The sequence below is a fragment of the Nicotiana tabacum genome, chromosome 16, assembly GCF_000715075.1.
Source record: "Nicotiana tabacum cultivar K326 chromosome 16, ASM71507v2, whole genome shotgun sequence".
NCBI classification, from domain to species: domain Eukaryota; kingdom Viridiplantae; phylum Streptophyta; class Magnoliopsida; order Solanales; family Solanaceae; genus Nicotiana; species Nicotiana tabacum.
In genome coordinates this window covers 638,766-710,854 of record NC_134095.1, presented here as the reverse complement: position 1 = coordinate 710,854, position 72,089 = coordinate 638,766, and the positions used below count along the sequence as shown (strand labels likewise).

The 72,089-nt window shown below is 36.5% G+C and overlaps 3 protein-coding genes and 1 pseudogene across 5 annotated transcripts; 3 read left to right on the top strand and 1 right to left on the bottom strand.

Annotated features, from left to right (window-relative positions):
* Positions 1-5,022, bottom strand: part of LOC107817487 (2-oxoglutarate and iron-dependent oxygenase domain-containing protein CP2-like) — a 7,299-nt pseudogene extending 2,277 nt beyond the window's left edge.
* Positions 5,023-34,930: 29,908 nt separating this feature from the next.
* On the top strand, positions 34,931-40,543 carry LOC107817488 (uncharacterized). 2 transcript variants are annotated; one of them, XM_016643327.2, is made up of 7 exons: positions 34,931-35,215; positions 37,874-38,015; positions 39,032-39,179; positions 39,262-39,337; positions 39,420-39,531; positions 39,621-39,707; positions 40,205-40,543. In XM_016643327.2, exons 1-7 carry the CDS (start codon positions 35,183-35,185, stop codon positions 40,261-40,263), a joined length of 657 nt encoding a protein of 218 aa, XP_016498813.1. In that variant the 5' UTR covers positions 34,931-35,182; the 3' UTR covers positions 40,264-40,543. The 2 variants fall into 2 exon arrangements, with proteins under 2 accessions (XP_016498813.1, XP_016498814.1); XM_016643328.2 differs by having other exon boundaries at positions 39,621-39,712.
* A 12,526-nt stretch (positions 40,544-53,069) lies between these two features.
* On the top strand, positions 53,070-60,936 carry LOC107823564 (putative GTP-binding protein OBGC2). 2 transcript variants are annotated; one of them, XM_075232526.1, is made up of 10 exons: positions 53,070-53,245; positions 53,814-54,289; positions 54,520-54,611; positions 54,887-54,970; positions 55,410-55,475; positions 56,959-57,159; positions 57,286-57,393; positions 58,412-58,486; positions 58,643-58,863; positions 60,376-60,936. In XM_075232526.1, exons 1-10 carry the CDS (start codon positions 53,127-53,129, stop codon positions 60,437-60,439), a joined length of 1,506 nt encoding a protein of 501 aa, XP_075088627.1. In that variant the 5' UTR covers positions 53,070-53,126; the 3' UTR covers positions 60,440-60,936. The 2 variants fall into 2 exon arrangements, with proteins under 2 accessions (XP_075088627.1, XP_016505732.1); XM_016650246.2 differs by having other exon boundaries at positions 55,410-55,487.
* Positions 60,937-62,801: 1,865 nt separating this feature from the next.
* On the top strand, positions 62,802-63,969 carry LOC142170521 (dehydration-responsive element-binding protein 2D-like). The gene has a single exon (XM_075232453.1). The coding sequence runs from the start codon at positions 63,095-63,097 to the stop codon at positions 63,842-63,844; it is 750 nt and encodes a 249-aa protein (XP_075088554.1). The 5' UTR covers positions 62,802-63,094; the 3' UTR covers positions 63,845-63,969.
* Positions 63,970-72,089: the final 8,120 nt, after the last annotated feature.

Here is a 72,089-nt window from a genome sequence, read left to right as displayed (position 1 = left end):
AAGAAACCAGATGTTATTGAAGAAAAAGATTAGAAAATTATCAATGTGTTGTTTGCGGTACCATTCGATCCTACCTTGCTAGAGAGCAGAAATATTCATACACAAAGGAAACTTCTGCAAGTAAATTATTGAAAGCACTGGAGGATAAATTTTTGAAGAAAAATAGTCAAAATAAATTGTACATGAAGAAGAGACTGTTTTGCTTCACCTATTTTCCTGGTACCACAATGAATGAACATATCACCAGTTTCAATAAGTTGGTCACAAATTTGCAAAATATGGATGCAACTTTTGATGATGGTGACTTGGCCTTGATGTTGTTGGGGTCACTTCCTAAAGAGTACGAACATCTTGAAACTACTCTACTCCATGGAAATGATGAAATTTCTTTCAGAGAAGTTTGTACAACTATGAACAAAGAAAGGGAGAAAAACAGAAGGGCGGAGAAGGAGAAGCACTGGTTGTGAGTGGTCGTCCTCAAAATCAAACGAGGACAAAGAAGGGAAGATCCAAGTCAAGATCTAGACCCAACAAAGATGAATGTGTTTTTTGTCGAGAAAAGAGGCACTGGAAGAATGACTGTCCGAAGTTGAAGAATAAGGCCAAACATAACAATGGAAAGGCCATTATGGATTCAAATGTAGCTGATTGTGATGATTCAGACTTCTCATTAGTTACAACAGAGTCATCAACATCATCAGACATATGGTTGATGGACTCGGCTTGTAGCTATCATATGTGTCCCAACAGGGACTGGTTCGTGGATTTTCAAGAAGGAGAATATGGAATTATTCACACAGCGGATAACAGCCCTCTTACCTCATATGGGATTGGTTCAATACGATTAAGGAACCACGATGGAATGATCAGAACATTAACAGATGTTCGATATGTACCGGGTTTGAAGAAGAATCTCATCTCTATGGGAGCCCTAGAATCAAAATGGTTCAAAAGCATTGCAGAAAATGGAGTGATGAGAATATGCTCTGGTGCACTAGTGGTAATGAAGGCCAATCGGAAGAACACTAACATGTACCGCTATTGTGGTAGTACAATTATTGGGACAGCGATAGTGACATCTAGTGACGACAAAGAGGCAGAAGCAGCCAGGCTATGGCACATGAGCATGGGACATGCTGGAGAAAAATCCTTGAAAACTCTATCAGATCAAGTTTTGTTAAAAGGAGTAAAGACTTGCAACTTGGAGTTTTGTGAGCATTGTGTCAAAAGAAAACAAACAAGGGTTAAATTTGGTACAGCGATTCATTGGGTGGGAACCACTATTTTGTAACCTTTGTTGATGATTTTTCCCGAAGAGTGTGGGTGTATACAATGAAGAGGAAAGATGAAGTGTTGGGAATTTTTATCAAATGGAAAACGATGGTAGAGAATCAAATAGGCAGGAGGATCAAGTGTATTCGCATAGACAATGGAGGTGAATACAAAAAATGATCATTTCAATAAGGTCTGTGAAAATAATGGCATCGTCCGACACTTCACTGTCAGACATACACCACAACAAAATTGAGTGGCAGAACATATGAACCGGACCTTACTGGAGAAGGTACGGTGCATGTTGTCCAATGCTGGCTTGGGCAAAGAATTTTGGGCTGAGGCAATTATATATGCATGCCACCTCATTAATTGTCTACCATTTGCTACTATTGACGGCAAGACACCATTTGAAAAATGGTATGGAAAGCCTGCTGTAGATTATGACTCTTTGCACGTGTTTGGCTCAACTGCATATTATCATGTGACAGAGTCAAAATTGGATCCAAGGGAAAAGAAGGCTATTCTTATGAGGATTACTTCTGGAGTCAAAGGATATCGCTTATGGTGTCCAATGACAAAGACATTAATATTTAGCAGGGATGTTACCTTTGATGAATCTGCTATGATAAATAAGGTAACAGAAGATACCAAACAAAATGAGGATGCTTCTAAGCAGGTGGAGTTTGAGGAAAAAATTATTTTTCCTACACAAGAAGTAGAGAAGGAAAAAAATAAAGATTATCCTCTGGAAGAAGAGTCAATAGAGAGGGAGATTCCAACTCAGGAACCTCAACAATAACTTGAATCAATAGCAACTAGCAGGCCAAAAAGGACAATAATAAAACTTGTTCGTCTCATAGAGACGGTTGCTTGTGTCGCCTCAATTGTAGCTGATGATGTTCCTACTACGGTATATTCATAATACTGTAGATGTTGTGTTAGTTTTTGAGCAGGAATGCAATCAATCTATAGTTGGATATTGTGACTGAGATTTTGCGGGTGATCTGGACAAACGAAGATCAACTACTGGTTATGTGTTTACTTTTGCAAAGGCACCAGTTAGTTGGAAGTCTACTTTGCAGTCAACAGTTGCTTTGTCTACAACATAGGTAGAGTACATGGCTATTACAGAGGTTGTGAATGAGGCAATGCGACTTCAGGGATTGCTAAAAGAGCTTGGTATTGGACAAAAAAGTATCACAATTTTTTTGTGATAGTCAAAGTGCTATTCAATTAGCGAAGAACCAAGTTTATCATGCAAGGACGAAGAACATTGATGTTCGATATCATTTCGTATGAGAAATCATAGAAGAAGGTGGAGTCACGGTGATGAAAATTCATACTACAGAGAATTCTGCTGATATGCTGTCAAAAGTGGTGACTGCGGTCAAGTTTCAACATTGTTTGGATTTGATCAACATTGTTGAACACTGAAGATCGAAGATAAAAACACAATCAAACTTTGTTATTGAGAGAAAATTGAAGATGTGGAATTTTGCCAAGGTGCAGATTTGTTGTGCCGAAGTCCCACATCGGTGAAGTACCAACCTATAAAAGGAGGCCTAATGTTTAGGATTTAAACACACTTCTCATTTGCCTTCTCATCTTCTTAAGACATTTGTATCTTCTCTTTTTAGTATTATTTCACTTGTATTTTGGAGTGGAATAAAATATTGGTTGTGTCTGAGGAAGTAGGCAAAATTAGCCGAACCTCGTAAATTCTGGTGTTCCTTTTATTGTTGTATTATTGTCTTATTTATTATTTAGTGGCTGTCATAATTTTTGGTATAGTAGTTGTGACTCATTCACACTATATACATTTGGCTTCCACAACGCTCAATGGTCGCATATATAACAAAGTCAATTGATGTAACTACTGATTTTACATACTCAAGTCAACGTCCTTGTCCGTCCCATACTCAACAAAAGCATCATGAGAATCCAGAGTTGATCCACCAAATTCAGCTAAAAAGACTGCACAGTTATGTATCAAAGAATAATTAACATACAACCTCCATCTCTATTTCATAAACTGTTCATATATTTTGCTCTTACCTTCTGAAATGGGACATATAAAATCCTCCATTAACTTGTCAAGCATGTGGTGAAGCCCAAAATCATCGAGACAAGTCGACATTGTGTTTGTAGGTTTGCGACGCTTAACCACAAGGTCTGTCTCACGGATCCAATTTTCAAAATGTTCTACCTAAGCAATTATTATAACTCTATTTGATAAGAAAACAAAAAGGAAAAAAAATTCTGTCAAGCAACAACAAGCATGACAGTACGTACCTCAGCCATCATCATCTCACAAAAAACGTGGCTGAAGCATATCAAATGTAAAAACACCTGGACAGGGTTCAGACATTATACTTCTGTAGCCTTCCTCTGTATTCTGATTGATCGCCTTAAGAAATGAATGGACAAAGAAATCTGTAGGTTGCAGGGTATACAACTCCACGTGTAGAGGCTGAAACTTAAAGGGTATTAAAAAGAAAGAAAATTAACATCGACATAATATTGCAAACGTTTGTCATGTTGAATACCTGATAGTTTGACAGAATTTGTTCCCTTTATTCTTCTTTAAGCTTCTGCATTTTCCATAGAAACACAGTTAAAAACACAAGCATTTAGCAGCCAAAAGGTCCTAAATGACTGGACTACTCTGATTGCATATTAGATAATCAATGTATTTGATCGAATCACAAATTCAAATCAATGCTACAAGCTGTCCTTAGGTTTTAAGTATAGCCTTTCTCTAAATTCATTGCCCTAAGGCCCAAACACATAACAGATCAGGAGAGCATTGACCAACATTCATCAGCGCCTACACAAATCCTAGATCTACTGCACCCACCCCCAGTCAGATTCATCAATTACTCATTACGTATTTATATTATCATAACTCCAACACCAATAACATACGAATTGGGAAAATCATCCTCTTGAGGTTTTATACTCATTGAATAGTATAAAATAGAACCGGAAACATATAAAGCTAAGAGAAATTAATCTATTGAAGCTATGGCCGCCACAATTTATCAAAAACTTGGAATTTAATTTGCGGTAAATCATCTAATTGACTTGACTACTCCGACGGCATATTACAGATAATTAATCTACTTGAACTCGAAAATAGATTCAATTAATACATTGACTATCATAACTCCAACACCAATAACATACGAATTGGGAAAATCATCCTCTTGAGGTCTTATACTCGTTGAATAGTATAAAATAGAACCGGAAACAAATAAAACTAAGAGAAATTAATCTATTGAAGCTATGGCCGCGACATTTTATCAGAAACTCGGAATTTAATTTGTGGTAATTGCGACAGTCATCTAATTGACTTGACTACTCGATCCGACGGCATATTACAGATAATTAATCAACTTGAACTTAAAAGTAAAGTTATTTCTAGCTAGTAATACTTACTTCGCCTTGGTCGGGAAGATACTTGCGTAGGACCGAATTCATGTATTCCGCCTTTTCCTCACGGGAAGCAGTACTTCGTTTTTTGTATGGGAAAAATCGCTGCATTACTTCGTACACCGCAGGACTTTCAACCTCCAACTTCAAGCCGTCATAGGTATCCTCCTCTGGTTCTGCACAGGGATATAGCAGGAGCGATGGAGATGCGGATTGTTTTTCCTTTCCTTTTGTATCTACCTTTTCTTCTACATTTTCCTTAGCTTCTGTATCCTCCTTAGCTTCTGCATCTTCCTTTGCTTTTATATCTTCCATTCCATGGCATTGGAGTGTAAGGGTGAGTACTGTTCTTTCTCCATATTCGACCCGTTTTTAAATGGTTCATTATCCAACCCATTTTTTGATGGCTAATATGGGTGTATAACTGTTTTATTTTAACCATTTTGTCACCTCTAATTTAAATATTTTTATACTGTTAGTGCATGTAACGAGCATAATTGCGTAAATCAATTTTTATAGTTAATACATAGAACTATACTTCTTTTATAAGTGGTTAATTACACTTTTTTATGGAGTTAGAATTCAGAAAACAATTTACATCCGTTATTCAGTTATAACGATTTCTACAGATACAAAAGTCAATTTTGATTTTTGCAATTTTAAGCTGACAACCGTTTCCGTATATTTTCCACGCTTATGAACCTGGGGTTTAGGGACCTTTGGGTCGGGTCGGATGTCAGATACTAGATGGGTCGAAAACGGGTAATAAAAAATGGATAAATTATCTGACCCGACCCATATTTAATGCGGATAAAAAATGAATTAACCGGCGGATTATTCATGACTTCTTGAATATTATTATTTTTGGGAGAATTCCTAGTCTTCCAAACGTGAGAAACCCTCAATTTGAGGCTTTATAAATTTAAAAGTTAAAATCATTACTTATCTATTGATTATTTATTTTCTAAATGGATAATATAGTACTTATGCATATTTGACTCATTTTTAAAAAATTCATTATTCAATCCATTTTTTAATGAATAATATGGATGGTTAACTATTTCTTTGTAACTATTTCAGCGCCACTACGCACCCATATGATCAGTAGAGTTTTTGTACTTTGAGATCAAAGTGACTGTTTAAAGGAATTTATCGGTCGGATCACTTTTCCTTTAATTTCATGTAATATTAGCTTTTTCCTTAATTCTTGATAGAAAATGATGTTAAAGTGCAACATTTTTTTATATCATTGAAATAACTTACAACAACATACATATCTTTTTACAGTAATTAATAACCTAAAATATAAAGTAAACAACCTAATATATAACAGGTAAAACACACTAATAGTGTAAATATTAAATACACATTCTCATGTGTATATACGTCAAATTAAGTACAGATACGTAGATAATGATTTGTGACAGGAATTGCCAAAAAAAAAAGGAATTTGAATATGTCAGTGGGAGGAAAAATTACAGAGTTTTTAAAAAAAATTATTACAGTGAAAGGTAAATAGTCAACGAATTTTGGCTCGTGAGTGTTGAGAAAATTGGAATGTATCTCGATCCATGTGTCGGCGTGGCATCATCCTAGCCCCATATCTGGAGACTGGAGATACAGCTTATGATCCTGGACGTCCGTTTGGTATGGGAACAGCTGTTCGCCGATATTATATCCAGAAGATTCTCACACGTGGGAGCACATACTCCAGCTTTTGTATAAAATATTCTCTGTTAGTTAGTTGTATAATCAGTTAGTATACGACCAATGAAATAAGGACACGTGGAGTAGGTAATTGTTTAGTTGACTTAGTTCTATAATCAGTTACTAGTATACTTGTGTGTATACTTGTACAGAAGAGGCTTGGGCGGTTTATTTAATCTGTTTCATATATAGGTATTAAAGATTAAAGTAATGTTTGGGAAAATCACTTATCTAATTTTGTTTTGAGGTTAAAGATGTTCTTAATTCCAATTGAATAAGGCCGTTACTTCTTAAATGACTAATAGTATATTTTTCTAAAATGTTTAGTATTATGAAATAAATTATATTCGTTAAAAGATTAATATTTGAAATAGAAAAAAGTATTATTTTCTTAGGTTTTATCATTTGTCTCTTAATACTATTTACTTTGAATTATTGAGTTTTAAATTTATGTGTGATCCTAAGTGCGTAAGATGTGCTCGAAGATCATATTAAGTTATAAAGTTACTTTGAATTTTTACACAAATAGTTTGTCAAATTTAATGTTTACTTTTCTTAATCGGTATATATAAATTATACAATGATTATACATATATTATATATTAATTATACATATATTATATATCCGTGGACTATTTTTTGTTCAAGCAGTTGAGTGGGCAGCTATTAAGTTAATTTTTCAAATGCATTGACAAGCATCTCATTTCTGTTTCAAGTTTCATCTCTCTTTCCCCTCCTCAACATTTATTTTTAATTTATGTGAAGGAGCTAACATCTTTTTGCTCACTTCTAAAACCTTTTTATGTACTTGATTTTTAGTGAAATTAATCTTACTTGATAAAACAAAAGTTGCTTGTTAACTTGATACACCACCTGATAGGATTGTATTGTAACACCTTATAGAATGGAGAGGCGAATCCAGGATTTAAATTCTATGGGTTCAATTTTTAAGATTTTTAATATTGAACCATTTATATATTTAAAGTTATGGGTTTAAATCTATTATTTTTGCAATTTTAATGAATTTTTACACATAAATTTTTACTCCGTGTCGAAAGTTATGGCATAAACTTATTTTTTAACCAAGCTTGTACGCCTCTGGAAAAAACAATTATAAATGTAAATCTTTATGGGTAAAAATTTAGGCGCACTATGTATTGGTTGGAAGATACTTATAAAACAATAACAACAACAACAACAACAACAACAACAACAAAAATTCAGTGTAATCCCGCAAGTAGAATATGACGAGGGTAATATATACGTAAACCTTATTCAATGTAATATACTTATGTTAAGTATCAAGAAAATTAACAGGATTACAGATATAAAATAACACATTAATTTGTATGTAAGTTAGAAGATATTTATGTCAACGGGAGTCCAACTTCAGGCCCAACAACAGCTGATACCCAGCAGCACAATTAACTATACTACAGCTTTCTTTTATTACAGTTTAGTCCATGTAATTTTTAGTAACACCTCATGTATATGTTGTGATAGAATGATCTAGAAAGACAGTGATTCATTTCTGTATATTCAGAGACAATATCAATGAAATAAAAACGCTCTCTTCTCTTTCTATTTTCTAAGGTTTCTTTTCTATAAAATTCTTTCTCATAACTCGATTTTCTACCATTAAATGGTATCAGAGCACGGAATCGATGATCCTTGATCTCCTCTTTCGACCGATGGTACCCTCATCGATTTTCATGGAGTTTTTCGGTTCCGTCGATCCTATCTGTCCTCGTATTTTGAAGTGAAGATTTGGGATACGGTATTATCTAACCCTGCATTACAGCTATTTAGAGTTTTTTTACGGTACTTTTGGTGATTTTTGTTCTCCGGTATTTCTTCACTCTCGCCGATTTCAGCAATATTATCGATTTCAAGGCCTTACCTTCTTTAGGTTGCAAAGAAAGACGGTAATATTCTCCTCAACCCTGCTACATATTGGTGAAAATCAAGTGTTTCTTGTATCAATTTTAAGAATTTTACAAATCTAGGGTTAAATCATGGGAAGTTCAGATGTTAGCTCTTCTTCTATGATAGATGGATTTGATGCCTTTATTGTACATCTATCTCACCCATTCTATGTACATCCATCTGATAATCCTGGAGCACACTTAGTGTCTCCACCTTTTGATGGGAATGATTTTTTTTATTTGGCATAAAAATATGCTTACTGCTCTGTCCGCTAAAACAAACTAGGGCTCATAACTGGAAAAGTTACTAAACCTCAAATTAACTCCCCTTATTACTCCTTTTGGAAAAGATGTAACAACATGGTAATTGTATGGTTAACAAATTCATTATCTAAAGACATAGCAAATAATGTCATGGGGTTTGACACTGCTAAAGACATTTAGGATGATATTAATGAAATATTTGGGACATCAAATGGTTCAAAATATATCCAAATACAAAGGAAAATCAGTGTTGCTTCTCAAGGTCCTTTAGATATTGCTACTTACTTTACAAAATTGAGGGGTCTTTGGGATGAACTTAGTACTGCCCATGTAGGACCAGTATGTACTTGTGGAGCCTCACCAAAATTCATTGAACAGCAGAAAATATATCAATTCCTTAGTGGTTTAAATGAGTCCTATTCTACTTGCAAGAGTAATATTCTGATGATGTCATCCCTTCCATCCCTAAGCAAAGCCTATTCTATGCTTCAACATGATGAAAAATAAAAGGAAACTTCAGCTCCTACCTCAAGCTTCTCAAATAAATCAGCCTCTTTCAATGCTTCTAGCAGCCCTGTCCAGGCATCTGCTAGACTTTTTACTAAAAGGTTCCAGTTTGACCAAAAGAGAGGCTCAGGTTCTTCCTCTCCATTGTCTTGCAAATACTGCAAAAAGACTGGTCATACTATTGAGAAGTGTTACAAACTTCGTGGGTTTCCCCCTGACTTCAAGTTCACCAAAGGTAAAAAGACTGTTGCTTGTGTGCAATCTGAAGGTCTTTTTCTTTATCATGCTCACATTGATGGACAGTCTTCTAAGACCACAGGTTATTGCTTCAGCAAGGAGCAATATGACCATCTCATGACCCTTTTTCCAACAGCTGAATCATCCTTATGTTATACATCCTAAAACTTCTGGTTCAGAAAACATTGGTTTTGCTCACTTTGCAGGTGTGTTTAATCATCCTGATGTGCATTCTGTTGCTTTTCATGCATGTGTAGTTTCAAACTTAGGTTTGAATCCTTGGATTCTAGATTCAGGTGCTACTAACCACATGACACCACACAAACACCTTTTAATCAACTTAACACCACTCACCACTCCTTTCTTAATAACTTTGCCTAATGGATATAAAGTGAAAGTTATATCTACTGGGTCTATACAACTCAGGCCAGACATGATCTTACATAATGTTCTGTTAGTTCCTTATTTTCATTTCAATCTCATATCTATTCACAAACTCCTTGTTCAATTCAGATGCATTGCAACTCTTACCATTTCTGCCTGTATTTTACAGAGCCCTTCTCTAAGGAGGCCACTAGAAATTGGTAAAGCTGCAAATGGGTTGTACTTCTTGCATCTTGCTATGACTTCATCTCCTATGTCTGCTGTTTCTTTTCCTATCAATGTTTCTAATCCTGTTCAATGTAATAATTCTAGTGCTTCTTATAATATTCAACCTACTCCTGTAAATGTTTCTATTACACATTGTACTAGTACTTCTTCTGATCTTATTAAAAATGATGTGATTTGTTATCAAAGATTGGGACATGTTCCTTTTAATAGAATGAAATCTATCACTTTTTTGTATGATAAGATTTCACCTAAACAAACATTTTCTTATGATATTTGCCCAATGGCAAGACAACAGAGATTGCCATTCTCTGACAGTTCTATTCATTCCTCTACCCCTTTCCAGCTTGTTCATATTGACATCTGGGGCCCATACAATACTCAGACCTATAATGGGTTCATGTATTTTTTAACCTTGGTGGATGATTTTTTTAAAGTCACTTAGACTCACCTATAGTCATGCAAAAGCAATGCCCTTTCTGTGCTTAAGGTTTTTCATGCAATGGTGAAAGTTCATTTTAACTCAATTGTCCAGTCTTTTAGGTCTGATAATGCCTATGAGCTAGGTGCTAGCTCTGAAGCCCAACAATTTTTTTTTTGCCAATGATATTCTTCATCAGACTAGTATCTCTCACACTCCCCAACAAAATGGAGTGGTTGAAAGAAAACACAAACACCTATTGGAAGTGTCTAGGGCTCTTCTGTTTCAATCTAAACTTCCGCTCAAGTATTAGGGTGACTGTGTTCTCACAGCCACTTATTTAATCAATAGGTTACCTTCCACTGTTCTTCACAACCTTTCTCCATTTGAAAAACTACATAACTATCCCCCTTCCTTTGATCATTTGAGGTCTTTTGGATGCCTTTGCTATGTCACTAGTCCCAAACATGGAAGGGATAAATTCAAACCCAGAGCCATCTCTTGTGTGCTTTTGGGATACCCCTGTGGGAAGAAGGGTTATAAGCTTCTTAATCTTTCTACTCATTCTGTATTCTTTTCTAGGAATGTGTTCTTCCATGAACACATATTTCCTTACCACCTTCCTCCTTCCTCTTCTTTCCCTTCTCCTCCCACTGATTTTGTTGGCTCTGATCTTTCTCCTATTTCCTCTCCTTCCCCAGCACCTTGTGTATCTTCTCCCTTGATACCTCCTAACACTTCTTCTGCACCCACCTCTTCTTCTCTTCCACCTTCCACTTCTGATCCTCCCCCCTCCTCTTCCTGATCTCAGGAGATCAAGCAAAGTTGTTAACCCACTTGTCTACCTATCAGGTTATGTTTGCTCTTCTGTTATCCCATCCTCTTCTCCACCTGACTCCCTGAATCACAAGGTTTCTACCTCTGATTTGTACATGCTTGAGCCTCAATATTACCAGTAGGTTGCATCTCATCCTGCTTGGCAAAAGGCCATGCTACAGGAATTCCAGGCTCTTGATGCTAATCATACATGGGACATTGTCCCTCTACCTTCTTATAAGAAGGTCATTCCTTGCAAGTGGGTATATAAGATTAAGCAGAGGTCTGATGGTTCCATTGAGAGATACAAAGCCAGGTTTGTCATTACGGGTGATACTCAGAAGGAGGGTATTGATTATACTTAGACTTTCTCTCCAGTTGTCAAGCTCACTACTGTTAAGTGTCTCCTTTCATTGGTTGTCAAGAGACATTAGATTGTTTTTCAACTTGATGTCAATAATGCCTTCCTTCATGGGGATCTCCATGAGGAAGTGTATTTGAGAATCCCTCCTGGTTTTCAGATCTCTCCATCTTCTTCTTCCACTGCTTCTTCTTTGGTTTGCAAACTCATGAAGTCTTTATACGGCCTTAAGCAGGCTTCCAGGCAGTGGTTTTCTAAGTTGTCTGATGCCTTGCTCTCAAAAGGCTACATTGTCAGTAAGAATGATTACTCCTTATTCACCAAGTAATCTGGTGCTTCTTTGGTCATCCTTGTAGTCTATGTGGATGATATTCTTCTTGTTGGTTCTGATATTGCTGAAATGACTGCTTTAAAACAGTTTCTGGATGATCAATTTAAGATTAAAGGCCTTGGTTTGGTCCATTAATTTTTGGATCTTGAAGTTTCCTCCCATTATGCTGGTTATGTTCTCCATTAACACAAGTATACTTCAGACTTGTTGGAGGAATTCAAGTGTTCTCATCTTTCTCCTATTTCCACCCCTTTGGATCCTTCTATTAAGTTGAATGTTGACATGGGTGACCTTCTTCTAGACCCTAGTCTTTACAAAAGACTAGTTGGCAAGCTGAACTTCTTGCAACATACCCAGCCTGATATTGCTTATTCTGTTCAGCATTTGAGTCAATTTCTACAGACTCCCAAGGTTCCTCATATGTTAGCTGCCCTGCATGTCTTGAGATACCTTATGATTGCTCCTGCTCAAGGGGTTTTGTTGTCCAATACATCTAATTTTTCTCTTGTTGCTTTCTCTAATTCTGACTGGGCCACTTGTGCTTTCTCAAGGAGATCTGTCGCTGGTTTTTTTATTATCCTTGGTGGTTGCCCCATTTCTTGGAAGAGTAAGAAACAACCTACTATTTTCCTTTCCTCTGCTGAAGTAGAGCATAGGGCTTTGAGGAAGGTAGTGGATGAAGTATCTTGGCTTGTTCGACTTCTTAGTGAACTTGGGCTTTCTATTACTGCTCCAGTACTGGTGTTTTTGTGACAGTTAGGCTGCTTTACATATTGCAAAGAACTCTGTCTTTCATGAGCGTATGAAGCACATCGAGGTGGATTGCCATTATGTCCACGATTGTCTCTTTCTGGCCTGATTTCTCTTCAGTTTGTTCGTAGTTCTGATCAACTGGTAGACATTATGACTAAAGCCTTGCATGGTCCTCTTCATCATTCTATCTTGGGCAAGCTAGGAGTGTTTTCACCCTCCAGTTTGAGGGGGTGGCAACGGGAGCCCAACTTCAGGCCCAACAACATCTGATACTCAGCAGCCCAATTAACTATACTACAACTTTCTTTTATTAGAGTTTAGTCCATGTAATTTTTAGTAATACCTCATGTATATATAGTGATAGAATGATCTAGAAAGACAGTGATTCATTTCTGTATATTCAAAGACAATATCAATGAAATAAAAACGCTCTCTTCTATTTCTATTTTGTAGGGTTTCTTTTCTATAAAATTCTTTCTCATGGCTCGATTTTATACCATTAACAATTTATTTTACGTATCAAAAAGAATAGCATGGGTTACAAATATAAAGTAAATAAATTAATTTCTGTGTAAATTTAAATACAATACCTATTTTCTAATAAAAATAACAAATTATGTGGGGGAAGAGGGGGAGGGAAGGGGGAGGTTGCTACAAAAGGAAAAATATTTCATTTCGATTATCTTACATCTATGTCGCCATAAGTATTTGTTTTCATCCATAAGTTTTCCACCAGTAAATTTGTCTCGTATTTGCCCTTTCCTCTAATAATTATCTAATTTAGTTCTGACATTTGCAATGGCAGAGCTACGCAAACAAATAAAATATCCAGCTTTACTCCCAAATCAAATAGCTTTATATTTACATCTAAAATAATTTGAAACATGTCCTTAAACAATTGAAAAAGTCCAAATATACTTCAGAACAATCAAAAGCTACTCAGCTTGACTAATTTTTCAAGGACCGAAAACGATTAGTAAAAGGAGCATATTTAAGCGAAAAATAACGATGAATATTTCTATAAGGGAAAACTGGATAAGCGGAATTTAGGATTTTAGCTCTATGGTTAAGTATTTAAGAATCTTAAAATTGAACCTGTTACATATTATAACGGCAGAAGCCTTAGGTGTACGTAAGTAACCAACAGCTTATCGATTAATAGGTTCATATCTACTCACTCTAGTCCATAATAAGTGACTTTTTTATCTTTTTATTTTGGTCAAAAAAATAAGTAAGCTTTTACATAATCAAGAAGAAATTAACTTTAGTTTTTCAAAATTTGCCTTTATTTAACATACTCTAACGTGTCAAGTTAACACTATAAAGAAAACCTAACAATATGCAAATTTTAATTATGCGTAATTTAGTCAAAATATTTTTTTTCTAGGAGTTAATAGTTTTTTAAGGGGTATGCCAAAGGCCAAAATGTCACTTATTATGGACCTGAGAGAGTAATATTTATTATAATTTCAGTCAAAATTGGATCTTTACATAAATAGCCGGCCATATTCTTGTTTACTTTTTCTAGCCATATACATAAATTATATACGTTTATACATACTAGTATCTATAAATGTGTGCTGCACGTTAATAATGGTTTAAATATTTATTTATATGAAAGAATAATAAAATTTAATTAATGAGAGAAATTTTATGTATAATACTACAACAATCATCTAAGTACCGAAAAATATTGTTACATTATCGTAATACGTGAATTCAAATGAAAGGATAACATCATAACTTATATAAATGATCAATTTTAGTCATGTTAAGTAGATAATTATGTATTGTAGTTTAAAGGTATCTAATGTGATGGTATATTACAGAACACTTCTTTATATACGGTGTTTTTTTGTATGTGTTTCCTTATATTGCTTTGGTTACTCTACCATAACTAGAACTCTTGATGTCGATATTGATATCTCTTAAAAGAGCGGCATATAGTTATTCGTGTAAGAAAACATATTGTGGTAAATATAGTCCAATATTTAGGATGTTTGTCCTTGTGCTTTATTTATTATAACTACAAAACATAAACATACTGAAAATTATTTTCACACAAATTTAAAAGGATACTCTTTAGTTTCGGAAGACGAAAGTTGAATTCGGGGATAAACACATATCTAGAAGCAGATTGACCAGTATCATAGGTTCTGCATGTATGATGTTATTCTCAAAATTTCTATATACCATATGAGTATTATTACATAAGCTATTCAGCAAATCTACGTTTTCAGTATCATGACAGGCATATTTCTTTTCAAAATCAACCTATATGCAATGGAAGATCAATTTTAACTTAGTCTATTATATATATATATATATATATATATATATATATATATATATATATATATATATATATATATATATTTAATTGTCGCTAGGTGCATTGCACGCAATGTGATATTTTTAGATATTTGTCACGACTCTAAAACCGACCCGGTCGAGATGGCGCATATCGTGAAACTAGGCCAGCCGACAGAATTCTCGAATCAAACATTATTCAATGAATGTCATTTTTAAGCCATTAATTAATCAATAATCTCATAATGTAAGTCTAAATGAACAGTGCGGAATAAAAACACAAGCCCGATATCGGGGTGTCACAAGTCATGAGCATCTACTAAGGTCTGAATACAATGAAGAATCTGAAAATATACTAAAAACGGTCTACGGAAGACAAGAGGGAGAAGAGCAGGGCTGCGAACGTTGGGCAGCTACCTTGCTAACTCTGATGACTCTGCCACTGAGCAATCAACACTCGATACAGGGTTCAGAAATATCTAAATCTGCACACAAGGTGCAAGGAGTAATGTGAGTATGCCACTTAGTAAGTAATAAAAGTAAATGAAAGATGAGCAGTAAGAAAATACGTAAGCCACGTCAAAACGCTACAGCAAATGCAATATATTTCCAAAACAGTACAGAAAGCATTTACTTCGTAAATCAAGCTCAATTTCAGTAAAAATTTTTAAAACAACTTTCAATAGTTTCAAATGAGTGATAAAACAGTGAGTAAAAATGATAGAAACGTAAACAGCCCCTCGGGCAAAATATGTACCATAAACCGCCCCTCGGGCTACCTCACAATCACTCGTAATCATCCCCTCGGGCATAACATGAATCAAGAATAGTCCATCGGGCAACAATATGAAACAACAACAGCCCCTCGGGCTATATCATATCACTCACACTGGGTACCCACACTCACTGGGGGTGTACAGACTCCGGGAGGGGCTCCTTACAACCCAAGCGCAATAACAAGTCATCTCGTGGCATAATCAAATAGGCACTCGGCCTCATAACAACAAGCCACCTCGTGGCATAAATCAAGCAGGCCCTATGCCTCACAATATCATGAATCAATAACAACCTGTTGCGGCGTGCAACCTGATCCCATAATATCCTCACAACACAAGCCCTCAACCTCGCTCAGTCAGAAACCTCTCAAGCAACTCGGGCAACAGTAAAACATGATGCTCAGCCCCAAAATATTATTTAAAATATAAAAAATGAGTAAATATGGATGAGTTATGAAAACAGTAGAATATAGCATGACTGAGTACAAATATGAAATTAAAACAGTGAGGAATAGTAGTAAAAATCCCCTAAGGGTCCAAAATAGTTGGCATGAAGTCCAAATATGGCATTCAGCCCAAAACATGGTAATAATTTTCAAAATACAATGATATCAAACAGTTTTCAATCAAATACGCAACTTAACATTCATACAGGACGGACTAAGTCACAATCCCCAACGGTGCACGACCTCACGCTTGTCATCTAGCGTGTGCATCACCTCAACGTAGCACAACTGTAAAATTCGGGGTTTTATACCCTCAGGATAACATTTACAATCATTACTTACCTCAAGCCGGTCCAAACTCTAGCCCGTGATGCCTTTACCTCCCGAATCGGCCTCCAAATGCTCCAAATCTAACCAAAATCAGTATATTATCATCAATATACTCTAAAGGAACAAAGCCCAAGCAAAAATTATCAAATTACATCAAAAATCTTGAAATTGGCCAAACCCGACCCCAGGGTCCACGTCTCAAAATCCTATAAAAATCAAAAAATCTGACAACACATTCAACCACGAGTCCAACCATACCAAAATTACCAAATTCTGACAACAATTCGGCCTCCAAATCTTCAAATCTTATTTTCAAATCCCTAGGTCCAAATCCCCAATTTACACCTCAAAAACATATAATCTAGCCGGATTATTCGATAATAATTCAGTATTATGGAGTAGAAATGATCACAAGTGACTTATCTCAAGATTTCCCATGACTTCTCGCTCAAAAATCACCCCAAGCCGCATTTTTTTCATCCAAAATGTGGGAATGAGCTAAAATAAACAAGACAACTCAATAAAATACGATTCTGGTCGCTAAAAGCCCCATTCCAGTTGCTAAACGTGCCAAATCTGGTCGTTAAAGGTGCGCACCAGATCCTGCTGCACCAACAATTTTTATTTTTACTAAAAAGTCTCTAGCTCCACCGTACGAACTCGAAATTCGATGATTCTTATTCCTATGAGTCATAAATAATAATACGAACATAGCCTTTCAATCGAAACTCAATTTGGAGTTCATTTGCTCAGTGTGATACTCATTTCGCTCATTAAACAATTAACTCATATTTCGCGTTAAAAATCCAATCGCGACTTGATGAAATTAGACTAAACTTTCCAGATCACTCCTATAATTCATAATCAAAATTTTGGAAGTCTCGAAATCAAATTTCGATCTCTAGAACTAAAAATGGACCTTTGGATCATTACCTCCTTATGCTCAAAACGGCAAAAATCTTCCAAAAACTCTTCCAAACCTTATCCGAGCCTCATGGGACCCCGACGAAACATGCCAACACACCCCATAACATCATTCAAACTTGTTCCAACCTTCAGAATGCTCAAAACAACATCAAAACATCAAATCACCCTCGGATTCAAGCCTAAGAATTTCAAAACTTCCGAATTCCAAATTCGATCAAAAAGTCTATCAAACCTCGTCCGAATGACCTGAAATTTTGGACACACGTCATAAATGACACAACAGACCTACTCCAATTTCCGAAATTCCATTCTGACCCCGATATCAAAATTTCCACTGCCGACCGAAAAACACTAAATTTCCAATTTTGCCAATTCGAGCCTAAATCTACCATGGACCTCCAAAATAAATTCCGGACGCGCTCCCAAGTCCAAAATTACCTAACGGAGCTAAACAAATCATAGAAATTCAAATCCGAGATCGAATACTAAAAAGTCAAAACTTGGTCAAACATTTCAAATTTAAAGCGTCAAGCTGAGAATTATTTTTCCAAATCTATTCCGATTATCCTGAAAACTAAAACCAACAATTTGCATAGATCATAATACATCATACGGGGCTAGTCAAGTTCGAGATCTGGTGAGCAAAGTGTAAATGCTCAAAATGACTGGTGGGGTCGTTACATCCTCCCCCACTTAAACATACGTTCTTCCTCGAACGTGCTTAGAGTTATTCTGAAAACCGTCAAATTGCTGGGTAACCTTACCATGCATATACCAGGGGGTGATCCCACGTCACCCTATTGTAGGTCCGGTAACACAACATAACTGAAATTTTATAATTCACCATAGCCCATAACCTTAGAACCAATTTTCCACTTCCGAAATTGTCTATAAGATCAGAATCTCATATCTACAAACTGAATAAGTCTGAACACGCTGTATCAAGCCATAACCGCAATCCAAGATGAAAATCACATGATATACCGCACAACTCAAGCACTCATAGCGATAACTTCTAATCACAGCAGCTGCTCAAACAACCCAATTCTGGTAATAGACAATGATAAATGAAACACGCAGAAAGTCATAACCATTTTTCAAATCAACCAGTCATGGAGCTCCCTCTCCTTCGGCAAGGACCATAGTAAATTTTTAAGCCGAATCCCGATATTATCCTTCCAACATGCTGAAATCGAACTCGATAGTATTCATTCTAGATCTCAATGACCTCATCTCATCCGACACGACTACTCTAGTGACATGACACATTGATACAATCTAAAGCCACAACCCGTGCAACTCGTGCATCAATAAGCAACAATCCAAATGTACTCAAATCATGGAAAAATGACTCAAATGAGAGCTGTACCGCAAGTTCACCAGTACCACCACAATACAATGCTGAGAAACCATCACCCTTCGTAGAACCAGAACACATGAATCTTACCCGAAGGATCATACCTCTACATAACTTCGCTGCAATGTGGGACCCTATCCAAACACCGGTCCACATGAGACACCTCAAGTCACCATGCTCAAAATCATAAACCACGCGCAATTTTATGTCTAGTACCAAAATAAAATCACCAAAACCACGGAGAAGTAAATGACGCAATGCCATGCCAGCCCAAAAGAACATATCCAATGCACAATCAATCATGCAACACCCAAATACCCGTCTCACTCAAATTTCGCTATAAAACCCAAATAGAAAAAGCACCATATGTGTATATAACCAACAATCACAACTCCTCGCAACACAGAAGGGTAACTCATAGATCACTCCAGGACACGAATAAGCTCAATGACAATCTAATGGCACATCCCTCAACAAAAGCAATTCGGAGTCAACAAATCCGACCCGGTGTAAAACACACCTCCATGTTGGGCCTACTAATGAACCCCAAATCAGCTCTGGTCCCCCGCGATACATAAATAATCCTCTGAAAGTCTATAATGACTGAATCACAACACATACTAACCTCTAACTAACCTTGGCTACTTTTTACGGTCCACAACCACGAAATAATCTATTCACGAGAACTCCTAGTCTCCAAATCCCTAGAACATATGAATCACCATCTCTGATCTCAATTTCACCGCCTGAATGCCCACACTTTTCCAATTACACAGTCACCCCACAAGGAATACTTCTAAAATTCTTCTGTGCCATAAGGCAAAATTTAAACTCCAACAGTCGATCAAACAAAAGAGTGACGCAATACCAATAAAGTATCCATAACTCCCACACATCGCCCTTTCTGAAATGTATACTCTCATCAATCCATACCAGTTAGTAATATCATTTACCTAGTCATCTAAAACTATCCATGTTGCCTAAGAATTTATGACCTTCTTTTCAAAACTGAATTGTGACCTTACACATGCAAATCTCAACCCTACACAACATACCGCATATACCATGCCATCCCATGATAAATATGAAAATTTCATAGTCCACTCCGAGTCACAAGCAACTGCGTACTCAACTAGCCAAGAACTTTCCATTTGATCACATTTAGGAGAAAATCACTATACATCACATGCTCATCATGCCATTAGAAGATATACCTCTCTAACCGTGGTAGAAACCATCAAGAACTCTCCGATCCCATTTGCTCAAAACTAAACTATCGGGATTGGATCCTTCTCACATTAACCAAGCTACGTAGGCCACTAAAACCCAAGAGCATTGCTGCGAAACACCTGTAGAAACTCATTACCTCGTAGCACCCAAAGAACTAATCATAACCCTTACCATGCCGATCCAACCTACTACCAAGCTGTCCTATTTATCCAAGTTCCTTCTAAATTACCTTCAAATTGATACTTCTCATTACCATAATACCGCAATTCCTCAACCCAGACTCACCACATGAGACCCAAGCATAAAATCATGTCGTCTAAGGCTCATAAGCCGCTGAATACTCTCTTAAATATTCTTAAAAGCACCACATTCAAAATACCTACCCTGAGGAGATTTCGTGCGAATCCAAAGCCATTACCTTCACCTTCCTGATACTGATATATAGAACCCCATAATTGATATAGAAATGCCACAATTCTTGACACCCTCCAATGCAAACCTCGGTTTCTAGCCAAATATATAACCTAAAGATCTCCAATTATTACATGTAAGGTCTTGAACCCACTAGAACCATTCTCGAGAGTCATCCACTCTACTCAAACCGCCATTAGACCATCAAATGGACTAGACGACCTGTGCTCCAATAGCACTCCGACACCACAGAATGTAACCTCACCTTAATGCAATCAAGCAACTTCATGTTCTATGAACCGTACATCCTTTACCAATAACTACTCAAGTCATTCTGTGATTCTCATACACCCATAAAGCATAGCATAACCTTTATTGAAATTTCCTTTACTCGAGCCATCCTCGGTCTCAACCTCCGTAAGCCATAACTGATTCACCAGCTCGCCTCAAACTAGAACCAACATAGCACATAACCGCGCAACCAACTAATCAATAGCAGACTCCCCCACTTTGCCCAAAACCGTAGATCAAAACACACAGTAAACTCATAATGCATATACTCTATTACTGCCATAATACCATAGTGAGATTAAACTCAATCCTTCATAAGCTCGTGCAACACGGACCATCTAGTACTCCAAATCTTCTACAAATCTCGCATTCACCCTTGTAATGGTCAAGCCCACTCTCTTAAGCGACCCAAATTTAAATTGCAGCACATACATTTCACTTGTAAAAGAGATCTTCCAACAAACAACATAAGGATCACACAACTTCAGAACACTCCACATGAGATAACCCACTTGCTTCGCTTCAAACTAACATCTCTTTATACCCTTCCACCGTTATAAACATTACGCAATCACTTAATCTTCCTGAGTCTGAGCTCATATCATAACGTGAAATCTACTTCACTTCCCAACTAGGCAATCATGAAATGATCCTTCAACATACCTACAATTCGGGGCTATACATCTAATCACGATGGAAATCAAGCACCAGATTGTTCTTGCTACCCCCAAGCAGACCTTTCTCGTCTCATTCAATTCATATGAACACATCTCGCAGTCACATCACACTCATCACATAACTATTCAGTTATCACTTCCATTAATAGGGGCACTATTGAACATATAAATCCAGAAACACGCGATTGCGCAATCAACAACTCAAGGCTCAAGCTACAGGCAAGGCTCGGCCTCAAGTCCTCCAGACTGGCCCAACATCAACACATAGAGATCACATTTCGCCCCTCGATCAGGGAATCTCAAGCCGTCGACGCACAACTGATATCGAGCGCTCATGCGCGCATACGAACGCGTGCGAGGAATTCAAAGAGTTACACTTCAAGCTGAATCAAGGACGCACGATAAGAATTCAAGAATGTGAAGTTTTTCTTAAAGGTTCTGCAGCCTCCCGAGGATAAGTACAAACGTCTCCATACTGATCTGCGAGACTTTACTAAACCTGATCATGACTCGCGACACCTATGTAATATAGGCTCTAATACCAACTTGTTACGACTCTAAAATCGACCCAATCGTGATGGCACCTATCGTGAAACTAGGCCAGCCGATACAATTCCCGAATTAACCATTATTCAATGAAAGTCATTTTAAGCCATTAATTAATCAATAATCTCATAATGTAAGTCTAAATGAACAGTGCAGAACAAAAATACAAACCCGAGATTGGGGTGTCACAGTCACGAGCATCTACTAAGGTCTGAATACAACGAAGAGTCTGAAAATATACTAAAAACAGTCTAAGGAAGACAAGAGGGAGAAGAACAGGACTGCGAACGTCGGGTAGCTACCTTGCTAACTCCAATGACTCTACCACTGAGCAATCAACACCCGATACCGGGTTCAGAAATACCTGAATCTACACAAGGTACAGGGAGTAATGTGAGTACGCCAACTCAGTAAGTAGTAAAAGTAAATGAAAGCTGAGCAGTAAGAAAACATGTAAGCCACGTCATAACGCTACAGCAAATGCAGTACATTTCCAAAACAGTACAGATTTTATTTACTTCATAAATGAAGCTCAGTTTCAGTAAAACCTTTTAAAATAACTTTCAATAGTTTCAAACGAGTGATAAAACAGTGAGTAAAAATGATAGAAACGTAAACAGACCCTCGGGAAAACATGTACCATAAACCACCCCTCGGGCATAATATCAACAGAACCACCCCCTCTGGTCGCTAAAGGTGCGCACCAGATCCTGCTGCACCAACAATATTTATTTTCACTAAAAAGGCTCTAACTCCACCGTACGAACTCGAAATTCGATGATTCTTTTTCCTATGAGTCACAAATAATAGTACGAACATAGCCCTTCAATCAAAACTCAATTCGGAGCTCATTTGCTCAGTACGATACCTATTTCGTTCGTTAAATAATTAACTCATGTTTCGCATCAAAAACCCATTGCGACTTGATAAAATTAGACCAAACTTTCCAGATCACTCCTATAATTCATTATCAAAATCTCTCGAAATCGAATTTCGATCTCTAGAACTAATAATGGACCTTTGGATCATTACATGCTTATGCTCAAAATGACAAAAAACTTCCGAAAACTCTTCTAAAACTTATCCGAGCCTCATGGGACCCCGACCAAACATGCCAACATAACTCATAACATCATTCCAACTTATTCCAACCTTCAAAATGCTCAAAACAATAGCAAAACATCGAATCACCCTCGGATGCAAGCCTAAGAATTCCAAACTTCCGAATTCCGAATTCTATTAGAAAGTTATCAAACCTCGTCTGAATGACCTGAAATATTGCACACACGTCACAAATAACACAACGGACCTACTTCAATTTCCGGAATTACATTCTAACCCCGATATTGAAATTTCCACTGCCGACCGGAAAACGTCAAATTTCCAATTTCGCCAATTCGAGCCTAAATCTACCACGGACCTCCAAAATAAATTCCGGACGCGCTCCCAAGTCCAAAATCACCTAACAAAGCTAACCAAATCATAGAATCCAAATCTGAGATCGAATACTAAAAAGTCAAAACTTGGTCAAACCTTTTAAATTTAAAGCATCAAGCTGAGAATTGTTCTTCCAAATCTATTCCGATTATCCTGAAAACCAAAACCGACGATTTACATAGATCATAATACATCATACGGGGCTAGTCATGCCCGAGAACTGGCGAGCAAAGTACAAATGCTCAAAACGACTGGTCGGGTCGTTACAACAATGAACTTGACAACAAACATGTATGGTAGAAGGCCATTTGGTATTGAAGTATTTAAGTATTCTTTTTGGTAGTAATTGTTGGTATCATCCTTGCTGAGTCAAAACTGAATTTTTTTTAACAATCACTCTTTTATTTAGTTGATCAACATATTCATTTATGTTAGGTAAGATAGTTCTTCAATTTCTATCATGTAATTTACACAAATTGCATTTTAATCTAATGATGAAGATATTTTCCTTATTAATTAAATGCACTACTATTACCATTGGGGTTGATAACCAAGTGTTCTAGAAGAACAAAATCATATTTTATTGGATGCTCTTCTTCGTTTTTGATACGAAACAAGAATGATGGGTTTTCAATGTCTTAGCCTTATGCTTCTTATGTTTTGATGATCTAAAAAACTTGTCGTGAAGAACTAGATAGAGAACCTAGCCCATAGGATATACATTTCATGTAAACTGGTCGAAGTCTGAAAATCAACAAATGAATAAACGACCACATGGAGGAACACAACAGGGACCTGATGACCTGGTCCCTTAGGGTTCTCCGACACAAGCACAAATCAGTGACTGTACGCAATCAATATAAAGAGGAACACAACAGGGACCTGCTCCCTTAGGGTTCTCTAATAAAAGTACAAGTCAAGTACACAGCTGGAACATAGCAGAAGAAAGTGACTATCTAGCAACTGTCACAGAAGAGGAACACAACTAGGACCTGGTCCGTTGGTGTGTCCTAACAAAAGGACAAAATCCACTATCCAACTGGAACGCAACTGCCCAGAAGTGGCTCTACAGATAGTGCAACAGTCACTTCTCATTGGGAAGAAGCGTACACCAAGAGTTGACATCACTATCCATTATGCTATCTTTTGTGATAAAACAACCTAGTACAAGACACACCATTCTTTGTGCATTCAGTGATATTCTCTTAAGAAACAAAAGTATTCATCCGGCATTGAAGTCACTGGTGTGTCAAGAACACGAAGACAACTCCACTAAGGATCAGTTTCTAAATGAGTTTATGTACATCCGTAGTTGAGATGTAATCTTGTTATTTGTTCGTCATTGTAATTCCTAGTTTGCTTTCTTAGAAGTGTTTTCTTAGGAACAAACCAAATTCGTAAACTTCTGAGTTTATGTTGTGACTAGGGATAGTCATAAGTTTAAATCCTTTGTAACTAGGAGAGTTATAGAGTGGCTTGTAGTGGTTGCATCACAAGTTAGTTTGAAGTCTTTGCAATAGGGTTTTTGCAAAGTGGCTTGTAATAGGGAGATTGCAAGTTAGTTGAGTTAAAAGCCTACAAGAGTAGGTCGTGGTTTTTTGATCCCCTTGTGTAGGATTTTTCCACGTAGAAAATCTCTTGCCTTCTTTACATTCAGTCTTTACTGCATTCTACGCATCATCTCATAGAGGACCAGGTACTCTATAGTTTTGTGGACTCATATAAACTAACAATTGGTATCAGAGCAGGTTTCTTCTATCAGGCTAACACCTAGGAAGGATCCTCAATGGTTGCTCCACCAAACTTTGAAGAAGAACAATCAACCTATAGACCTCCCAGATTCAATGGTCAATACTATGACTGGTGGAATACCTGGATGCATGATTTTATGATGGCAGAAGATTCAGAGTTGTGGGACATCATCTGTGATGCTCCACATGTTCCCATGAAGAAACTTGAAGAAACAGGACCATTGGTGCCCAAAGGGAGAAGAGAGTACAACGACATTGATAGAAAAGATGTAGAAAAGAACTATCGTGCCAAGAAAATCTTGATGTGTGGCATAGGACCTGATGAGTACAATAGAGTATCAGCTTGTGATACTGCCAAAGAAATATGGGAAGCCTTACAAACCGCACACGAAGGAACTACTCAGGTCAAACAATCCAAGATCGACATGCTCACCACTGAATATGAGCTCTTCAGGATGAAGGATGATGAGTCCATACAAGATATGCACACCAGATTCACCTCCATCATAAATGAGTTTCACTCAATTGGAGATGTCATTCCCAAAAACAAGCTTGTAAGGAAAATTCTTAGTGTTCTACCTGGGTCTTGGGAAAGTAAGGTAAATGTCATCACTGAATCTAAAGATCTACAGACTCTAACCATGGATGAGTTGATTGGTAATCTGAAGACATACGAGTTGAAAACAAAGAAAGACAGTGAAAGAAGAGAACCTATGAAGGAAAAGAACCTGGTGCTTAAGGCTAAAAGTAGTGATTCAAGTGATGAAGATAGTGACATGGCCTATCTTACTAAGAGATTTCAAAAGATGGTTCGAAGAAATGGTGGTATACCAAAGTGGGATAGTTCAAGTAAAACAAGGAACAATGGTCTCTGTCACAGATGTGGAAAGTCAGGGCATTTTATCAAAGACTGCCCACTAGCGAAACAGGAGCAGTTGACAAAGCAGGAAAAAGGAACCTGATTCTAGATAAAAGATTCAATCGAAAAAATGCTCCAGACAATATCGTTAAGCAGGCTCTTGCTGCTTGGGGAGACTCCTCAAGTGAATCCAAAAGGAAATTAGATGCAGAAAATAATTCCATGATGGCAGTGGAAACTGAAACAATGAAGTACAATTCACTGTTCGCGCTGATGGCTCAGTCAGATGATGATGATGAAGAAGATGTAGATGATGAGGTAAATTTCAAGGACGTTCAGAGAAATCTGAAATCCTATTCTTCTAAGAAGCTAAGGTCTTTATCTAATGTCTTAATTGATGCCTATTATAGCCTTGTAAATGATAAGAAGATCCTTACCATAGAACTAGGAGAGCCCAAACAATCTAGAGATGATCTAGTGGTCTGTGTAGTAGACTTAAAAGAGACCATAGCTAATCTTGAACAAGAGAAGGAAGCCTTGAATGAAAGAATAACTAGTGTGTAAAATGAGAGAGATGATCTGATGGTAGTAGTTGTTGATCTAAAGGAAATAATAGAAGGCCTTAACAATGTGAAAAACACCTTAGAAGAAAAAGTTTCATCTACTGAAGAGGAAATGGATGACCTGTTAGTACTATGCACTGATCTAGAGGAAACCATTGAGGGACTCAATAGAGAACATAGGAATGTAAGTCTTGGGAAAGGGAAGGAAGTAGCTAGTGAGACGCACATCATGCTTGAAAAGGAGTTAACTGTTGTAAAAACTAGTCTCTACAGTGAACTTGGGAGGAATCAGCAACTCCAAGCTGAGTTGGAGAAAGTAAGAAATGATCTTGAGAAATCTCTGAAGCGGACCTGGTCCTCAGATGTTGTCACTGCCATGTATCTCAACAATAGTGGGAACAAGCAGGGCATCGGGTTCCAAAAGGAGAAAATGCCCTACAACCCGCACAACAAGTATGTCACTATACCTGATAACTAGCTATGTACCCACTGTGGGAACAATGGGCATTTTAAAGAAAATTGCCAGGCCAGGGTTCAGTCTGCTTAGAAAAACAAAGTGTTTACTGATAGAGTGACTACTAACAAAGGACCAGGTACCACTCGCAAAAAAGCGGATGCTACCTGCATGGACTAGACAATCCATCATTCATCCTTTTTATAATAACAAGGGACCCAAACTAGTTTGGGTTCCTAAATCTAACCCTTGATGTGCATGAGCAGGGAACAGTGAGAGGAAGCAGACTGCGATGGACTATGGACAGTGGATGCTTAAAGCATGCAGCTGAAAACATCATGAATCTCTTCTCACTGAAAGCCCTACATGAAGGGAATGTATCCTTGAGAAGGCAGTAAAGGGTACATTCTCAGTGAATGAAAAGGTAGAGAGGTTCTTTCAGCACTCAAGTAGGAACGAGCTCTATGTGAATGGCCTAAAAAGTGCAGTCACCAATCTGATGACTTGCCAAGTGGTCTCAGTGGACAAAGGAAACAAGAACATCCACTTTGACTAATTATGAATCTCCACAAGCTAGTGGTATGAGATGAGTGAAGTCGTAACCATGGTATGAAGGATTGGTATATGCAAACTTCTCACCTCCGAATAAATTAACTCAGCCGGACCTGGTCCTTGATCTGCCAAACTCAAGTGTCACTTGGACATGAGTTCACAAAATGAAGGAGGAGGGGGAGAATGGATCACGCATAATTTCTCAACACCAAGGACTCCACAGCAAAATGGTGTAGCTGAGAAAGAACGGAACTGAAAATGCTGCATGGACAATGCTCATCGCCTATGGAATTGCCAAGAAATTCTAGGCAAAAGCAGTGAATATTGTCCTATACCTTGAGAACAAGTGTCGGACCAGGTCCCTCTTGAATTAAAATTCACTAGGAGCTGCCAAATGGAAGAAAATTCCTTGTTCTTGACAATAGGAAGGATCATCTTGGGAAGCTCAATGCAAAAAGACGAGCGAAAGAATCTTTCTAGGGTACAATCCACAAAACATGGCCACAAAGTCTTCAACAAAGGGCACACTAAATGGTAGAAGATGCTCATGGGGTATTCAACAAGACACTTTCCCCTGCCAAGAAAGAGACCATGATGATCAATATGATGAACCAACCCTGTCTTAGGGAAATATTTGAGGCTTCAAATAGGGAGGATGATAAAGTGAGTAAGATGAAGGAGATTGGTGAAAGACAACACAACATCATCCTCTACGTCTCACAAAGAACCTGGTGCATTAACTACTACCAATGAAGCTGAGGGAAGAGTAAAGATGCAGCTTATGGCACTGAACAAGCAGCAGAACACAAATTGTAGGGAAATCAAATTAACCTCCACATCTCCCTCTTCAATCAAACTTCTGTCTCAAATTGTAAAACCAAAGGCTCCCGTAACCAGTCAATCACTCTCTTTTACTCTAGAGCTAGATAAGTATGTTTTATTATGGAAAAGAAAAGCACTTCTAGAACAGTTCACTTATCATGATTTATGCCTCATCTTCTGGGATACAAGGAAGCAAAACAAAGTGGCCTCATCAACAACTGGAGAGGAATTTCAAAAGCAAGAGGATCAAGCACATTGAAGGGTGAGATAATCTTCTAAGGGTCAATATGAAGAAGGGATTGATCAGTGGAAAGCATTTCAGAATAGAAGACCAAACTCCAGAAATCTGCATCAAAGCCTCAAGTAGAGAATATTCTGGATAAATCAAGGTGAAGATAGGGTGACAAAAGTCTAATAAAGAACCTGATCCTCCATCTGCTGGCTGTTTAAGACACCTTCAAGTAAAGGTAGCTAAAGTATTTTCTGACCAAACCTAACTCATATCAATACCATTGTAGGTAAACACGCATGACGATTATAGAAGCTAAAGGTACAGTTATGAACTATGAAAGAGGAGCTGCTAAAATCTTGTTCAAAAGATTGCTCTGGTATTAGGTTCCCGTATCTTATGTTAGTAGTAATGTGCTTAATTCTGTATGCCCTCTCTAAACAAAAAAAAATTGTAACTCAACTGCTACATCATCCGACTTTTCAACGTCTGCGTGTCATGTCTTGTCTTTCAAATCCCTTCATCCCCTCTACACGGTAACACTTCCCCACAAACCTACCGCTATTTTTAGAACTATTCAGAACCTGTTTCGCTCTCTACTCATCATTACCCCTTCTTCCAATAAAACATTTTTTTTCTCTCACGGCAAAGTCATGAACCTTCATCTCCTTTGTATAGCTAGGATCTTCTCCTCGTCTCTTTCCCTCTCTTTCTTTCTACTCGTCTACCAAGTACTCATCTAATGGCGATCGAACAATCATCTCATTCTCCCACCATTGATATTGCTCCCACTTCGTTATTATCCTTGAAATCATCTCCAGCGCGTCACTATTCCATGCCTTCTACCACCTTACCCACTCCTGGATCCTCCTCCACTCCTACAGTTTTTCCATTTCTGATAAATTTTGTTTACCATTATGTTGAGAATCCTATGTCTAGTCAATTATACGATCTCATCAAAGACCACACATGAGGTTTTACTCCTCAAGTGTCAGAAGCCCCTAAGGATGATCCTGACCAGTATTTGAACTCCTCTATGTTGGACTCAGTGAATCTCAAAGAGTCATCTGAAAAGGAAGTAGCTCATAACACTATGGCTATAGCTACTGAGAGTCTGATGAATGAAGGAACATATCTATCGTCTGAGTACTAGGAGGAGATGTAATAACCACATCACTCCTCGAGTTCTTGGCTCATGAGATATTCTCAGAAAAGCCTTCTGATGAACCTGATTCGCATCCATGAACTCACTCCTGCACCTCCTGTTCACTCCAAGCTTTTAGAGTCTTCCTCCAAATCACCCACTACCAGGTCACTATAGCAAGAGAGTTTTGAATCCTCATTGCAGAAAAGCAAGAGGAGTGTCAAGACAAGGAAAAAGAGGAAAATGAATCCAAAGGATTTCATCAAGAGTGTGTCAGTAAACCGGATAGTCAAAGATGCTACTAGGGAACCTGGTTCCTTAGTACAACAATCTATGACAGTTGAGGAAACTGTTGAGGAACAGAAAGGGTCATCTGTGAAGTACAGTAGCAAGTCTAAACGGAGTCAAACTGAGTTAGCCATGTCTGAGGACAATACTGTGGGGATAGCAAGCTGGAAAGGAAAGTCTGCCAAAGGGCCTAGCAAATGAAAAAGGGAAACTGTTAAAGAACCTGGTTCAATAAGGTCCATGACCTGTGGTGGTGGTCTTTGGCAGCAGAGATTAAGAACTCAAAATGTATTGTGGGATCGTACATTTGATCCATCAATTTCGGAGATGGCAGACATGAGACAAATTCTGGAGATTGTAGATTTTCAACAATGGGAACACTTGTTTGAAGGGAGCATGCCTCCGGTGTATGAAGGTACAGTACAAACTTTCTACGCATCTCCTTTCACTGTTGAGAGGGATCACATTTGTGCGCTCGTAAACGGAGTAGACATTGTACTCGACGCTTCAACACTGGGAAAGGTTCTGAATTCCGTGTGAAGGTATGTCCTCAGTTAAGTGTATGTATGAAAGAGCAAGCTATCCAACAGGGGGAACATGTGCATAAGAAGGTATTGCTTCCTAAGTACCAGCTTCTTTTTGAACTGGTCAATAAAGTACTCTTACCCCACTCTGAGAGGCGCTCTAGTGCTACAAAATCAGATATGGTCCTAATGGAAGCGCTTGATGAGTTTATCCCAATTAATTTTCCATCAATCATGACAGATCATATGCAGAAGGTGGCAAATTTTAAGGGTGGAAATCATAGGTTACCTTATGGCTTTCTCCTCACTCAGGTGTTCAGATTTTATAAGGTTCCCTTGGGGAATCCTAGAGTGGGCACATGCAAGCAGACCTTCTCTAAGCCTACTCTAGAAGAATGTGAATGTATAGAAAGAGCTGGTGGAAGTATCTCGATCATTTATCAGCTGATCAACGCTCAAAATGTAGCATCTAAGGAAATAAGACGACTGAGGCTCGAAATGCCATACTGGAAACTTAGCTCAGTCAAGCAACTAAAGGACTTGATTCTGTAAGTGAGAAGGTTGTACGACTGACAAAGGAAAATAAGAGACTTTGGGATCAATTACTTGAAGAACAACTGTCTGCAAATGCTAGACTAGACCTGGTTCTCAAAACCACTATTGTCTCTTCCTCCAAGCCTCCTTCTTTTAGTGTCCCCTAGGATCCTCTTTGTGTCAAGCTATTTTTGCTCCAACATCCTGTGGCTGCTGTTTTACTTTTGTTTGCTTGTTTTTGTGATGGCATGTTGAACTTAACCATTACTACTTCTGACTTACTCAGTCCAATGTAAACATTAATAAAACAGCTCCCCTTTTGTTGCTTGTACAATATTGTGTTCTTATGGCTTCTCTTTTCTATCATGTCGTGTGCACATATGTGGCATGACTGGCTGTGTTAGACTTCTTTATGCTTATTACATGCTTGTGATCTTCTTAATACCTATTTTTTTAATGATGCCAAAAGGGGGAAAGAAGTGTGTAGGTGAGAGTGAGGGGTAGGTGAGGATTAAGGGGGAACTATCAAGCGATCAAGGGAAAATCACAAAGAGGGGGAGATCCAAGATTAAGGGGGAACTTCGTATAGTTCTATTATCCCATCTGGTTATTTCTGCTCTAAACAAATACTGACCATGCCTAAGTTTGTCATCATCAAAATGAGGGAAATTGATGGATTTTCAATGTCTTAGCTTTATGCTTCTTATGTTTTGATGATCTAACAAACTTGTCGTGAAGAACTAGATAGAAAACCTGGCCCACAAGATATACATTTCATATGAACTGGTCGAAGTCTGAAAATCACCAAATGAATGAATGACCACAGGGAGGAACACAATAGGGAGCTGATGGCATGGTCCCTTAGAGTTCTCCAACACAAGCAGAAGTCAGTGACTGTACACAATCAATATAAAGAGGAACACAATAGGGACCTGCTCCCTTAGGGTTCTCTGACAGAAGTACAAGTCAAGTACACAGCTGGAACATAGCAGAAGAAAGTGACCATCTAGCAACTATCACAGAAGAGGAACACAACTAGGACCTGGTCCGTTGGTGTGTCCTGACAGAAGGACAAAGTCCACTATCCAGCTGGAACACAACTGCCCAGAAGTGGCTGTGCAGATAGTGCAGCAGTCACTTCTCATTGGGAAGAAGCGTACACCAAGAGTTGACATCACTATCCATTGTGCTATCTTTTGTAATAAAACAACCTGGTACAAGACACACCATTCTTTGTGCATTCAGTGATATTCTCTCAAGAAACAAAAGTATTTATCCGGCATTAAAAGTCACTGGTGTGTCAAGAACAAGAAGACAACTTCACTAAGGATAAATTTCTAAATGAGTTTATGTACATCCGTAGTTGAGTTGTAATCTTGTTATTTGTTAGCGTTGTCTTAGGAACAAACCAAATTCGTAAACTTCTGAGTTTATGTTGTGACTAGGATAGTCATAAGTTTAAATCCTTTGTAACTAGGAGAGTTATAAAGTGGCTTGTGGTGGTTGCATCACAAGTTAGTTTGAAGTCTTTGCAATAGGGTTTTTGCAAAGTCGCTTGTAATAGGAAAATTGCAAGTTAGTTGAGTTAAAAGCTTACAAGAGTAGGTCGTGGTTTTTTTATCCCCTTGTGTGCGATTTTTCCACGTAGAAAATCTCTTGCCTTCTTTATATCCAGTCTTTACTGCATTCTACGCATCATCTCATATAGGACTATGTATTCTATAGTTTGGTGGACTCATATAAACTAACAAAGAAGTCACTGAATGTTGCATCTGTTCTTACTTTTATATTTCTTGTCATTTGAATATTTTTCATTTGAGGTCATAAGTTTAATTTTGGCAAGCTGGCTTTTACAGTTTTCTGCTTTGGTCAATTTGGAACTACTGATCGTACTTGACAGAAATCACCTCCCAAACTATTACTTTTCCACCAAACGATTCATCGATGTCCAATATATCTCTAAAATTCTGAGGGATTGTTTCGATCATATGACCTTAGCCAAAAGCTCTTCATTCCATATTATCACTTTTGCTTTCCTTATAAATTTAGCATTATTGTCTACTTTGATATATTTGTGATGATTATTTTAATTTTTTGAAAAGGTATATCAAATCTAAAGTGAGTTGTATGACCTCATAATAAAATCGTTGCTGGTACACCAGTTGTTCTTATTACTAACAATATCATGACTCTTGATATGACATTTGCAAGTAATGCATGACATAAGAATATTATTTCGATTCCGCCGGAGGCATCTGCAAAGGATAATCCCGCTATACCAGAGACGACTTTTTATAATATAGTCTTGAAAGCTTATTCTTGTTCAGGATTTAGCTTTGATTGTGCTTCCTCAAACACTTTATGACCTTCTTAATATTATACTAATCTTTTTTAGTTTATGATCTATTTTTTTTAATCTCTAACACTCTTTTTATGAAAATTATGTATCCTAAGATTTTTTTAACTTAAAAAATAATTTTACTCATATGATGAATTTAAAAAATAATTTAGTTGAATTTTCTTACTAAATAATTAATTGAAAGATTAGATTATTGGTTTTAACATAAACTATAATTTATTTTCTGCTGATTTGGATTCTTAATATTAGTTCATCTCATGTTTGAATATTTAACCGTAATTATAATTTACCGACCATAAATTTTATTTTCAAAGAGTAAAAAGATCGATGTGACATTCCACTTTTAGATCTTTATGTTTGCAAAATCATTGTTGGTATTGGCTCTTACCAACCTTTTTCTTTCTTTTCTCACACATTATATTCTTAAAAATCTGCTTAGTTGTTATTTAATAATTGGGTATATTTTTTTATAATACATGAAAAATTAATAATAAAAAAATATTATTTGAGTAGGAAAGCAGTTCAAATATAATATATTATCGTGGAGATTTTTTTCTCAATTTCAATGCTTTATGCAGTCTGTTTAGTATTACTTTTATTTTTTCTTGGTATTGAATAATATAGAGTGGTAATATATTACCAATATGGAGGATTCTTCTGAAATTGATTTTATTATACCTTTCTACATATTTCTAATAAGAATTCAATAGACAATGTTGTATTAATTTTAAAATCTTAAATATTAAGTAAATCAACATAGAAGTCATTGTAGTTCAAAAATATAAGTTATTACAACTATGTCCTTTCCTTATGAGTTCTCCGGTTTAATATTTTAAGTCTACTTTGGTCTATCAATATTATATTCGTACTTTTATAATAATATGTGCTCTCCAGTTTTTAAATAGATTTGGACAATATAATACGTTGTCAAATTAAATTACTAATTGGAATTTTTTAAGAAGTATATCCTAAAAGTATAGGATTACTTGGCTAAAAATATGTCTATATCCTGAAAGTAATTATACTAAAAGAAAATCTAATATGCTCCTAATGGTATTAGGTTTACATGCTAACATGTAGTATTATTTATCTATGCCCGAAAATAATTATAATAATAGGATTCCTAAAGGTAATCATGTAGGATTCCTAACGTGTAGTATTATGTCCTAAAACTAATAGGATTGCAAGGCTAATGTCTAGAATTTCGATTATGTCATTTTATTGTGAGTTATTATGCTTAATATTAAAATGTTATTTTTGTAATCCAACATTTTATTCATTCATTGTTTACTTTTTCTATATATATATAATACATAAATTATGTATATATTATACCTTCATCGGCTATTTTTAGTTTAAGCAGTTGAGTGGGCAGCTATTTTGGTTAATTATTCAAAATTAAAATTTAACTTATGCTAAAAGTACCAACTTCAAATTAATCGAGTAATATATAAAGTTTTCCGTATCAAGATAGATCCCACTGCCCGGTGCCGTGTCCCAAATCCAAAACAAAGAAAAACAACGTATCCAGCGAAAATCTGCAGTCTTTCCCTCTGCTTCAAAGTCTTATTAAACACACACGCACACACAGAGAACGCAGCCATCAAAACGTTGCATAGCAGTGCAAGGGGTACTTTGTAAAAATACTTGTTCTTCTTCCAACCGACCAAAAATTGGGCACCAGTAACGCAGTAATAATCGAATAATTCTAAGGGTGTGGTTGACGAATGGATATTGATCCCCGACAATACGAAAACATTGTAAGTTAATTTTCTCTTACTCAGCTAATTTCAGAACAAAGTTGGTGCCTTTTCATGTTATATTATCGGTCAAATTTTTAGTTATTTGATAAACACCATCGTAGACCATTTTGTTCAATCTTTTGAATCTGTAATTTGTTAATAATTGACTTCAACAGTTCTTTTTGATAATTGACTACTTGTATATGTGACATTGTGGTTTTATGCATATATGGGGTTGTTTAGCTTTTTTATTCATATAATTTTTTGCTTATTATGGAAATTAGGGAAACCTTGTTGTCTTTTACTCGTTCCTTAATCATATTTTGGTTTTGGAGGATCAATTTGACCAATTGTTGAAGTCATCTAAGGCATGGGTATTGTGTTTGTTGAAATCAGAGATTGAGTTTATGTAAAAAGAAAACACTAGGTGATTTCTTCCTATATGCCTAAGCTTTGGTGGGCCTGTTACTAAGTAACTATACTGGTGGGAGGTAATAAGTACTTGGTGGAATAGTCGAGGTGCGTGTAAGCGGGTCCAGACACTACCATCATAAAAAAAGATTACACAAAAAGTAAATTACAAGTTGCAACCTTTATCCAATTTCAAAATAATGAGCTACTATTATACTTATAGCGGTAAGCATATATCATAACATTCTGTAAAAAACGTATATCCCTATTGTTTTGTATGACTATTTGAAATTGAGAAGTGAGTAAAGGGAAAGTATAATATGTACCAGTCCACGTGTTTGGTATTATGATGTTTGAGGATGCTAAAAGAGGACAAGATAGACCTAAAACACGAGGTGTTGTCTCAGGAGACCTATAGTCTCTCGTAACCAATGTAGACTTACTTAAGAATAGAATGGGATCGAATGATATATAGACGATATTAGTTAGGATTAAGAATTATTGTTGTTACACTTACATTAGGTCTGGTATTCACTAGGAGTGTTGTTTGTATGTTAGTATTGGGATAAGTGGGAGATTTAAAGAGCTTGTTGGTTTAGAGGACCTCTAGTTCACCCTTAAAGAAAAATGATTAGTATTAGCAATGGAATGTGCTCAATCTGAATGAGGATTGACTGGTTTGGGACATGGCCAACTCCAATTGGTTTGGGATTGAATAATAGTTAGTTGATTGATAAAGTTTTAGTGGGTGTTTGGACATAAGAATTGTAAAATTAGTAGGCGATCACAACACCTTTCGGGTGTGGCATGTGGAGGAGCATCGTGAAGAATTGGGAAGCCTTCAATGGCAACATCACTTACAAGGTGAGAGATGGAAGGAGAATCAGCTTTTGGAATCATAGGGGGGTGTGGAGAGGATACTCTGAGGGTCTCTTTTCCCCACGTCTTCAGAGTTTCAAACTAGAAGGAATTGACGGTTCAACAAATTTGCAAGGACCATGATGGGGGGGAGGGTTAGTATGGGACCTCTCATTTAGAAGGAACATGCAAGACTGGGAGATTGCGGAGCTCCAAGATTTGTTGCCACTGCTATATGGGCAAGACATGCCCCAGTCATCTTGTGATTCTTGGAGATGGGGGTTGCTTGACGATGATTTTTTCATCGTAAAGTCCTTTTACCAGAGTATGTTAGTGACAGAGGAGACTACTTTTCCATACTCCTCGATCTGGATTCTTAAGGCGCCCACGAAGGTGTGCTTTTTTGCATAGCTAGCGGCGAGAGGAGTGATCTTGACTGCTGAAAATCTGCGAAAGAGAAGAATTACACTTGTTAGTTGGCGCTACATGTATAAAAGCTCAGGGGAATAAGTTGATCATCTTTTGTTTCATTGCCCTGTGTCCTGGGGTTTGTGGAGGGAAATCCTGAATCTTTTTGGTGTTCAATGGGTGATGCCAAGCACTGTAAAGGAAATGTTATATAGCTGGGCCGGTTTCCGTAGAAGAAGAAAGCAAAAGGCGTGGAAGCTCGCCCCATTAGCTCTCATGTGGATAGTTTGGGGGGAGAGAAATATGAGAGTTTTTGAGGGGATTGAGTCTCCTTTTTCACATCTTAAGAATAGTATTTTATCTTTGATCGCTTTTTGGTGCACTCATATAGCCCCTACTTGTATAGAAGATTGGGCGTCATTTGTAGAGAATCATGTTATGACGTAAATTCTCTACTTTTTGGTATACTTCTTGTATACGGGAATTTTCTCCTTTTTGATTATACAATTTACCTTATTAAAAATAAATTCCAAAAAAAAAAGTGAAATTTTTTTCAAGTGAAAATGATATTTGAAAATTAGAGTTGTGTTTGGACATGAATATAATTTTGGGTTGTTTTTGAAGTTTCATGAGTGATCTGAGTGAAAATTTTGAAAAACAACTAATTGGAGTTTTTCAAATTTTCGAAAAATTCCAAAATTCATCTTCAAGTGAAAATTGAAACATTTATGGCCAAACACTGATTTCGAAAAAAAGTGATTTTTTTTAAAAAAAAATCGTAAACATTCTTATGTCCAAATGGGCTCTTAAAAAGTTGACTTTAAGATCAATATTAAGAAAATTTTGAAAATAACCTATTGCCGGAGAAGTTTGTTCTTGTTTGTGGACTCTCTTTCATTGTTCTGTCTTGGAAAACTTTCAAAAATTAAAGATGTATGATTTAGATGAATCTTGTAGCATGTCTAACTTTTAGTTTTTGCTGGTGTGCTTCGTCAATAGGCTGTCAATGATGGTGATGTTCACAACATTGTCATGTCATACCTTGAGCATAATTGCTTCACAGACACGTTGGAATCATTTACTGCCTCCACTGGCATGAAGCAGACTGCAAATCATCTGGAGGATATGGTGAAGAGAAAAAGTAAGTGATAGTTTTCATCAGGCTCAGATTGCTTCTTGAAGCTTGTTTATTCTCATTCTTTTCATTGTGTTACAGGTAATGGCATTAACATTTCCGTAAGCCCATATAGTATTGGTTTGCTTCTGAGCATTGATAAAAGTTTTCCTTGATAATTAAACCCCCCTTTTTTTTCCTAATGAGCATTTTTTATTTGAGAAATAGCCTTGTTTGTAATAGCTTGCTTCATTTTGATGCCCATGCTGCTTTTCTGTTGATTTTCCATCCCTACTGTCTTTTGTGCATATCATACTCATTTTGATATGTCGAATGACTGTAAACTTGGGGCGCAAATTTTACTTCATTGTTATTCTCCAATGTTTGACGATTGAATGTGTAACACAATAATTGAAGGTGTTAAAAGGGGATGAGATAGACCTAAAATAACATAGAAGGAAGCTGCCTCAAAAGAACTACAATCTCTAAAGTCCATGCTGGCTTAGCAAAAGAGAGAACTTATTAGAAGAAAAATATCCAAATAGGTAATATTAGCTAGTCGGGAATAAGGTTTGGTCATTGTTGGTACGTATGGTAAGTCTAGTATGTACCAGGTATATTTTCACCTTGGTTAAAGAAGGATGTGTCAATATCAGGATAAGCGCGAGATTTAGAGGATATTTGATTTTAGAGAAGCCCTAATTATGAAATGAGCCCTAATGAGCAGAATGAATGTTTAGAACTCAGATAACCAACCCAACTTGCTTGGGGATTGAGACGTAGTGTTGTTGTATTCACATTCAATGCATAGGAACAGCAGATGGTTTTACCTATTTCAATAAAGTGAGGCAGATTTGAAAATGTTAACAAGATGCTGTTTTATTTCCTTTTTTCCTTTTCCTCTTTATAATTCAGTTTATCCAGTCCGTGGTAAGCATTGGCATGCTGTAAGATGAAGTTGTTTGGATTCTGGCGTTCCACTTATTAATTTTAGTCTTTTAGACGTGTTTGATTGATAGTCCTAACCATAGAGTTATCTCCAGGAATTTATCATTTGGCACTAGAGGGGAATGTACTGAAGGCCATTGAACTTACAGAGCAGCTCGCTCCTGACTTATTGGAAAAAAATAAGGATCTGCATTTTGATCTCTTGAGCCTTCATTTTGTTGGACTCGTCTGCTCAAGAAAATGGTGAGCACGGTAGGCCAATGGCTTCTTTGGAAGAGATGAACTTACATTGTTTAACAATTTTTTTACTATCTTCATGTGGCAGCACAGAAGCTCTGGAATTTGCACAGACGAAGTTGGCTCCTTTTGGAAAGGTGCAGAAATATGTTGAAAAACTTGAAGTACGTTTCTTCCCTAGCGAATCTCTCAGATATTCTCTTATAACTACCTCGAACTTGTCTAACTATTGGAATTTTGTGGCAGGACTTCATGGCTTTATTAGCTTACAATGAGCCAGAAAAGTCACCCATGTTTCATCTATTAAGCTTGGAGTACAGGCAGCAAGTTTCTGATAGTTTGAATAGAGCAATACTTGGTGTGTTTTAACGGGACTTTCTTGGTGTTATGATTTCTTATGACTACTTTCTCTCCTCTCACTCATTTTCTATGTCATGATGCTGGCAGCAAATTCCAACCTCCCCAGCTATTCTGCAGTTGAAAGGTTGATACAGCAGACAACTGTTGTAAGACAATGCTTAAGTCAAGAATCCAGTAAGGTTTGATCTTAGAACTTTATTTCGTGATCTGTTGCTTAGCATTCTGCGGACGGGGAGTATAGAGGAGTGAAAATGAGTGTTAAAAAGCGAAAGTTTTGATATAGCTCAGATGATCCATTCCTGGCGCAACCCCATTCTCTCTCTCTCTCTCTCTCTCTCCCCCCCCCCCCTTTTTTTTTTCCTCTTCTTTAGGTTCATTTGGCTTCTCATTAGTTGGAACCTCCAATTATCTTGGTAGAAATTTGATTTTTTTTTTCTCGTCTCATTACACTTCTCGGTCAGTCTTTGTTCGCCGTGCCTTCTCTTCTGGTTACACCATTTCTTTGTGAATGCCCACTTTGTTCTTGGTCGTGCTACTTCCGCTAAATCATTTTTTTCCACAAGGACTATCTATTTGCTCCAAACTGCTACACTTGAAAATTTAGCAGTTCCAAGATTCCTGATGTCTGATTGAGTTGGTATACTAACTTTTGATGACCGTCATGTATGCAGGAAGGGCATCCACCATTTTCTTTGAAAGACTTTATGAAGAGCTAGGTGAGCCAATTTAGGAACATGTTTCCACTACTCACAGGAGCAATTACTGCATCTTGAATTCCACTGGCAGCTGGATTCGCATTGTCTGCTTTCGGAAAGCAAAAAATGGAATGGCTGATCATGGATTCTGTGACGTTTTTAAGACCTCACGAGTCAGCCTCAGGGCAACTGTGAGACATTAAGTTTTACTGAATACCACGATACCAGTTGTAGCGATTTGTTTATACTTAAAAATGTCATAAACGAATGCGTTAGTCAAATGCTCTGTTTACATGAAAATTCTTATGCACTCGACATTAGAAGAAGATTAGATCTGGGAGAAAATGTTCTAAAAAGATGGTGATGTAAATAATTGACCTGTAAGTGGATTTTCTTAAATTTAAGAAAAAATTAAAAGAAGATAAATAGAGTTTTTCCCCAGCTGGATAGGATATAAGGTTACACACTCTATCATAGAACTTGAGCCAACCAAAACAAGCTGTTTCTAACTCTTGACCATCAAATAATCACAAGAAGATCCACATTGTGGCTAACTGGTGGTTTGCTGTCTCCACGACTTTCCATTTTTTCGTGCTGCTCCTCAAGGTTTCATCTCTTTTCTCTTTTTTGGAGAAGATTTTACTCAACATTATTGAGTTCATTATGCGAATGATTTCTCAATTATTTGAAATTATTTAGTAAAGTTATATTTTATTTGCTTATAACAAAAATCAGTTAATTATTTTTAAAGCGCTCAAACGATCGCTCAACTATTTCCATAGCACTCAAAACTTTCGGTGGCAAAATACATATATAAATTTTTCCATAGAACTCTATAAATTTTTAATGCTTTTTAAATAACATTATTCTTCTCATTTTTACTCTTTATTATGGATTTACGTATAGAATAAATAAATTTTTATTTATGAAGCATAAAAAAAAAAAATCATGCATATATGATGGAACAAAATAATTGAGCAAAGTTTTCAAGCATATATAATATATATTATAAATATTATTTTTTACATGGATACATCCTTTAAAAGCTTTTATCTTCTTTCTCTCTCTATTGTATAAATAAATTTTTGAGTTTTTTGTAAGTTTTGTTGTTATTATCAAGATTATACAAACGAATTATTCTAATTAAAATATTTTATCGTGCTCACTTATTTTATTCATCAATTTCAGTTACTTAAACTCTTATTTTGTAATTAAAATATAAATTTTAATATAATAATTTTAAAAAATTACTTATCGCAATAAGGTACACGCGCAACATGCACATGTTAAAGACTAGTTATATAGCAATATACATAGAAGGGTGAAGGGATTGGGTTAGTTTCAGTAGCATTTCACATATTAGGCCGAATTTTAGCTGCATTAATCCTAAACAATATTTTCTTACGGAAATTACAATCTATATTTATTTTTTTATTTTTTAAATTAGTGAGTAGTTGCGGAAAGGAAAAAAAAAGCAGAAGTTGTTATAAATATATTATATTATGGATGTTCATTTAGTACTCCGTTGTAAATAAGCTTCCTGAAGAAGTTTATTCATATGGGACTCCACCGTAAATATGTTTATCTATTTAGTACCCTATTGGAAATAAGCTTCCTGAAGAAGCTTATCACTTCGGTACCCAGTTATGGATAAACATTACCCCCGGTAGAAGATTATCCATACCGGGTATAATAAGCTTATCCTTTCAGTACCTAGTTATGGATAAACATTACCCCCGGTAGAAGATTATTCATATCGGGTATAATAAGCTTATCCTTTCAGTACTCCGTTATGGATAAACATTGCTCTCAATAGAAGATTATCCATATCTGGTATAGTAGCAGCTTACACGACAGTTTCCTTTCTTCTATAAATAGAAGAGATTTCAGTTCCTTATGTACATCAGTTTGAATTCGAATAATATAACATTTTCTCTCTATACTTGTCTTTACTTTACAGTCTTTATTTTATAACACGTTATCAGCACGAGACTTTGACATCTCGAGCAAATACTTTGAAAGTATTAGAGGTAAGAACTTTCTTTTTCTAAAAAATGTCAAATCTTTCTAAACTTGAATTTGTAGCCCTGGATATATCGGGCAAAAGCTACATGTCTTGGGTGCTTGATGCTGAAATTCATCTTGATGCGATGGATCTGGCAGACACCATCAAGGATAAAAATCATGCATCGAACCAAGACCGTGCCAAAGCAATGATATTCCTACGTCATCACCTTGATGAGGGCCTGAAAATGGAATATCTCACTATTAAAGATCCAGTCATACTGTGAAATAATTTGAAAGATAGATATGACCACCTGAAGATGGTCGTTCTTCCACAGGCACGTTATGATTGGACTCATCTAAGGCTACAAGATTTTAAATCTATCAGTGAGTATAATTCTGCTATGTTCAGAATTATTTCCCAATTGAAATTATGTGGTGATAATATTACTGATCATGATATGTTGGAGAAAATTTTCACCACTTTTCATACCTCGAATATGCTCCTGCAGCAGCAATATCGAGAGATGGAATATTAAAAGTATTCTGAACTTATCTCACATCTTCTTATAGCAGAGCAACATAATGGGCTATTAATGAAAAATCATGAAAGCCGACCTATTAGTTCTTGTCCATTCCCTGAAGTGAATGAGACGAACGTCCACCAAGCCAAACGTGGGAGAGGTCGTGGCCCCAATCGTGGTCATGGCCGTGGTCTGGGAAGAAACCCCAATCATGGTAATAATAATGCACCAAAGAAGCTTCCTCACCACCAGCAGTGGAAAAGGAAGGAACAAAAGCATGAAGCGGTGCAAGCGCCAAATGCATGCTATAGATGTGGAGGAAAAGGGCACTGGTCACATACCTGTCGTACGCCAAAACACCTGGTTGAGCTTTATCAAGCCTCCCTGAAGAAGACAGAGAAGAATGCTGAAGCAAATTTTATTTCTGAAGATAATTTAGACTTCATGCATTTGGATGTAGCTGATTACTTTGCACTCCCAGAAGGAGAAACAAGTCATGTAATCGGTAGTGAATCTGTAGAAATGTAAATATTTTAATTTTTGTTGTTTGTAATAGATAGTATGGCTATGTAATTGTTATACATAAATAAAAGTTATGCTTTGATAATGATGTTTACTATAATATATTTTATTTATGTTATTTTGAAGAATATGGATAACCCTCAAATTATGTTTGGATCAAAGACAAAAATCATGAAGATATTTGTGTTATTGATAGTGGAACAACTCATGCCATATTCAGCGATCAGAAATACTTTTCTTATTTTCATAAGGAAAAAGCAAATGTTTCAATAATTTCTGGTAATATAAGTTTGATTGAAGGCCCTGGAAGAGCCATAATATTTCTGTCTAAGGGAACAAAACTTATTATAGACAATGCATTGTTCTCCTCCAAGTCCCGAAGAAACTTGTTGAGTTTTATAGATATCCGCCGAAATGGGTATCATGTTGAGACAATAGATGAAATGAACAGGGAATATCTTTGTATTACAAAGAATATTTCTGGCCAGAAATGCATTGTAGAAAAGTTACCAACTTTATCTTCTGGCTTATACTATTCAAAAATTAGTACAATTGAAGCACACTCTATCGTAAACCAGAAGTTTACGGATTCAAATACTTTTGTGCTTTGGCATGGCTGTTTGGGCCATCCCGGATCAATAATGATGAGACGAATTACTGAAAATTCGAGTGGGCATCCATTAAAGATCTTGAAGATTCTTACAAATGACGAATTTTCTTATGATGCTTGTTATCAAGGAAAAATGATCACTAGACCATCACCAATGAAGGTTGGTATTGAATCCCCTGCCTTTTTAGAGCGTATACATGGGGATATATGTGGACCTATTCACCCACCAAGTGGATTGTTTAGATATTTTATGGTCCTAATAGATGCATCTTCAAGATGGTCTCATGTGTGCCTACTATCATCTCGCAACCTGGCGTTTGCAAAGCTATTAGCCCAAATAATTCGATTAAGGGCACAATTCCCAGATTATCCTATAAAGGCTATTCGCCTTGATAATGCTGGAGAATTCTCATCTCAAGCTTTTGATGATTATTGTCTATCCGTTGGGATAAAAGTTGAACATCCTGTAGCTTATGTTCATACTCAAAATGTCCTTGCAGAGTCATTTATTAAACGCCTGCAATTGATAGCAAGACCACTACTTATGAAAACAAAATTGCCCACTACTGCTTGGGGCCATGCTATCTTGCATGAAGCATCACTTATCCGTCTCAGACCGACACATTATAATAAATATTCTCCGTCACAATTAGTTTTTGGTCATGAACCAAATATTACCCATCTACGAATTTTCGGATGTGCTGTATATGTGCCAGTAGCACCACCACAACGTAGTAAGATGGGACCACAAAGAAGGATAGGAATATATGTTGGGTTTGAATCACCCTCTATTATTCGCTATCTTGAACCATTGACAGGAGATTTATTTACTGCTCGATTTGCAGATTGTCGGTTTGATGAAACAAATTTTCCACAATTAGAGGGAGAGAAAAAGGAAATCAAAAGAGAAATTGTGTGGAAAATTTCATCATTATCTCACTTTGATCCCCGTAACCCTATATGTAATCAGGAGGTCCAGAAGATCATCCATTTACAGAATATAGCAAATCAAATGCCAAACCCATTTACTGATTTGAAAAGAATAACTAAGTCACATATCCCAGCAGAGAATGTGCCTATCCGAATTGATGTCCCAGTAGAACCATCTACTAGCATGAGAGCTAGTGAACCTAAAGCACGCCTGAAGCGAGGTAGGCCTTTGGGTTCTAAGGATCGAAATCCTCGAAAAAGAAAATCGACAAATGATCAAAACGATACTATGAAGGGATCTCCTGAAGAGACCCAAAATCTGATTAGTTTTGATATTCCTGAAGAAATCAATGAACTCGAAGCTCATGTGAGTGAGGAACTTCTAATAAGTTCGATCGGTGATGGGATTAATTTAAATCGATCTGAAATAGTGGTGGATAATATTTTTGCATATAATGTTGCACTTAATATTATGCAAGATAGTGAGGATCTTGAACCTCTATCTGTCGAAGAATGTCGACAAAGATCTGATTGGCCAAAATGGCAAGAGGCAATTCAATCGGAATTGAAGTCACTTTCTAAAAGAGAGGTCTTTGGACCAGTAGTCCAAACACCTGCTGGTATAAAACCAGTTGGTCATAAATGGATTTTTGTGCAAAAAAAGAATGATAAAAATGAAGTTGAAAGATACAAAGCTCGCCTTGTTGCACAAGGATTCTCACAACGACCCGGAGTCGATTTTGATGAAACATATTCACCTGTTATGGATGCTATAACATTTCGATATCTCATCAGTTTAGCACTACATGAAAAGCTTGAAATACATCTAATATATGTAGTTACAGCTTATCTGTATGGTTCACTTGATAATGAAATTTATATGAAAATCCCTGAAGGATTTAAAATGCCTGAAGCAAAATATCAGGAAATGTATTCAATCAGATTACAAAGATCTTTGTACGGTTTAAAGCAATCTGGGCGCATGTGGTATAATCGCCTTAGTGAATATTTGCTGAAAGAAGGTTACATAAATGATGTTATTTGTCCATGTATTTTTATAAAGAAAATGACATCAGAATTTGTTATACTTGTTGTTTATGTTGATGACATAAATCTTGTTGGAACTCCAGAAGAGCTCCAAAAGGCAATTGAATATCTTAAGAAAGAATTTGAGATGAAAGATCTTGGAAAGACAAAACTTTGTCTTGGTCTGCAAATTGAACATTTAGTATAAGGGATCTTTATCCATTAATCTGCCTAAATAGAAAGGGTCTTAAAACGCTTTTACATGGACAAAGCGCACCCATTGAGTACACCAATGGTTGTTCGATCACTTGAAGTGAATAAGGATTTGTTCCGACCTCCAGAAGAGGACGAGGAACTTCTTGGTCCCGAAGTACCCTATCTCAGTGCAATTGGTGCACTAATGTATCTTGCTAATGCTACAAGGCCTGACATAGCATTTTTTGTTAATTTACTAGCAAGATATAGTTCTTCTCCTACACGGAGACATTGGAACGGGATTAAGCATATATTGCGATATTTAAAGGGAACTCTTGATATGGGTTTGTTTTATGCTAACAAAGATAGTGCAGACCTTGTTGGTTATGCAGATGCAGGTTATTTATCTGATCTCCATAAAACTCGATCTCAAACCGGCTACGTATTTACATATGGAGGTACTGTCATATCATGGCGCTCCACAAAGCAATCTATTGTTGCTACTTATTTAAATCACGCTGAGATAATATATATTCATGAAGCAAGTAGGGAATATGTATGGTTGAGATCAATAATTCATTTTATTCGAGAAAAATGTGGTTTGGAATGTGAGAAAAGACCCACAATTGTATACGAAGACAATGTTGCATGCATAGCCCAATTAAAGGGAGAATTTATAAAAGGAGATAGAACGAAGCACATTTCACCAAAATTATTCTACACATACGATCTTCAGAAAATTGGTGACATTGATGTGCAACAAGTCTGTTCAAGTGATAATCCAGCAGATTTATTCACTAAATCTTTGTCAACTTCAACTTTTGAGAAGATGGTATACAAGATTGGAATGCGGAGACTCAAATATTTGAAACAAGGTTTTCATCAGGGGAGTAAAATACGCGATGCACTCTTTTTCCCTTACTAAGGTTTTTTCCCATGGGGTTTTCCTTATAAGGTTTTTAATGAGGCACCTAGCAATGCGTCTTACTAAATATGTGTACTCTTTTTCCTTCACTGGAATTTTTTCCCACGTGGTTTTTCCTAGTAAGGTTTTAATGAGACACATTATCTTTTAATGAACATCCAAGGAGGAATGTTATAAATATATTATATTACGGATGTTCATTTAGTACTCCGTTGTAAATAAGCTTCCTGAAGAAGCTTATCCATATGGGACTCCACCGTAAATATGTTTATCTATTTAGTACTCTATTGGAAATAAGCTTCCTGAATAAGCTTATCACTTTGGTACCCAGTTATGGATAAACATTACCCCCGGTAGAAGATTATCCATACCGGGTATAATAAGCTTATCCTTTCAGTACCCAGTTATGGATAAACATTACCCCGGTAGAAGATTATCAATATCAGGTATAATAAACTTATCCTTTCAGTACTCCATTATGGATAAACATTGCTCTCAGTAGAAGATTATCCATATCTGGTATAGTAGCAGCTTACACAACATCTTCCTTTCTTCTTTAAATAGAAGAGATTTCAGTTCCTTATGTACATCAGTTTGAATTCGAATAATATAACATTTTCTCTCTATACTTGTCTTTACTTTACAGTCTTTATTTTATAACACGTTATCAGCACGAGACTCTGACATCTCGAGCAAATACTTTGAAAGTATTAGAGGTAAGAACTTTCTTTTCCTAAATAATGTCAAATCTTTATAAACTTGAATTTGTAGCCCTGGATATATCGGGCAAAAGCTACATGTCTTGGGTGCTTGATGCTGAAATTCATCTTGATGTGATGGGTCTGGCAGACACCATCAAGGATAAAAATCAGGCATCAAACCAAGACCGTGCCAAAGCAATGATATTCCTACGCCATCACCTTGATGAGGGCCTGAAAATGGAATATCTCACTATTAAAGATCCAGTCATACTGTGGAATAATTTGAAAGATAGATATGACCACCTGAAGATGGTCGTTCTTCCACAGGCACGTTATGATTGGACTCATCTAAGGCTACAAGATTTTAAATCCATCAGTGAGTTTTATTCTGCTATGTTCAGAATTATTTCCCTATTGAAATTATGTGGTGATAATATTACTGATCATGATATGTTGGAGAAAACTTTCACCCCTTTTCATGCCTCGAATATGCTCCTGCAGCAGCAATATCGAGAGATGAGATTTAAAAAGTATTTTGAACTTATCTCACATCTTCTTATAGCAGAGCAACATAATGGGCTATTAATGAAAAATTATGAAAGTCGACCTATTGGTTCTTGTCCATTCCCTGAAGTGAATGAGACGAACTTCCACCAAGCTAAACGTGGAAGAGGTCGTGGCCCCAATCGTGGTCATGGCCGTGGTCGGGGAAGAAACCCCAATCATGGTAATAATAATGAACCAAAGAAGCCTCCTCACCACCAGCACTGGAAAAGGAAGGAACAAAACCATGAAGCGGTGCAAGCGCCAAATGCAGGAAATACATGCTATAGATATGGAGGAAAAGGGCACTGGTCACGTACCTGTCGTACGCCAAAGCACCTGGTTGAGCTTTATCAAGCCTCCCTGAAGAAGATAGAGAAAAATGCTGAAGCAAATTTTATTTCTGAAGATAATTTAGACTTCATGCATTTGGATGTAGCTGATTACTTTGCACTCCCAGAAGGAGAAACAAGTCATGTAATCGGTAGTGAATCTGTAGAAATGTAAATATTTTAATTTTTGTTGTTTGTAATAGATAGTATGGTTATGTAATTGTTGTACATAAATAAAAGTTATGCTTTGATAATGATGTTTACTATAATATATTTTATTTATGTTATTTTGAAGAATATGGATAACCCTCAAATTATGTTTGGATCAAAGACAAATCATGAAGATATTTGTGTTATTGATAGTGGAACAACTCATGCCATATTCAGCGATCAAAAATACTTTTCTTATTTGCATAAGGAAAAAGCAAATGTTTCAACAATTTTTGGTAATATAAGTTTGATTGAAGGCTCTGGAAGAGCCATAATATTTCTGTCTAAGGGAACAAAACTTATTATAGACAATGCATTGTTCTCCTCCAAGTCCCGAAGAAACTTGTTGAGTTTTATAGATATCCGCCGAAATGGGTATCATGTTGAGACAATAGATGAAATGAACAGGGAATATCTTTGTATTACAAAGAATATTTCTGGCCAGAAATGCATTGTAGAAAAGTTACCAACTTTATCTTCTGGCTTATACTATTCAAAAATTAGTACAATTGAAGCACACTCTATCATAAACCAGAAGTTTACGGATTCTAATACTTTTGTGCTTTGGCATGGCCGTTTGAGCCATCCCGGATCAATAATGATGAGACGAATTACTGAAAATTCGAGTGGGCATCCATTAAAGATCTTGAAGATTCTTACAAATGACGAATTTTCTTGTGATGCTTGTTATCAAGGAAAAATGATCACTAGACTATCACCAATGAAGGTTGATATTGAATCCCCTGCCTTTTTAGAGAGTATACATGGGGATATATGTGGACCTATTCACCCACCAAGTGGATTGTTTAGATATTTTATGGTGCTAATAGATGCATCTAAAGATGGTCTCATGTGTGCCTACTATCATCTCGCAACCTGGCATTTGCAAAGCTATTAGCCCAAATGGTGGCCCATGCAAGTCACAATTCCCAGATTATCCTATAAAGGCTATTCCCCTTGATAATGCTGGAGAATTCTCGTTTCAAGCTTTTGATAATTATTGTCTATCCGTTGGGATAAAAGTTGAACAACCTGTAGCTTATGTTCATACTCAAAATGGCCTTGCAGAGTCATTTATTAAATGTCTACAATTGATAGCATGACCACTACTTATGAAAACAAAATTGCCCACTACTGCTTGAGGCCATGCTATCTTGCATGCAGCATCACTTATCTGTCTCAGACCGACACATTATAATAAATATTCTCCGTCACAATTAATTTTTGGTCATGAACCAAATATTACCCATCTACGAATTTTTGGATGTGCTGTATATATGCCAGTAGCACCACCACAACGTAGTAAGATGGGACCACAAAGAAGGATAGGAATATATGTTGGGTTTGAATCACCCTCTATTATTCACTATCTTGAACCATTGACAGGAGATTTATTTACTGCTCGATTTGCAGATTGTCGGTTTGATGAAACAAATTTTTCACAATTAGGGGGAGAGAAAAAGGAAATCAAAAGAGAAATTGTGTGGAAAATTTCATCATTATCTCACTTTGATCCCCGTAACCCTATATGTAATCAGGAGGTCCAGAAGATCATCCATTTACAGAATATAGCAAATCAAATGCTAGACGCATTTACTGATTTGAAAAGGATAACTAAGTCACATATCCCAGCTGAGAATGTGCCTATCCGAATTGATGTCCCAGTAGAACCATCTACTAGCATGAGAGCTAGTGAACCTAAAGCACGCCTGAAGCGTGGTAGGCCTTTGGGTTCTAAGGATCGAAATCCTCGAAAAAGAAAATCGACAAATGATCAAAACGATACTATGAAGGGATCTCCTGAAGAGACCCAAAATCTGATTAGTTTTGATATTCCTGAAGAAATCAATGAACTCGAAGCTCATGTGAGTGAGGAACTATTAATAAGTTCGATCGGTGATGGGATTAACTTAAATCGATCTGAAATAGTGGTGGATAATATTTTTGCATATAATGTTGCACTTAATATTATGCAAGATAGTGAGGATCTTGAACCTCGATCTGTCGAAGAATGTCGACAAAGATCTGATTGGCCAAAATGGCAAGAGGCAATTCAATCGGAATTGAAGTCACTTGCTAAAAGAGAGGTCTTTGGACCAGTAGTCCAAACACTTGCTGGTATAAAACCAGTTGGTCATAAATGGGTTTTTGTGCGAAAAAGGAATGATAAAAATAAAGTTGAAAGATACAAAGCTCGCCTTGTTGCACAAGGATTCTCACAACGACCCGGAGTCGATTTTGATGAAACATATTCACCTGTTATGGATACCATAACATTTCGATATCTCATCAATTTAGCACTACATGAAAAGCTTGAAATACATCTAATAGATGTAGTTACAGCTTATCTGTACGGTTCACTTGATAATGAAATTTATCCCTGAAGGATTTCAAAAGCTTGAAGCAAAATATCAGGAAATGTATTCAATCAGATTACAAAGATCTTTGTACGGTTTAAAGCAATCTGGGCGCATGTGGTATAATCGCCTTAGTGAATATTTGCTGAAAGAAGGTTACATAAATGATGTTATTTGTCCATGTATTTTTATAAAGAAAATGACATCAGAATTTGTTATACTTGTTGTTTATGTTGATGACATAAATCTTGTTGGAACTCCAGAAGAGCTCCAAAAGGCAATTGAATATCTTAAGAAAAAATTTGAGATGAAAGATCTTGGAAAGACAAAACTTTGTCTTGGTCTGCAAATTGAACATTTAGTAGACATGATCTTTATCCATCAATCTGCCTATACAGAAAGGGTCTTAAAACGCTTTTACATGGACAAAGCGCACCCATTGAGTACACCAATGGTTGTTCGATCACTTGAAGTGAATAAGGATTTGTTCCAACCTCCAGAAGAGGACGAGGAATTCCTTGGTCCCGAAGTACCCTATCTCAGTACAATTGGTGCACTAATGTATCTTGCTAATGCTACAAGGCTTGACATAGCATTTTCTGTTAATTTACTAGCAAGATATAGTTCTTCTCCTACACGGAGACATTGGAACGGGATTAAGCATATATTGCGATATTTAAAGGGAACTCTATGGGTTTGTTTTATGCTAACAAAGATAGTGCAGACCTTGTTGGTTATGCAAATGCCGGTTATTTATCTGATCCCCATAAAGCTCGATCTCAAACCGGCTACGTATTTACATATGGAGGTACTGTCATATCATGGCGCTCCACAAAGCAATCTATTGTTGCTACTTCTTCAAATCACGCTGAGATAATAGCTATTCATGAAGCAAGTAGGGAATGCGTATGGTTGAGATCAATAATTCATTTTATTCAAGAAAAATGTGGTTTGGAATGTGAGAAAAGACCCACAATTTTATACGAAGACAATGCTGCATGCATAGCCCAATTGAAGGAAGGATTTATAAAAGGAGATAGAACGAAGCACATTTCATCAAAATTATTCTACACACACGATCTTCAGAAAAGTGGTGACATTGATGTGCAACAAATCCGTTTAAGTGATAATCCAGCAGATTTATTCACTAAATCTTTGCCAACTTCAACTTTTGAGAAGATGGTATACAAGATTGGAATGCGGAGACTCAAATATTTGAAACAAGGTTTTCATCAGGGGGAGTAAAATATGCGATGCACTCCTTTTCCCTTACTAAGGTTTTTTCCCATGGGGTTTTCCTTATAAGGTTTTTAATGAGGCACCTAGCAATGCGTCTTACTAAATATGTGTACTCTTTTTCCTTCACTGGGATTTTTTCCCACGTGGTTTTTCCTAGTAAGGTTTTAATGAGACACATTATCTTTTAATGAATTTCCAAGGGGGAGTGTTATAAATATATTATATTATGGATGTTCATTTAGTACTCCGTTGTAAATAAGCTTCCTGAAGAAGCTTATCCATATGGGACTCCACCGTAAATATTTTTATCTATTTAGTACTCTATTGAAATAAGCTTTCTGAAGAAGCTTATCACTTCAGTACCCAGTTATGGATAAACATTACTCCCGATAGAATATTATCCATACCGGGTATAATAAGCTTATCCTTTCAGTACCCAGTTATGAATAAACATTATCTCCGATAGAAGATTATCCATATCGGGTATAATAAGCTTATCCTTTCAATACTCCGTTATGGATAAACATTACTCTCAGTAGAAGATTATCCATATCTGGTATAATAGTAGCTTACACAACAACTTTTTTTCTTCTATAAATAGAAGAGATTTCACTTACTTATGTACATCATTTTGAATTCGAATAATATAACATTTTTCTCTATCCTTGTCTTTACTTTACGGTTTTATTTTATAACATAAGTCACCAAAATAAAAAGCGGAAGTTAATCCTCTTTCTTCCATCCTCTAAATTCTGGCGCCCAACCCATTTTACCACTACTATGGCGTCTATGCTCTCTCACTCTTCTTCTTCTTCCTTTCTGAACCGTAACTTTACCACTGATTTATCGCTCTCCTTTTCTGCTACCTTCTCCCCTCCTTTGCCACAATTCCAAAAAAGGTACCACTTTTAGCTTTATCTTCGAATATTCCACATTTGATAATTTTGATTTTAAAAAAAAGTGTAATATAAATGTTGCTTATTTAAAAGACTAAGACTTGGGCAGTGTAATCTTTTTCTTTCGTTTGTACTAAGTTAACAATTTATGCTTCAATTCTGTTAACATATGAGAATAATTTTACAGCTTTTATCTTTTGTAAAATTTAAGGATTTGCAGCTTTTGTATTCTTGGTGTAAGCGTGTAACTTCAAGCTGAATCATGATGTAAATAATACCTTTGAGAATTTTTAGAATTCCCTCCATATTTAAAAGGAAGCTTTAGTTCTTTTTTTACTGTACATATTAGCACCTTCTTTGTGCAACTGAATGAAATACTTGTCAAAAAAATAAAATTATGCTGAGATATGAATATTCTGTTTGACTATTGGCGATTATGGATTGACCATTTCATTGATTTGGTTGTTTCTGTCATTTGTTTTGGTTAGCTTGTGTTCTGATACTTTATTGTACATTTTTTTTGTGTTCTTGTTGGCTGTTGCTATAATGTATAATGGTCCTTTTTCTACAGTGCTTCTCGAAAATGGAACAGTAATGAAAATTATAGAAGCTATACTGTAAAGTGTGCACTTGCAAAAGCCAGAACACCTCCTTCGCCCACTTCTGATGCATTCATAAGAGAACCCCACAAATATTTCGATGAGGTGGTTATCACAGTTCGTGCTGGAGATGGAGGGCATGGTGCCGTTCTTAGTATGCCCAACATTAAGGCTCCATCTAAGTCACAAGGAAAATTTGACAGAGAAAAGACTAAGAGGAAACCCTCTTATAAAAGGGACTTTGATGGCTCATTAATCCTTCCAATGGGGGGACATGGTGGCGACGTTGTCATTTATGCAGATGAGGGCAAAGATACACTGTTAGAGTTTCATAACAAGAGCAAGCACAAGGCGAAGCGTGGGGGAAATGTTGATGCCATGGGTGTGTTAACATCTTACTTGCAAAACGGACTTGCTGCCCCAACATTGCGAATTCCTGTTCCACTAGGTTTGTTCTCTCTCTGGTTCTCTAGTGTAATGGCTCTAGCTTGCATGGGAAACTCCAGCGACAATTAAACTTATGGATGGTTACCCTGAGATTATGCGCCGGGATCTTCTGTTTTCTCTACTTAGACACAACATTTGAAGCTGTTTAAGAATGGTGATTTTTGTATTTTGAAAGGCATATAGCAGTGTGATGCCAACTGTTTTCATCTCATGCTTTTCCATATCTGCCAGGTACTGTTGTCAAACATAAAAGAGGAAAGTTTTTGGCAGATCTAGCTAATCCAGGTGATGAAGTTCTTGTTGCAAGGGGAGGACAAGGAGGGGTGAGAAATCATTGGGTCTTAAATATAATTACCATGCTTGGAATTTCATGCTTCTACCTATCTTTTTAAGTAGTCAGTATCTTACTTCTACACTGTCCGCAACCAAATATAGGAAAAAGAAAAAAAAAAGAAAAGAAAAAAGGAGCGAATTATTTCACTTTTTCTCGGATGTGCTCTTTGGTGCTTCAAGTATTTCATTGCGAGTAATAGATACTGTATCACTTATTTGGAACCGCATGCCTGATCTTTAATTCTGTACTACGTGATTGTGGCAGATTAGCTTGTTGGAAGTTCCAGAGCACAAAAAGAAACAAATGACGACTTTAACCACAAATATGATGAGAGATGACAGCGATAAGGTTTGTATAAGCCTAATCTTTAAGAGACATCTGAATTTGATATAATCCTTTCTTCGTGTCTGAACCTTATGATGCATGATGAGGAGCTTAGGGAAAATTAATTTGATGAACTCAGCTGATACTAGCTTTCTAGTGTTAGTTTCATGTAATCCGCTAGGGGAATCCTGTAGACTGTCATGCTATATGCTATGCTGCTGCTACTGGCAGCTTACTGCACTTAGTGTCAGTTTTGCTCGCAAAAGGTCTCCTTTCAAGTGACTGTATCTGGATGAGCTAACATGTTAAACTTGCTTGGTGAACAGAAAGAAGTGGGCTGAGAACCCAGTATGGATCTTGGTAGTAGTTTTTGTACTTAATACGCTTTAGCTTTCTTAAGCAAATAGCAGCCTTCCTGCATGTTCGCAGTTGGCATGTATTGATTTGTCTCACTTTCTCGCAGGTTTTAGCTATTGGCCAGCCTGGAGAGGAAGTTAGCCTGCAGTTGATACTGAGAGTTGTTGCTGATGTGGGTCTTGTTGTGAGTATCATTATTAAAATTGAAACTTTTTGTGATTTGCAGATATGTGCATAAGCTTTATTAGCATTCTGATATCCTTGATTCACTTGACATGTACTAATATATGCTGATATACTCTGATGCAGATTCAAATTGATATTTCATTTCAACCATTTGCACATTTAGCTAGGTCGTTTAGTCAATTAGTCTGCAAAATCGTTCTTCACATTGTAAAATGAAATTATGTACCTTCTGAATGTTGTATGGCAGAATTTGAACTGTTGTCAATCAAATTTGGCTTCTTTGTTGTAAGGAAGGGATTTTATGTTTGTGGCATATCTTTTAGAAACTTTTAAATACTTATTGAGAGCACCTAAGGTTGTAGCCCAGCTATCGATGAAGTGGAATGAAAACTATAAAAGGCCATGGTTCAAATCCCAGCACAGGTAGAAAATGCTAAATGATATCCGGTACCTATTCTGGTGGGAGGTAGCAGGTACCCAACGGCATAGTCGAGGTCCCGCAAGTTAGCTCGGACACCCATCACTATCGAAAAGAAATCTTGAGATAAAAAGAGAGTAATTCTAGAACCTTTATCCCCTTTAATCAATTTAAGCATCGTTATTGCTATTTGTGAACCTATATTCATGGATAGTGAAATGATTTCTGAAACGGAGGCTATAAGAAAAACACCCATTTTGCGTTTTAGCTCTTACCCGTTTGACCTTCTTCATTTCTTCAATACACGTGTCTGTTTTACTTAAGTGCGAGGATGGCATGATGCTAGTTTTTTCGGCGTCTTTTTAGCTTTTAGATCCCCAACAACATGTAATATGTGGATTATGAAAGAAAGCCTTGGCGCAATGGTAAAAGTTGCCGCCGTATGACCGGGAGATCATGGGTTCAAGCGGTAGAAACAGCCTCTTGCAGAAATGCAAAGCAAGGCTGCATTCACAAGACCCAATGTGGTCTGGCTCTTTCCTAGATTAGTGCATAGCGGGAGCTTAGTGTACCGAGCTACCCTTTTATGTAATATGTGGATTATAATGATCGATCGTAGAATTTGTCTGTAGTGATAGATCTAGATGCTATAACCTGATTAGTTCATCACATTAAATGATCACGTACAGATGCAATTCTGTTTATTATTCTTCAGTTATCTTTAGGCTCTTTTAGTTTTATTTTGAGAATGGTAAAATTTTATAACATAAGCACACAGTTTGTTCCAAAATACACGCAAATCAGTTCCTTTAAATCATTGTAGGAAGCTGAGAAAGTCTAACATCCTATTAACATCATCTAGTCTACACCAAAAAGCCAAAAAGATATACATCTATATTTCAATGTATGTATACTTTCATATTTGCTTTCATAACATCGTTGATTCCTTTCCTTCCAAATCTCCCACCATGTGCAAGAAGGAATGGTCTCCCAGATTCTTCTTTCTCCTTCCGATGCCCTTCTTTGACTTTGCTCTTTCAATTTTCCTCAGGGACTTCCAAATGCTGGAAAATCGACCCTATTGGCTGCCATTACACATGCAAAGCCCGATATTGCTGATTATCCATTCACAACGTTGATGCCAAACCTTGGACGTCTTGATGGCGACCCAAGTTTAGGGGCAGACAAATATTCATCTGAAGCAACTCTAGCGGACCTGCCTGGTCTCATAGAAGGTGCACATTTGGGGAAGGTACTTGTACCATATTCAGTAGTCACTTTAATAATTTGAGGTCTCAAACCTTGTGGTTTTCTCTTTTACTTATTTTGCTCTCAAAAATGAAATTTAGCTATGCATGTTGTCCTAATTATCTTTCAGGGTCTAGGGCGTAATTTCTTGAGGCACTTGAGGAGAACAAGATTATTGGTCCATGTTGTTGATGCAGCTTCAGAGGACCCAGTCAGCGATTACAGAACTGTGAAGGAAGTAAGTCTAACTCCGATCACTGAACATATTTTTTTGCTCGAGATAGTTATATTATAACACCTTAATTGCTTCTTAACAGAAGAAATGAGTCTGGAATCACACAGTTGTAAGGTTCATCTTCATTGACCCGGTTTGGTCTGACAAGAAAATAATAACTTTTAAGGATCTCTTAATTTGACGGCTAAAGCAACTCTTGATTACTATTGTAGTATCATGGCTTATGAAGATCATAGGTGGGACGATTGAAAGATCAACTTACCTAATGCACAACTTTTTCGTACTTATTTCCTTAGAATTATTTCACCATGCAAGTTCCTTCATCTTCATTTTTGGATTGCAACATGATTTTTGTTAATCATTTTGGATTGGTTATGCGCTAAGGTGGACAAGGAATAAAGTCTGTGGAAATTACGTGTTACATGAATTCATATGTCCATCTTGGTATTGGTTACCGAGCTGCTATTTTATCTGTTTTTCCAACTAAGAAACATTTTACATTGCACGTGTAATAACCTTTTTCTTTGTTAAATTCCCTTTTTTACAGACAGATGCATATTAGCCTTACAAACGAGAAACATGATCCATGTGATGTGTTTGTTTTACTGGGTAATATTTAATGCCTCATCATAGAGAGATCCAATTTTTATGTTCTCTAACTCATGTCATTTCATTAATGTCTTGCCTAATTGCTTTGGGCTTAGCACTTGAGTAGTTTTAACCTTGGTCTGTTTACAACACCATAAGTTGCTTGTATCACGTGATCATTTTGTACTTTGCCTAGTTGTTATAGTATAATTTTGCTGGAGAATAAGTTGTTTCAAAGCTACTTCTGCTGTAGCAAACATTGCTTACTATGCTAATCCAGTCTCTCTGTTTTATGGTTAACACTCCAAATGCCGGAGGTTTTTTTTTTGGAGGGGGGTGGTTCACCTTTCTGAATTAGTCGTCTGACCTATCTATACCCTGGTGTCTTCTTTCTTTAACATTCTGCTGAGGAAAATGACCTCTGATTTTGCAGGAACTGCGCATGTACAATCCTGAGTACCTTGACAGACCGTACCTTGTGGTGCTAAACAAGATTGACAAACCTGAGGTATGCGGCTCTTATCATCTCTGTTCTGCTAATCTGCTGTCAGGTTCCTTCTGAACAACTTGCTTTTTCACCTGCAAAAATGTTGTATCTTAATATGCATCTAGTTGAGGATCATCAAGTTGGTTACATATGAAGGATATGATTATGCTTTGACAGGCAGTAGACAGGCTTCCTACCTTGACTGAAGAAATATGGAGAATTGGGTGTGAAAGAATATCTTCCGAGCCCGACGCAAGCTCTGGAACTGTGGCTGAATCCTTTTCTGTTGACGGGAGCCAAAACAGTGAGATTTCTTCTGGGTTATCTGCTAAGGATCAGAAGGTTAAAGAACTTGAAGAGTATCCACGCCCTCTTGCTGTTGTGGGTGTTAGTGTACTGTAAGTTACTCTATTATCTCTCCTCTTCCAGGTTTACCGTACTCGATGACCTCAATGTTACAGTATTTCTATACAGCAGGCTTTCCTTGAGTAACAAATTATTTCAGTCAACTTCTATGCTGCATCTGTGAATTGCAATAGGTGGTATTGTTTCTCGTGATGTATGTTAAGCTGTTTTTAAGCGCCTTTTAGTCAGTAGGGGTTTTCAGAAATTCAAGCCTCAAAGATCATACATGCTCAGTATGATTTTTAGGCGGTGTGACTGGTGTCTTTTCTACTTGAGTTTTAACTTTAAAGGAAAGTTCGTAGAGAACTCACCTAAACCCGTCCACCAAATTTTGAGGTTTTCCTGTTTAAATGTATGAAGTAGTCTTTACAAACATATCCTAGTAAGAATTGTCTTTTCTGTTGATAAAGATCCTTGTAAAGAGTCCATATGATAACTTTAGTTTTCCTGTTTATTTTTACGAAGTAGTTTTTCTTACTAAGAGTTAAAATCTAGCATAGCAACCCGTTTGGAAACTGTTAAAGCTATTCTCAAAGTCCCTCATGTTTTTCCTTGAAATTTTATGAGAAAATACGTATTAGGAATATTACATCTAGAAACACAGATTTGTGCTGCTTATTTCTGGTGTTTCTTCTTAACACAGAGAAATATGTTTTTGATATGCCCTGTGGCTTTTCTCAATCCTGGTTGAGACGTGAATAAATGGTCTTCATGTTGCTAATTGAAAGATATTCTTTTTAGTTTTTACATTTGCAAAGGAAGAAAAAGAATTTCTGCAGTTCCTTAAAAGAGCTTGGTAGCTCAGTTGTCAAAGCTAGTAACACATAAAGAATTCATGGAGTAATGGTAAAGCTTTCGCTTCTTTCCTATTACTTATAAACCCCTTGCATAATATATAACTAGGAAGTGTATGAATCTTATATGCCTTACTATTAAACCCCTGGAATAAGGCGTAACTAGAAATTTAGACATGCGTGTGTGACTTTTGGCCGGTAAAATAAGTTTCTTCCTCCAAATTATTTGTCAGGCACTTAATTCCAAGATGTATCTGATGTTGCTGTCATAGGATATGTATTTAGGAAGACACTAATATGTCCCTCCAGTTTGAAACTTTAAATATCCCTACATACCTTTCTATGTTTAAGAGAAGTCTTGATTGTCCAAATATTATGTCAGGTTCATTATTTCCATTTATATGGTTGATGCTGTTATATATGTAATTATGTCATGTCACAACCAAGATTTCAGGAATTAAGCTACTCCATAACACAGAAGAAAAAGAAGGAAAAAGGAAAAAAAGACACTTCATTGTTACTTATATTTTATTTTGTGCTCATCACATGTACTTTGCATATTTTATGGATCCCATATTTGATAAATAAATTATGTTATTCTCCAAGATATAAGAACGGCGCTGGTTTCAGCCAAACCTCTTCAGCCTATATATAGTTATATGTTACTTTGGGTGGCAAATGGTGAAAGTTCTCTTATGTCGTTGCTTGTAGAAAAGGGATTAAAGTCAATGAGATGTTGAAGGAGATACGGACGGCGCTTCGCAAATCCCTATGATGCAGCCTTTGCTACTGTCAAAATATTTTGTCAGCATTGATGAAGTTTTAAACCGTTAAAATGATTGGCTGCCTTGACATATCATATGCTGTTGTTGCCTGGGATTTGGATGCATTAAGGACTATAGAGGCAAAGTTTGTCAGCCTACTCTTCAAGTTATCAAAGATTATATTACTTTACGTCCATACTGCAGTCTTTGGGATCTGTACCTCGGCCATCTCATGCTGGAAATTAGCGGTTCTGTGTGTGTGAATATTCTTGAGATCCACCTTGATCCTTGCCGCTCATTTGTTCAGTTTAATATTCAAACACCTCCAGCTCCTTAGGCAAGAAGTTGTCTGCTATGATATTTTTTCTCTAGTGTATTAAACAAAAGAAGGTACGTAAAATAAACGCATAGTTTGTGTTTTATATTCTCTCGCTACTAATGAAAGTGTATGTATGCATCTTTCATATTGTAAAATTAGGCGTATGAAAAGCCTCAAATTCAGGGAAAATTTTTGCATGATGTCACCTATTTTATATGCAAGAACATAACACATTACGTCTCAACTATTTAGTTTGGTCTCAGTTAATTGATGCCAAACTTTGTTTGGGATTGAAGCGTAAATGATCAGGACATGATGTGGTAAATTTCATTTTCTTTTCTCAAAAAGGAGAAAAGAAACTTATTTTATAGCTTGTGCTGTCGTGGGCATGACGCGTTAAACTTTTTATTATATTTAAATGACGCGTTACACAAGTCACATTTTTGTTTTTCCCTCTTTGGATGATCTTTATAGCCATTTAAGGCCCCCTTTTGTGAATAGTGTTTACCTGCATTCTCTTACACGACGTGAATCCAAATTAGTTGTTCTAACTATTTTATATGCAAGAGCATAACACATTTATGTCTCAAAAATATAATTTGATGAAAGTTTGGTCTCAGTTAATTTATGCCAACTTTGTTAGGGATTGAAACGTAACTGATCAGAACATGATGCGTAGCTGTCGTAGGCATGACGCCTAAAACTTTTTTTAAATGACACGCTACGCGAGCCATTTTTTTTGTCTTTTCTCTCTTCGGATGATCTTTATAGCCATTTAAGGCTCCTTTCTTGAATAGTGTTCACATCCATTGTTCTTACACGATGCGAATCCGAATTAATCGGTGAATATGAATACTTTATCAGATAGTATAAAGAGGGTTTTCCTAGTATGACTAGTGGCCAATCTCATACTACTCCATTTTCCACGATTCACACAGTGCTGTTATTTTGCTTATGGGGGGTTCTCTTTTATATTGGGAAGAGGAGCCTACCCCCCCCCCCCCAAAACTTGCTAGTCCCTAGGGGTGGGGGGTGGACAGTAGTACGAGATTTTGTACTTAGCGACAGGAAGGTTCCGACAGGAGGACATATTTTCCTCGGACTCATAAGACTCGTGTGAATGAAAAGAAACTCTTTGGAAAACTGCATTTACTATACCCACAGACGTGAGTTTGTTAATTGTTCAAATCTATCTAATCTTCTCTATTTGGCTTATTCATTAGTTTTCCTCTTATGAATACCACAAATGAATCTAGACTAACTTCCAATTCTACACAACTGTTATCCATCACACTTTAAACAGCCACGTATATTAAAGCTACATCTTCTTAATTGTCTATATCTCCTCTGCTATGTTTTTGGAGTGATTCCGTACTTATCCACACTCAATTTTTTCCCGGGACTGACGTAAGGATTTACTTCATCCTATTTTTTAATTTGGTTTTCTACATGCCAGTTTCAAAACAAGGAAAAAAACTCACTTTTTCCAAAAAAACATGACAGTACATTTTTATAAACTCGCGCTCTATGCAGGGTCCGGGAAAGGACCGGACTACAAGGGTCTATTGTACGAAACAGTGGCGAAGCTAGGAATTTCGTTGATGGTGTTTAAACTTGAAATAAGTAAAAAAAATCCCCGATAAAGTGTGTTCAATATATGTTTTATACACCATTAAAATCTAATATTTCGCCTATATATAATGTAATTTTTCGACGAAGTGTGGTCAATTAATTCCACCCTTAGGGCTATGTACCTTCGCCCATAGTACACAACCTTATCCTGCCTTTCTGCAAGAGCTGTTTCCCTGAACTTCTTATTTTTACAACTACAAAAATGTCATGGCATGTCTAATACCATAAATTCTAATAGTAGTAATATTTTTGGTATGCAGCAAATTTTTTTTTTTTCCCTTTCTTATACTCTGTGTTCACTTAAACACAGTCTACTCATACACTCTTAATATGAAACGCAGGTTGAAATGGGAAAACTTTAAAAGGAAAAAGAATAATAAGAAGAAAACCTAAAACAGCATTCTGAGGTGTAACACTCTTGTCTTCGACACCTTTGCTTCAGAACAAAAAAACGCACAAGCATTTGTATTAACTAGAGACACAAAACATGATCTTCTTAAAAAAAAAAATATACAAACATGATCAAAAGTTTCACTTGACAAGTATCAACAAGCTAACCATGTAAACAGACACGTATCTTATACCAGTTTCCTCCATTAAAGCACAACCCATTTTCACCTTTCCTCAACTATAAATACTCTCATCTAAAACCAATCTCCATCTACACAAAAACTCATTTCTCTTCTGAAAAACTCAGTCCTCATTTTACCCAACAATGTCATCAACTTATTCTGTTGAAAGAAAAACCAAAAAAATAACTCAAGCTACTTCAAGAAAAGGCTGTATGAGAGGTAAAGGCGGGCCTGAAAATGCTAGCTGCACTTATAAAGGTGTCCGTCAGCGTACTTGGGGTAAATGGGTCGCGGAAATCCGCGAGCCCAATCGCGGAGCCCGCTTGTGGCTCGGCACTTTTGAGAATTCTTATGACGCGGCCGTGGCATACGATGCCGCGGCCCGTAAACTCTACGGAGCCGATGCGAAACTCAACTTACCTCATCTCTACAACAAACAGGCCCAGGCCCAATCCCAGGCCCAGAATTCTAGGCCCAATACCATGGGCCTAGACAATGCTGGAGGCCCAGTTTCAGCTCCTCCCACATGCAATCCAGCTGCTGTTTACGATGTGGCATCACCCTCAACTTGGAGTATGGGAAATGATCACACATCTTTCTATTTCAACAATGACTTTGGTAACAACAGTTTTTCTACTGCGGATCAAACTTCATTTCAGTTTCTGGACATTAATCAAACAGCTGAAGAGTTTGATGAAAACAATATTAATCAGAATGAAGGAATTGGTGGAGAAATGTGGAGAGATTTGAATATGAATTTGCCAGAAATTGATGATTCTTCAATATGGGAGGAAGCAAAAGCATCAACTTCATTTCAAGAAGCAGTGAGTGATCCAGGAATATATGCATGCAACTTGGATGATGGGATTAATTATCCTCCATGGTGTGGTTAATTAATTACTTAATTATTATTTTGTTGTTGTTTAATTAGCTCTTTTTATATGGTAAAGAAAGAAAAAACATGCATGCATGTAAACTTGTAAAGGTATAATTAGCATGTATAGAGCTAATGTGTACTCTGGTGTGTTGATAGAGTATATGGACTGCAAAATGTTCAGTTATTGTATTAAACAAAATTAACAAAAAAATAAATAAAAAATATAGCTCTATAAGAGTCTATAAACTTAGTAGTTTGCCATTATATCTTTTTCTTCATCCTTTTGCTCAAGTATGTGCTAATTAAGCACATTTTTTCATAAAATATTAATCTTAAAAAAACCTTTATGAAAGTATTAACATCCACAAAGCTAATATGTGGAATGTTATTACCAAATATATATATGTGTGTTACGTCTATGTTGAAAAACAAATTGATATGTGCTTAGTTACTTGATATTTTTTTTAAGTCTAACTTTTGGTTGAGATTAAAAGTCTAGAATATTGACATGCATGCACTAGCTAGCTGTGTTTTATAAAAGCCTCCATGTCAGAATGACACTATTTAAGGTTTTGACTGTTTCTTTTTCTCTTTCTCTTTTCCTTTTTTCTTCTTCTTATGGGGTGGGTTCGGGAACATATGAATAATCACATTGATTATTTACGTACTATGCAGTAAAGGTACTACTTAGTTACGTAAAAATGGTATAAATATCGAGACTAATGCAAATCGCTTCTTATTTGTTATGTAATTTATACAATTTGTTTCCTATTTTAGATTCAGCCACAACAACCATCACCGCCATTTCCTTCTCCAAAGTCGCCTATTACTAGCACCTCCTCCTCATTTTTATTCTTCAGATTCGTCCGTCACCACATCATCTTTATTCTTCTTGATATCCGACCGCCAACATTAGTACATCCTCCTCATTCACTACTAAAAACAAGACAAAAATCGACCGATGTTGGTCGACAATTAGTAAAAATCGATAGAAAACCGATCGATTTCGGTCGGTCAATTAAATTCCATAATCGATCAAAAAATAATCGATCAAAAAAATATAACCGACCGACTTTGGCCGATCAATTAAATTCCATAATCGACCAAAAAAATATAACCGACCGACTTGGCGGATTTTTTAAAATTATATAATTAAAAATGCACCATTTGAAAATTAAACCGGGATTTATATCGTGGCAAGTACTATTATACCACTAGACTATTAGTGTCTTTTGGTTTAAGACTTTATATATTTTTTTATATTATTTAATTATATTTTTGCGCGAAATAACTGACTCATTTCGGTCTTTTTTTTTTTTTTTTTAAATATCGACCGAAATCGGTAGGTTTTTTAAAATGACCGACCAAAATAAATGGACGATTTTGGTCGATATTTTGAATATTAATTTTAATCTATTTTAAATAAAAAATAACCAACGTTGATCGGTTTCTTAAAAAATATATTTCACGTGACACAAAAATAATTTTTTGCATTTGGCGCCCAAGAAACCCGACCGAATTCCCCGGGTTTCGTAAAAAAGCCTATAAAAGAAAATATATTTAAAACCGACCGACGTATGTCAGTTTTTCGGTCGAGTGACTATGGTCAGTTTTAGCCGAATTTCTAGTCGTGCTTCTTCTTTTGACACGGACACCACCACCAACTTTCTCCTTCATTAATTTAGGTTTGATCGATACAAATCATACTTTTGCTCCTTTTTTCATTCATCAACCGTTTACTCATTTAGTACGTCATTTATACCATTTGTTTTTCTTGCTTCTAATATAAGTGTTTCCTATAATTTTTAATTTTCTACACTTTTCACTCTTTATTCAGGATTCAAGGGATGCTAATAAGGAAAACTAGTCAATATAAACTCATAATGACTTCTTTATTTATTTATATATTTTTATTATTTTTAATATGAACTTGATAACGACCGACCAAAATGTAATATACGTGCAACTTACGTGTTCAATGAGTCGAAGATAAATTTAGAAACTAATTTGCTTCCTTTTCCTTTATTACATATCATCAATTTACTTTCCAAAAAGGGTTAAAAAATACATTTTACATGCATTAATCTTTGGTTCGTAAAATTTATTGTATAACATTACACTATTTAATGTACGTGCAACATACGTGCGATATACGTGTCAACCATTATAACATAATTTAGGGCATCATTTGTGTTGGCATCTTTTTTATTGCTTGCTGATGATAGACTATAATTACGTATTTTAGTCGATTATTACACTCTAATTTACTGCACTTTAGTTGAGTTTGCGCTTTAATCGCTATTGTTTTGCACTAATTGTGTGTTTTATGCCTTGTAGGTATGATTCCGAGCTATATAGATGTTATGGAATAAATATAAGTGGTTTGGAGCTTTGAAGTCTGAGTAAGAGCTCAAGGAATTAAGCCGGGATCGCGTTCAGGGATCAACGGATGATAAAACAACAAAACGAAAACTCCAAGAGGCATATTGCGCACTGTCTAGTAAAATAGACATAACTCTTTTCTCAGAACTCCATTTTGGATCCATAATATATGGTTGAAAATATAACTCAAAGGGCTACAACTTTAATGTTTTACGTTTTTTCAAATTCCAAACGGTAAATGGTGAAAAACTGCGGTTACGGTAGGACCGCGGCAGAACCGCGACAGAAGGCAGTCGCGGACAAATGAAGAACCTGAGAGGGTGTTCGGCCGCGGTTACGGCGTAACCGCAGCAGGATGCATAAATTTCAGGGACCAAAGTGCAAAACACGGGATTTTAAGCTTTAAACTTTATATTAAACCAAGGAAGCCGACCAAGAAAAGGATTGGACATATTTTTGACATAGATTTGACCTAAGGAGGCAGAGACACAATAGGAGCAAGGCTTGGGAATTCTTCTACAAGTTTTTTCTTTCCTCTTCCTATTTTTCATTGTTGGTTATGACTTTTAGTATTGTAGTTTTACATACTATTATGAATAGCTAAATTGTTATCTAGAGTTTTGATAGAACCTTTTGTAGGATAAATTCTTGTTATGTTTTTATATAATTGAGCCATAGTATAATCTCTATTTATTCAACTACGTTCTTATTGTAGTTAATTGAAGAGCTCTCAATTAGCTGTGCCTATTTAGTATGCATAACTCGGGAGAGAGTGCATATTTAGGTAATTGTTGAACAACACCACTCTCAGAGTATATGAGGGATCAATAACCGAGGGTTTAAAGGCGGGATTAGGGATAACGAAGCCTTGGGTGCGATCTGAAGTGAGCTGTATCAAAAGCCAGCTAGAGTAGCTCGGGAAAGTGCGTCTAGTTAATTGTCGTGATTACTCGGGAGAAATTTACGGTAATAAGAGTGCTCATGATCGGTAGAGAATACTTAGGCAAAATTATAGAAGACATAGCGGGAATGATTCCGACAATTGGGGAAATCATAACTCTAGACCTCCTTAATCTTGTCTCTAACTCTTAGTATCTTTAGTTGTTAATTTATTATTTTAATTTGTTAATCAATTAGTTAAACACAAGAATCTAAATATCTATAAGTTAGGAACTGTTCAAGTTTGTCTTCTTGGTGATAGTGAACAACTGTAGCTAAGCCTTAGTTCTATGTGATATTCGACTCCGGACTTGTAAACCGGATTATATTTGCTACGACCGCATTGTCCTTTTTATAAGGCATAGTTGGGCGTGATCAAATTTTGGCGCCGTTGCCGGGGAACGAACAGTGTAGCTGTGGGTGTACATATTGCTAGGTTTCAAGTTTGAACTTTTATTTTTATTTTTTGTATTTGATTTTTTTTCTTTTATTTTTTGTTTTACTTGTTGATTTAAAAAAAAACATGGCATCATGGAATTATGAAAGTTTTGATGTTGGTAATTCTACTTTTAATCCTCCTTATGCATATTGTGATGAAAACCACCCTTGGCAAAATTATCAAAATATTTCCGAGAGCGAATTTTGTGCACCAACTCAATCGTATGTGTGGAATGTGTGTGATATGTGTGGTGGTCAAGATGGTCACTTTCACGGTTGTGCATATATTTCTTACCTTCCCCCAACCCCTTACTTTTATGGTTCTTCTTTTTCTGGTGAAGTTAATAGGAACAAAGAACCCAGGTATGAGGACCTGAAAGAGATCGAGGATATGCTAAAGTGCCTTACGAAACAATATGATGAGATACAACTGCGGGTACAAAGGCAAGGGGCAACTATTCACAACTTGGAGGTTCAAGCGAATAAATTAATTGAACTTGGTAAAGCGCAACAAGTTGACATTGTGGATAGTAGCCAATATGAGCAAGAATGGGCTGTAGAAATTACCATATTATTGGAGGATTTAAAAAAATACGAGGATGAGCTAGAGGAGGAGGCTAGAGTAGAACACCAACAATCAATCGAACTAGATTTTGAGGATGCCGATGTCGTAGAGGAGATACTAGAGTCAACCAAGGATATTAAGGATACATATTTAGTTGACTCTATTGTCATTAGTGTTGAGAATGTAGACTGTCCCAATGTTCATGTAGTTGAGCGCATTGGTCCTCACTCCAAGCATTTTTCCACATTGTGTTTAGATGATGATATGAAAATAGAGTCTTCCGAGCCACTTGAGGAGTCATGGAATGAGGAACAAAAATGCTTACATTCTGAAATTCTTCTTTCCAAAAAGTCGGGATTACGCACCCCATCTAAAGGCCAAGAAGTGCAGAATACTACATTATTTTATTGGGCCAGTCAGATTTGTTCCACCGCCCCATGACCATAATCATAAGCTTGAATCAAAACTTGGGGTTCAATTCATAAGCTCGAGGTGGAGGCAAAAAGTGATCCGCGTCGTGCCGCGACGTTAAATCAAGCGCTTGTTGGGAGACAACCTAACTTTATTGCTTTCTTTTATTTATTTTTTATTTTTTTAATTGTATTCTTTTTGTAGTGTCAATTTTTTATTTTCTAGGAGCATGGAAAGCAAAGGTATTAGAAGGATGCAATAATAAACCAAATGGATGGAACTAAGTGTGAGGTACCCGCACAAGGGACCAAGCTTGGAAGAAGTCTGAGTACCCCATGAGTTGTTAATGCTTCGGCCTTTGGCCTACCAGGGAGTTTCTTTTACCCTCTTATTAGTATGGTGTGCATTGGGGACAATGCACAATTTTAAGTGTGGGGTGAGGAGATTGTCTGGGTGATTTTCTATGCTATTTTAGTTGTGTTAGTTTAATTGAATAATTTTTTTCAAATAGAAAAGATTGGACTTTTCCCGACGATGGATCTATTAGACAATTTTCTTGAGGGATTTAAGTCTAAAGAAAAAGTACAAAAAGATTTTCTTTTGTTAGGTAGTGTAATAATTACCCCTTGGTTTTTCTTTAAACCACGGTTCTTTTCCAAGGGTTTTATTTGAACTGGGTGTAGTTAGTTTTTTTTGGGAGTAGGAGCCATTGTGTTGTGTTTTGAATTGAAGCAATATCTCTTGGCTTTGTTATGCCTTGAGAATAGTGAGTACTTTGGTTGTGACGCTTAAGCTCAGTTTTTGACTCTTGTAGAAGTAACTTAAATTGTATGATCTTAACTTTGCTTAACTGCTTTGAATAGAGTGTCTTGATGATCCAATCTTGAGTGAGTCATGTGCCATATGTGTGTAAGAATTTGTTATATTCTGTGCATTGCATTTGATGCCTAGAACTTGTCCCGTGTGTTTGCAAAGTGAAATAGTAGTTTTATTCAGTTTAGGAAGTGATATAGGTATTTCTTTGTTGATCCAAATATGTATATTTTACCCGCCTAATTGTTATGTATCGTAGTTAACCCCTTTGAGCCTGTAATCATGTTTTTTTGGTAACCACATTACAAGCATTACCCATTTGTTTGAATTAACTATCTATTTGAACCATTGTAACCTCTTATGAGCACTTGAATTGTTATGAACTTTGTAAAAGTTAAAGTGAGGGGTGGTTGGTTGGGCTTTTGAGTGGAACCAATGAAATAAGGAGAAAGATGCACTGATTTGAAAGAGCAAGAGCCACTCGAATTGACAAAGAAAAAAAAATAGTTGCATTGCTGTGAAAAAAAATATATTCTTTGATAGTGGTGACTCTTGATATAATTGGGCTTAAATAATGTGGGAGTTGATGTATATTGATGTTAAGGTGGAGTTTGGCTTGACATAAGTATGGGGTTTGAATGTTAAAGTATATGTATTAAAGTGCTTAGGGAGGTGTAGTTACTCTTATATCTAAATGTATCATACCCGTCCCGTAGCCTACATTACAACCAAATAAAGTCCTAATTGATCCTAGATTGAATGAGCTCCATTAGTAGAGTAGTACACTACGGGCAAGCTTATGGTGCATCTTTTGTGGCATATGAATATTATTTCTGAGAGTGAGTGAATTCTTTCTATCTTGAGTTCCTAAGTGTTCTTAAATTTTATTGTGTGGAACTACTCTCTTCTGTTGTGTGAGGGCACTTGATTCATGAAGGAAAGGTAATGTCAGTGACCTCTATGTTAGAGTAAGTAGGTGAATTGTGAATAATGCGTGGTACTTATGAGTCAAATCTTGAGGTGAAGATGTTACGCTTTTGTGCTTAGTCTATTTTAAATACTCTTGGTGTGATGAGTTAGGAGAATTATTTAAAAAGGTCGTGTCTATAAAAAAAGTGTAGTTTGATTGCTCGAGGACGAGCAATGGTTTAAGTGTGGGGTGTTGATGATAGGCTATAATTACGTATTTTAGTCGATTATTACACTCTAATTTACTGCACTTTAGTTGAGTTTGCGCTTTAATCGCTAGTGTTTTGCACTAATTGTGTGTTTTATGCCTTGTAGGTGTGATTCTGAGCTATATAGATGTTATGGAATGAATTTAAGTGGTTTGGAGCTTTGAAGTCTGAGTAAGAGCTCAAGGAATTAAGCCAAGATCGCGTTCGGGGATCAACAGATGGTAAAACAACAAAACGAAAACTCGAAGAAGCATATTGCACACTTGCTAGTAAAATAGATATAACACTTTTCTCAGAACTCCATTTGGGCTTCATACTATATGGTTGGAAAGATAACTCAAAGGGCTACAACTTTCATGTTTTAGGTTTTTTCAAATTCAAACAGAACAGGGTTAAAAACTGCGGTTACGGTAGGACCGCGGCAGAAGGCAGTCGCGGACAAATGAAGAACCTGAGAGGGTGTTTGGCCGCGGTTACGGCGCAACCACGGTGGAACCGCGGCAAGATGCGTAAATTTCAGGGACCAAAGTGCAAAACACAGGATTTTAAGCCCTAAACCCTATATTAAACCAAGGAAGCCGGCCAAGAAAAGGATTGGACATATTTTTGACATAGATTTGACCTAAGGAGGCAGAGACACAATAGGAGCAAGGCTTGGGAATTCTTCTACAAGTTTTTTCTTTCCTCTTCCTATTTTTCATTATTGGTTATGACTTTTAGTATTGTAGTTTTACATACTATTATGAATAACTAAATTGTTATCTAGAGTTTTGATAGAACCTTTTGTAGGATAAATTCTTGTTATGTTTTTATATAATTGAGCCGTAGTATAATCTCTATTTGTTCAACTACATTCTTATTGTAGTTAATTGAAGAGCTCTCAATTAGCTGTGCCTATTTAGTATGCATAACTCGGGAGAGAATGCATATTTAGGTATTGAAAGCAATGGTATTGGAAGGATGCAACAACAAACCAAATGGTTGGAACTAAGTGTGAGGTACCCGCACAAAGGACCAAGCTTGGGAGAAGTCTGAGTACCCCATGAGCTGTTAATGCTTCGGCCTTTGGCCTACCAGGGAGTTTCTTTTACCCTTTTATTAGTATGGTGTGCATTGGGGACAATGCACAATTTTAAGTGTGGGGTGAAGAGATTGTCTGGGTGACTTTCTATGCTATTTTAGTTATGTTAGTTTAATTGAATTTTTTTTAAATAGATAAGATTGGACTTTTCCCGACGATGGATCTATTAGACAATTTTCTTGAGGGATTTAAGTCTAAAAAAAAAGTACAAAAAGATTTTCTTTTGTTAGGTAGTGTAATAATTCCCCCTTGGTTTTTCTTTAAACCACGGTTCTTTTCCAAGGGTTTTATTTGAACCGGGTGTAGTTAGTTTTTTTTTTGGGAGTAGGAGCCATTGTGTTGTATTTTGAATTGAAGCAATATCTCTTGACTTTTGTATGCCTTGAGAATAGTGAGTACTTTGGTTGTGACGCTTAAGCTCAATTTTTGACTCTTGTAGAAGTACCTTAAATTG

What these genes read in the sequence shown, in the direction of transcription:
- LOC107817488 (XM_016643327.2), top strand. Translation starts at nt 35,183, where the DNA reads ATGGATATTGATCCCCGACAATACGAAAACATT. An exon ending in AATATGTTGAAAAACTTGAA is followed by an intron (nt 39,338 to 39,419) that starts GTACGTTTCTTC and finishes ATTTTGTGGCAG; the next exon opens with GACTTCATGGCTTTATTAGC. An exon ending in ATGCTTAAGTCAAGAATCCA is followed by an intron (nt 39,708 to 40,204) that starts GTAAGGTTTGAT and finishes TCATGTATGCAG; the next exon opens with GAAGGGCATCCACCATTTTC.
- LOC107823564 (XM_016650246.2), top strand. Translation starts at nt 53,127, where the DNA reads ATGGCGTCTATGCTCTCTCACTCTTCTTCTTCTTCCTTTCTGAACCGT. An exon ending in AAGGTGCACATTTGGGGAAG is followed by an intron (nt 57,160 to 57,285) that starts GTACTTGTACCA and finishes ATTATCTTTCAG; the next exon opens with GGTCTAGGGCGTAATTTCTT. An exon ending in ATTACAGAACTGTGAAGGAA is followed by an intron (nt 57,394 to 58,411) that starts GTAAGTCTAACT and finishes CTGATTTTGCAG; the next exon opens with GAACTGCGCATGTACAATCC.
- LOC142170521 (XM_075232453.1), top strand. Translation starts at nt 63,095, where the DNA reads ATGTCATCAACTTATTCTGTTGAAAGAAAAACCAAAAAAATAACTCAA.